The 72,089-nt window shown below is 44.0% G+C and overlaps 3 protein-coding genes across 9 annotated transcripts in view; 2 read left to right on the plus strand and 1 right to left on the minus strand.

Moving 5' to 3' along the window:
* The first annotated feature begins 1,933 nt into the window (after positions 1 to 1,933).
* On the plus strand, positions 1,934 to 45,676 carry LOC110494629 (E3 ubiquitin-protein ligase TRIM62). 6 transcript variants are annotated; one of them, XM_036948245.1, is made up of 6 exons: positions 1,934 to 2,216; positions 3,291 to 3,872; positions 29,299 to 29,394; positions 35,559 to 35,884; positions 39,521 to 39,636; positions 43,289 to 45,676. In XM_036948245.1, the coding sequence occupies exons 2-6, from the start codon at positions 3,465 to 3,467 to the stop codon at positions 43,840 to 43,842; spliced, it is 1,500 nt and encodes a 499-aa protein (XP_036804140.1). In that variant the 5' UTR covers positions 1,934 to 2,216; positions 3,291 to 3,464; the 3' UTR covers positions 43,843 to 45,676. The 6 variants fall into 6 exon arrangements, with proteins under 6 accessions (XP_036804140.1, XP_036804141.1, XP_036804143.1 ...); XM_036948246.1 differs by having other exon boundaries at positions 1,934 to 2,212; XM_036948248.1 differs by having other exon boundaries at positions 1,934 to 2,168.
* Positions 45,677 to 47,708: 2,032 nt separating this feature from the next.
* LOC110494630 lies at positions 47,709 to 56,637 on the minus strand. Its single transcript, XM_021569867.2, has 3 exons — positions 56,535 to 56,637; positions 51,822 to 51,971; positions 47,709 to 49,420 (listed from the first exon to the last, which is right to left on the minus strand). The coding sequence occupies exons 2-3, from the start codon at positions 51,967 to 51,969 to the stop codon at positions 48,327 to 48,329; spliced, it is 1,242 nt and encodes a 413-aa protein (XP_021425542.2). The 5' UTR covers positions 51,970 to 51,971; positions 56,535 to 56,637; the 3' UTR covers positions 47,709 to 48,326.
* Positions 56,638 to 58,384: 1,747 nt separating this feature from the next.
* LOC110494631 (zinc finger protein 362) overlaps positions 58,385 to 72,089 on the plus strand; it is a 16,157-nt gene continuing 2,452 nt past the window's right edge. The window contains exons 1-7 of one of the 2 annotated variants that reach the window (XM_021569868.2): positions 58,385 to 58,989; positions 63,139 to 63,202; positions 63,748 to 64,000; positions 65,539 to 65,664; positions 69,099 to 69,429; positions 69,539 to 69,763; positions 70,443 to 70,521. In XM_021569868.2, the coding sequence (XP_021425543.2) occupies positions 63,140 to 63,202; positions 63,748 to 64,000; positions 65,539 to 65,664; positions 69,099 to 69,429; positions 69,539 to 69,763; positions 70,443 to 70,521 (1,077 nt within the window). In that variant the 5' untranslated portion in view covers positions 58,385 to 58,989; position 63,139. The other variant, XM_036948251.1, reaches the window with a different exon arrangement.

Consider the following 72,089-nt stretch of genomic DNA (forward strand, 5'->3'; position numbering starts at 1 on the left):
AAAAATCCAATCTTACTGAAACATTTCACTTGTTGGTTTATCCCTCTGTACTGGTGCAGAGCTACGACTCACACATAACTCCTCTCAGGATCCCTCCCTCTTGACCCATCTTCCACAACTTTATTTACTGCTTCAGCATATGACAACGTCTGCACTACTCGAACACTGGAAAACTCAACCTGCCTCTCTCACACGGGACATTTCTGATCCCCAGCCCCCTGGGCACCCCTACAATTAACACATATCACTACTTTCCCTAATGCTACACATTCCTTTGTGTCGTGCCCTTTTGCACACTTCTCACACCTAGGAACCTCCATCTTACACACTGCTGCCAAATGCCCATAAGCTTGACACCTGTTACAACGTAATGTATTCGGCACAAAAGCTTGTACAGGTTAACTTATATATCCTAACATCACTTTGTTCGGCAAAGACTTAAACATCAAAACTCAAAAGAACAGACAACGACTTTTCTGTTTCACCACTCATGCCACCCTGTCTGTGTCGCACTAAACCACGAGCATCACAAACACCAGGAATCTTCCCCTTCAGTTGGTCAACTTTCACATTTACTGCTACCCCAGTAATCACTCATTCCAATGGTGCCCTTTTCTTGAGAGCAAAACAATTCACACAACTTGCCATTCATTTAACGTGGAGCGCCTGCTCGCGCTGACCAGCAGAAACACAAACAATTATCACAAGATCACTTCTGGTTACCCTCACCAATTCCACTGCACCCAACTCTGTTTTCACTCACCATGAAACCACAAATGGATCAGCCAAAAAGCAAGGGTCCACTTTTTCCAAAAACTTCACTCCTACTGTCACAGACTCATCTTTATCCTGACCCTCGGTCCAAGCCTCAGGCTCAGAGAACTTCACCACACCTACCACCCCTGATACTTCGCCCTCATTCACTTCCATTTCTCCTCCTGTCTTCAGCTCACTCTGCATACACTTTCTATCATTCTTCTTTAACAAACCATCTCCCAATTTCTGCCATTTTTAACCGACTCAAGCTCACCCTCTTCAAATCAAAAGGTATTTGTCACAAGTGCCGAATACAACAGGACCTTACAGTGAAATGCTTACTTACAAGCCCTTAACCAACAATGCAGTTGTAAGAAAAACAAGTGTTAAGTAAAAAATAGATAAGTGAAAAATAAAAATAAAAGACAATTAAAGAGCAGCAGTAAAATAACAGTAGCGAGGCTATATACAGGGGGTACCGATTCAGAGTCAATGTGCGGGGGCAGAAGTTAGTTGAGGTAATTGAGGTAATATGTACATGTAGGCAGAATTAAAGTGACTCTGCATAGATAATAAACAGAGAGTATCAGCAGCTTAAAAAGGGAGGGGGAGCAGTTGCCGTACCAGGCAGTGATACAACCTTTTGGACTTAGACTTGGCGCTCCGGTACCGCTTGCCGTGCAGTAGCAGAGAGAACAGTCTATGACTAGGGTGGCTGGAGTCTTTGACAGGTTGTATCACTGCCTGGTACGGCAACTGCTCGGCCTCCGACCGCAAAGAAATTGTCAAAGACTCCAGCCACCCTAGTCATAGACTGTTCTCTCTGCTACTGCACGGCAAGCGGTACCGGAGCGCCAAGTCTAAGTCCAAAAGGCTTCTTAACAGCTTCTCAACGGTGCAGCTGTATAACTTTTGAAGATCTGAGGACACACTCCAAATCTTTTCAGTCTTCCTCCCTCTCTCTCTTAGACCTCATCTGCCTCTGTTTTTCCCTCCACTCCTCCTCCATATTCCAAGTATATGTCTCCTTATGAATATGCTGCACTTCCCATGACATACATCTTGTTCTTGCATTCTCAAGGGACACCATTTAACCGGCGGTCACAATCAAAGTACAATCAGCACAAACCGTTCGGCAGACATTGACTCGAATCTAGGTTGTGCCTTTAGATTTCTAGAAAATGAACAGCTAAGGAAGAATCGTTCACTTCTCTCATTGCCTTCTCAAACCCAGCCTGGTCTGCTTGGTCTGTTTCGTAAGCCTTCCCGGAAGTCTTGCAATGTTGCGCCTCTGTGTTTAGAAACTCTGTGACTTTACTGTCTTTGACGTTAGTGCTGCTGTGCTAGCGGAACTAATCTTTGTCTTTCAGCTGAGCGCGTCGAAGTTTGCGCCATTCCATTCGTTTACAGAGGTACAACATTTATCACCAGTAGCGTTTCCTCCGTCTGTGTACTTGTATGTACGTAATCATTTATGCGTTTTAAATTTTAACTCAAGCAAATAACATGTGTATGTGAATCCGCAACCACAGATTGAACGAAGAGTTTTGATGTGTCAGTGTGACACCCATAGTACGCGCAGGTGGAGCGTTGGTTTGTTTCTAGTGCTGTGTTTCATTCCTTTCTGAAGGAGAGTGAGATCGACTGAGCAGCAGTGGATGTCAGTTTGGGTGGCGTGAATGCTTGTGAGTGAGGTTGTCTGAAATTATTAATTTGATCTGGTGCGGTTTTCTTGTATTATTTTGGAAAATATCAGACAGGGTTGCGTTTAAAGCAAAATGATTTAACGTAAAATTTTAAGGAGATTTGCTATGGTAAGTTGATCTCTTTCTTATGGAGGAGGCAGATAGCTATGTTTAAGTCCAGCTGGCCAGCAAGGCAACTAACGTTAGCTAGCTATCGAATTAGACGGCTAACGTTGTCAGTTTTGCAATTGAAAATATTAGCTGACAAGCGAAACGAAATTCAGAAATAGCCAGGTAACAAACGTGAGTTAAATAAGTTGTATGGCAAATTAAGGGAGCTTGTTATCTCACTCATTTGTATTTATTTTTATAGACATGTCGATTCTTAGCCGGGGGTCATTATTGGACATATAAGTTAGCTCACCTACTAAGCGTAGCTAGCTAATGTGCTAGCTTATGACATTAATTCGGCCAGTGTCCAAAGGAGAACAGGTCAAAATACTGCAGTTGCTGTGTTGAGCGACTCCATCGTCGTAGAAGACAATGAGAATGTAACCATGCTGTTAAAAAACAAAGCTCAATCTTTTTACTTGACCACGTATGCGATTCAAAAGCTATAGAATTGACAGTGGTTCAAATTTCTTAGCTAACAAGTGGTAAAATCATAACTTCCAGCGACCACAGCTTATCCTTGCTGGCTATTGCACACCAAGAGATGAATGCCAAAGATGTCTGGTTTACTACTTAAACCCTTTATCAGATTTACTTTGATGTATATATTTTTGCATACCGTCTGCTGTCTGTATTAGATTGCTCCACAGTGGCTATGTCTGTGTTTTGTCATTGCAGAAAGATCAAAGAATAGTGGCCAAGATTCTGAAGTGGGTGTCATTGAACTGACAGTCAAGAACCAAACCCTGATGTGATCTCTCAGTCCAGAACAGTGTATTGAAAAATATAACCAGGTGCATTCTGCTCCCAAGCAGTGTGCAGTCAGATGCATCTCAACCTCTATGTTTGCAAATGGCTTGCTGTCTGAAGGACGAGCTTTTGTGTTCCATTTGCCTGAGTATCTATCAGGACCCTGTCAGTTTTGGCTGTGAGCACTATTTCTGCCGTAAGTGTATAACTGAGCACTGGAGCAGGCAGGAGCCCCACGGTGCCCGAGACTGTCCTGAGTGTAGGAGGACCTTCGCAGACCCTCTTCTCTCCCCAAGCCTCAAGCTGTCCAACATCGTGGAGCGCTACTCAGCCTTCCCGCTGGACGCCATCCTCAACGCGCAGAGGAGCTCCTATCCGTGCAAGGACCATGAGAAGGTCAAGCTCTTCTGCCTCAGCGACAAGAGCCTGGTATGCTTCTTCTGTGATGAGCCAGCCTTACACGAGCAACACCAGGTCACCACTATTGACGAGGCCTACGAGGAGATACAGGTCAGTTCCACTGGACGTCCTTTCTCCTCGTCTAGTACCATGGGGTGTCCAGAATTCTAAGTGTTAGTCATAGCCAGGGCTCAGGAGTTGAATTAGGGGGGAATGAAAGCCTTTTGAAACTGAGCTCCATTTTTTATTTATTTTTTATTTATTTATTATTTCACCTTTATTTAACCAGGTAGGCTAGTTGAGAACAAGTTCTCATTTACAACTGCTACCTGGCCAAGATAAAGCAAAGCAGTGCGACACAAACAACACAGTTACACATGGAATAAACAAACATACAGTCAATAATACAATAGAGAAAGTCTCTATATACAGTGTGTGTGTGTAAATGAGGTAGGATAAGGGGGGTGAGGCAATAAATAGGCCATAGTGGCAAAATAATTCCAGTATGGCAAATTAAACACTGGGGTGATAGATGTGCAGAAGATGAGTGTGCAAGTAGCGGTACTGGAGTGCAAAGGAGCTAAATAAATAACAATATGGTGATGAGGTTCGTTCCAGTCATTGGCAGCAGAGAACTGGAAGAAAAGGCGGCCGAAGTAGGAATTGGTTTTGGGGGTGACCAGTGAAGTATACCAGCTGGAGCGCGTGCTGTGGGTGGGTGCTGCTATGGTGACCAGTGAGCTGAGATAAGGCGGGGCTTTACCTAGCAACGACTTATAGATGACCTGGAGCCAGTGAGTTTGGCGACGGATATGAAGCGAGGGCCAGCCAACGAGAGCATACATGTCGCATCAATGTATGGGGCTTTGGTGACAAAATGGATGGCACTGTGATAGACTGCATCCAATTTGCTGAGTAGAGTGTTGGAGGCTATTTTGTCAATTACATCGCCGAAGTCAAGGATCGGTAGGATAGTCAGTTAACAACCTGACTATTGATCTCTGTGCCCTTTTCTGAGAGCGGAACTTGTTGATGTATTGTCCTTGATGTTTACCTCAAAAGATTAACAACACCAGAGTAATGCTATTGTCAGTCAAGACAATTGTTTTACTATAATATAGGCTAAACAAACGTCTTCTGCCAAGGGCCGGAGGACCAACCGTTGATTCGCAAATGAACACACGATCTTTGCCCCTCTGGCAGAGTAAACAGGTTGAATAAGCACATATCAGATTTTTATACGTTGTGGTTTATTTTCTATCAATGTTGTTTCGGGCACTATGAAATCCCATCAAGCTGTTTCCCCCACCCTTATGGGCTGACTTTCCATGACATTTCCATCACTACAGTTGTCCTTCATTTGGGCTCACAAAGAATAATGATTCAGCTGATTTAGTTACATCATGGCATTACACATGTAGTCTAAAATAATGAATAGCATCTCTGTATAGACTAATGCTAGCGTATGTAGAGCAACAATCCAATTCAATATATTTCCCTTTGATATTCCCAATATTACCACAAACTCAGTCAATGAATATCGTTAGCCTTTTCTTCCGTACTTTGATTAGTCCCACAGAGACACAATCCCATAACTCTGGCATTGTAGCTAATCCTGTTCTCTTCTCTTTGCACTCCATTGTTACAGTATGTATAACAGTCCAATCCCATTTGTTTTGTGTATTATACCCTTGAATCCGTCAACACTCAAGGCAGCTATAGACGCACTCTCTGTCCCAAGCCACTGTTGGACCAGAGCCGAGGTGTGATACTGGAGCACATGATTAACACTGTAGGTTGGTCAACACCAGGGAGGGAGCTCTGAAAAAGGATCAGACTTGTGCCGTTTGAAATGATTTCCTCAATCCCTCTTCTGTCCAACAGGCATTAGGCTAGGCTGTCTGTGGGATGGCTGCAGGCTCTGAATGTTCCTTATGTTATCCCCTCATTGTATACTGAACTTATTTTTTCCTTGACTCAGGAAGAGAGAGAACCTCTCTTTTAATGTTAAGTACCTGACAATCAAAGGCTTAGTAGACTATTTCGCATGTCCTTGCTGCTGAGCTGTAGGAGCCTTGAAACAGTCCATCTTGATGCATCTAGGCTGCCTTGGAGCATTCAAAAGGTCAGGGCAGTGTAATCTCAATAGATAATTCATTAGTACAACATGCTGTTCTTCTTGGACAGTTTCTCTCTCTCTCCTTGGAGCCTTTTCCAATGGGATCTGTTGTGACATTTCGTATAAACTTTACAGCAGGAGGGTAAAAAGCTGCCCCGATCTACAGGACCCCGAGAGAAGATACAGAAACAAACATGTCCCCTATAAGTGTGACTTCAAATACGAGTCATTGTATTTTCTGAGAGTCGTCATTTTTCAAGTAATTTCTTGTTTAGCTCAGTGAAATGACGGGAACAGAAATGTTGCTCTTTGAGGATGTTATTGGCCAACATTTTGGGTCTTTCAGTTCCATTAAATAAAAATAAAAAATGCTTTTAGCATTCAATGACCAGTTGGGCGGTTTAAAGAAACGTACTGTGCAAAGGTTTTGCCTTTGGGTAGAAGTTCCTTTTGAACAGCATGCCCTGGTAATGCTGAGTTAGCCTCTCTAGGGTACGTGGGAGCGTCCCACCTGTCAACTGCCAGTTAAACTGCAGGGCGCCAAATTCAAAATAACAGAAATATCATAATTAAAATTCCTCAAACATAGAAGTATTTTACACCATTTTAAAGATAAAATTCTCGTTAAACCAACCACAGTGTTTGATTTCAAAAACGCTTTTCGGCAAAAACAGAACATAGATCAGTTAGGTCAGCAACGAGTCACAGAAAGCATTCAGCCATTTTCCAACCAAAGAGAGGAGTCACAAAAAGCAGAAATATAGATCAAATTAATCACTAACCGTTGATCTTCATCAGATGACACTCATAGGACTTCATGTTACACAATACATGTATGTTTTGTTCGGTAAAGTTCATATTTATATCCAAAAATCTGAGTTTACATTGGCGCGTTACGTTCAGTAGTTCCAAAAGATCCGGTGACTTTGCAGAGAGCCACATCAATTTACAGAAATACTCATAAAATGTTGATGAAAATACAAGTATTATGCACGGAATTATAGATACACTTCTCCTTAATGCAACCGCTGTCAGATTTTTAAAAAACTTTACCGAAAAAAGCAATAATCTGAGTACAGTGCTCAGAGCCCAAATCAAGCCAAACAGATATCCGCCATGTTGGAGTCAACAGATGTCAGAATAGCATTATAAATATTCACTTACCTTTGATCTTCATCAGAATGCGCTCCCAGGAATCCCAGTTCCACAAATGTTCGCTTTGTTCGATAATGTCCATAATTCATGTCAAAATAGCTCCTTTTGTTTGTGCGTTCAGTCCAGTAATCCACATTCATGACGCACTTTCACTAGGAGCAGACAAAAAGTCAAAAGTTCTGTTACAGTTCGTAGCAACATGTCAAACAATATTTAGAATCAATGTTTAGGATGTTTTTCACAAATCTTCAATAATATTCCAACCGGACAATTCCTTTGTCTTCAGAAATTAATTGGAACGTAGCTACCTTTCACGTGAGCGCGCGAGACTGAGCCTGTGGCACTCTGCCAGACCACTCACTCCAAGAGCTCTTATGAGCCCCTCCTTTATAGTAGAACCCTCAAACCAGTTTCTAAATACTGTTGACATCTAGTGGAAGCCGTAGGAAGTGCAACATGATCAATATCCCACTGTATTCGATAGGGGCTGAGTGGAAAAACTACAAACCTCAGATTTCCCACTTCCTGGTTGGATTTTTTTCTCAGGTTTTTGCTGCCATATGAGTTCTGTTATACTCAGACATCATTCAAACCGTTTTAGAAACTTCAGTGTGTTTTCTATCCAAATCTACTAATTATATGCATATTCTAGCCTTTATGGCTGAGTAGCAGGCAGCTTAATTTGGGCACACTTTTCATCCAAAATTCCCAATACTGCCCCCTACCCCGAAGAAGTTAAGTGTCATGGTGTGATGGACAAAGGTGTCTAAAAGTAATGTTCAACTCAGTGTTCAGAAGGCACTTGTGATGCCAGGTGGGATGTGTCTGTTGAATGGGATTCATCTTTTGTTTTGTCAGGTGAGACTGAGGGGTATTTGTTGCTGGGTGGGATGGAATTTGGTGGACACACACATTGTTCTCCCTTTTGTTCTCTCTCTGGCTGTAATGACACTGCAGCTCCCTGAGGAGGTTCTCAGTCAGACCGAGGAGGAGGAGAAAATGTGTCTAGGCTGACAGACTCCTCCACCAGGTCTACTGCCCTGGGTTAAAACATTGCTTTTCAATTCCTATCTCAATGCAGTAGTTTGTCCAAGGAAGCTTGCTTTTAGGTTACAGCATACTGTAGCTATATTGCCCATTGACCTAATGGAAGACTGGGGGGATAGAGCAAAATGTCTCTGGTTACCTTGCTGTTTACGTATAAACATTTTGGTTTTGTATTGAGTGCCTTAAAGATGATGAAATGCCCTGACTGTTGCCACATATGTTGAGCAAGATAAGGGATGTGGTTGACAGTCTGTTGGCCTGACTCTGCCCACAGATGAACCCAGCGAGGGCTTTAGTTGTCGTGTGGCTGCCAGGCAGGGCAGGAGCTACTCTTTGGGCTGAGAGTGAGAGAAGGTGTAATCTCCTTAGCTTGGCATGTCACTTCTCTGCTCTGACCACAGGCATGCAGGTTGTTGATGTCAGGGAGCTTTAGCTCCTGCCGATTGTCATCCTTACCCCTGTGGATCCATGCTGCAGTCAAATCTATAATGCGCTAGCTAGCATGTCCTCCACTTCAGCTCAGTGACACACACGCTGCTGTCCGCACGTACACACACTGTCTGCGCACATGCTTTTCAATGTGAAGGATATTAAGGTGGTATAGGGAAGGATATGTTGGCAGCTCTGCCATTTGCTTGAGGAAGCAGAGATTCAGAGGGAAAAGGGCTCCTGCACTCTGCCTAGGAGGGCTGTATGCCTCTGTTCATAAAGGCTGGCATGGACAGCACAACCCCTGTACACAAATGGAAATAATGTTTAGTTGGTTATTGGTTTAGCCTTATTTAAACATTTAATTTGATTTGCTTGCCTATTCGTCTGAAGTGTTGTGGGTGAATGGACAGCTTTGTTTGACGCAATAATGGTGACCTCTGGTTTTGTTTTCCATGTTGTTGTCATCTAAAAACAGGCTAGCAGATTGCTGTTTCAACGGCATCTTTCACCACACAGCTTATCAGACCTGTACGGACGCTGTGAATGTGTGCTTTATTCTCAGAATATTTAGCTTTGCTCCATATAGACAAATTTGAGTCACTAAGGCCAGTCCCTTAATTGTAATGTGGTCTGTCAGTGTGCAGAGCAGCATGGGGACTGGGACAGGAGTATATGGAGTTAGAGCCTTTGCCTGCTTTCCAGTGGCCCCAGGGACATGTACCTCTTTCTGCTCTGCTTGTCATTAGACAGCGGTGATGGGAAACCCAGACAAGAGGAGAAGGGTTCTGTAGCCCTGGTTATCCATGCATACAGGGATTTGGGGACTGAGCTTCAGATACTCTGTTTTGAGGGATAGGCTGGAGGCTGTGGTAGGGGTGCAGCACATCTGTTTGCTTTAGCAAAGTTTCCAATGGCCCTCCGATTTGCTCTACTGCTATGAGGTCTATGGGAGCACTAGTGTTGAACCTCTCCAACAAGGTATTTCAGTTAAAGGGAGCTCCTGTACACCATTCTCCATTAGACCTCCCCAGTTATTATTTCATCCTTATCTGGTCCAGAACACACAGGTTAAGGATGAGGTGTTAACATTTTCCCCTTACCTGCTCCACTAACACTGTGTGGTATTTGAAGCAGGGGAAAGAGAGGAGCGTATGGGCCTTTGAAGTGTCCCTTCAGGGGTTAACCAGGGCTTTCTCTCACTTTCGCTCACTCTCTAACACTCACACAGCTCTCTCTGAGCTCCCCTTCCACATGCATGGCCATTGCTGCAGTAATGAGTCAGGCAATTTCAAGGGCACCCGTGGCTCTCTCCTGAGGCCTGTCCCAGTCCGCTCCCGGTCCCCCTCTCTTTCCTCACTCTCGTTTACTTTCTTGTTCTCTATCCCGTCCTTAATCTTCCTCCTCATTCCTTATTCTTCTGAGAGAGGTGGTTCCCAGAACAAGGCAGAGTGAAAAAAATGGTTAAATAACTCGCTAATGTTTGAACAGTTCAGCGCTCAGTGGCATTGCAGAGAGAAAGAGAGACAGCGTTTGCATTTGTGCGGAAACAGAGCCATGGGGAATGGCAGAACAGGCATGTTCTGTTAGACTTGTCCAGACATAATGTCCTCAGACATAAAGATGCAGTAGTTACTTCACTTGTTACTGCGGCCACCACTGAAGCTGCTTGTTACTGCGGCTACCACTGAAGCTGCTTGCTACTGCGGCTACCACTGAAGCTGCTTGCTACTGCGGCTACCACTGAAGCTGCTTGCTACTTCGGCTACCACTGAAGCTGCTTGCTACTGCGGCTACCACTGAAGCTGCTTGCTACTGCGGCTACCACTGAAGCTGCTTGCTACTGCGGCTACCACTGAAGCTGCTTGCTACTGCGGCTACCACTGAAGCTGCTTGCTACTGCGGCTACCACTGAAGCTGCTTGCTACTGCGGCTACCACTGAAGCTGCTTGCTACTGCGGCTACCACTGAAGCTGCTTGCTACTGCGGCTACCACTGAAGCTGCTTGCTACTGCGGCTACCACTGAAGCTGCTTGCTACTGCGGCTACCACTGAAGCTGCTTGCTACTGCGGCTACCACTGAAGCTGCTTGCTACTGCGGCTACCACTGAAGCTGCTTGCTACTGCGGCTACCACTGAAGCTGCTTGCTATACAGTGCCTTGCGAAAGTATTCGGCCCCCTTGAACTTTGCGACCTTTTGCCACATTTCAGGCTTCAAACATAAAGATATAAAACTGTATTGTTTTGTGAAGAATCAACAAGTGGGACACAATCATGAAGTGGAACGACATTTATTGGATATTTCAAACTTTTTTAACAAATCAAAAACTGAAAAATTGGGCATGCAAAATTATTCAGCCCCTTTACTTTCAGTGCAGCAAACTCTCTCCAGAAGTTCAGTGAGGATCTCAATGATCCAATGTTGACCTAAAATGACTAATGATGATAAATACAATCCACCTGTGTGTAATCAAGTCTCCGTATAAATGCACCTGCACTGTGATAGTCTCAGAGGTCCGTTAAAAAGCGCAGAGAGCATCATGAAGAACAAGGAACACACCAGGCAGGTCCGAGATACTGTTGTGAAGAAGTTTAAAGCCGGATTTGGATACAAAAAGATTTCCCAAGCTTTAAACATCCCAAGGAGCACTGTGCAAGCGATAATATTGAAATGGAAGGAGTTTCAGACCACTGCAAATCTACCAAGACCTGGCCGTCCCTCTAAACTTTCAGCTCATACAAGGAGAAGACTGATCAGAGATGCAGCCAAGAGGCCCATGATCACTCTGGATGAACTGCAGAGATCTACAGCTGAGGTGGGAGACTCTGTCCATAGGACAACAATCAGTCGTATATTGCACAAATCTGGCCTTTATGGAAGAGTGGCAAGAAGAAAGCCATTTCTTAAAGATATCCATAAAAAGTGTTGTTTAAAGTTTGCCACAAGCCACCTGGGAGACACACCAAACATGTGGAAGAAGGTGCTCTGGTCAGATGAAACCAAAATTGAACTTTTTGGCAACAATGCAAAACGTTATGTTTGGCGTAAAAGCAACACAGCTCATCACCCTGAACACACCATCCCCACTGTCAAACATGGTGGTGGCAGCATCATGGTTTGGGCCTGCTTTTCTTCAGCAGGGACAGGGAAGATGGTGAAAATTGATGGGAAGATGATGGAGCCAAATACAGGACCATTCTGGAAAACCTGATGGAGTCTGCAAAAGACCTGAGACTGGGACGGAGATTTGTCTTCCAACAAGACAATGATCCAAAACATAAAGCAAAATCTACAATGGAATGGTTCAAAAATAAACATATCCAGGTGTTAGAATGGCCAAGTCAAAGTCCAGACCTGAATCCAATCGAGAATCTGTGGAAAGAACTGAAAACTGCTGTTCACAAATGCTCTCCATCCAACCTCACTGAGCTCGAGCTGTTTTGCAAGGAGGAATGGGAAAACATTTCAGCCTCTCGATGTGCAAAACTGATAGAGACATACCCCAAGCGACTTACAGCTGTAATCGCAGCAAAAGGTGGCGCTACAAAGTATTAACTTAAGGGGGCTGAATAATTTTGCACGCCCAATTTTTCAGTTTTTGATTTGTTAAAAAAGTTTGAAATATCCAATAAATGTCGTTCCACTTCATGATTGTGTCCCACTTGTTGTTGATTCTTCACAAAGAAATACAGTTTTATATCTTTGTTTGAAGCCTGAAATGTGGCAAAAGGTCGCAAAGTTCAAGGGGGCCGAATACTTTCGCAAGGCACTGTATCTATTCCTGCAGCGTTCTGTATTACTATCCAAGTCCGTACCCAAACAATTCGAGCTTCTACTTCTAAAAATGTACCTTTCCAGAAACAAGTCTCTCATTGTTGCCACTTGGTATAGACCTCCCTCTACCCCCAGCTGTGCCCTCGATACCATATGTGAATTGATTGCACCCCATCTATCTTCTGAGCTCGTGCTGGGGAGTGGAGCTAGGCACTGCAGGACCTGGATTAACCTCTACATCACCAGAGGAACAGAGGAGAAGTAGGATAAGGGTGTGGCTAAATGAACTGGCCGTCTAGCACGTTCGAGAGTAAAAGGAGCAGGTTTCTGGGCACGATAGCATAGATTCAAGGCATAGTGTACAAAGGTAAGGTAGGATGTGAGTACATTGGAGGTAAACCTAGGCATTGAGTAATGATGAGAGAGATATAGTCTCTAGAGATGTTTAAACCAGGTGATGTCATCGCATATGTAGGAGGTGGGACAACATAGTTGGTTAAGGCTGACTGGGAACACGGCGATTCAGACAGTTAGCAGGCCCGATGCAAACACGATAACAGTTAGTAGGCCGGGGCTAAACAAGCCAGCAGTTAGCAGACCGGGGCAGGCAAGCTAGCAGTTAGTAGACCGGGGCTAGCAAGTTAGCCTTTGGGGGACGTACCGATGGGGGTAAGTCTGTTTTTGCCTCTTCGTGTGGTGACATCGATAGACCAGTCGTGGAATTAGTAGGGTTCCAAGTTGCTCTAGGTAGCTAGCAGGCCTAGCCAGTTAGCAGAATGGTCCTTCAACGGGCGTCGTGCCTGTGGGGCATGTTGGAATCCTCGGGCAGATTATGTCGGTATTCCAGTCGTAGAGGATCGGCGGGGTTCCGGATTCACACCACATTGGGTGAGGCGGGTTGCAGGAGAGTATTTTGAAGTTGAGGTTTAGGAAAAATATTAAAAAGAATGCAATGAAAAAGATATATACACATGGGACAAGACAAAGACGTCTGACTGCTACGCCATCTTGGATCCTTTACATCTGCTGTCCTGTATTTGTTTGAATAGAGGAGTTTCTGTATGTTTACAATGGGCAAGTCGGATGTTGTGAATTAGACTTCTCGGTTCCCATGGGAACATGACAAGCTCACCCATATCCTCTCAATCTTCATTTTACTGCATGTTTCTCTTTTTTTCCACTGTCTCATTGAAGAACTGAACAGGTGTTGAGATAATACATCGACTGTTGCTGGTTTTGCATTCTCTTGGTCAGAGATTAGAATTTATTACACTGAAGGACTGTTCGCTCCACTGTTCAGATTTGGATTAGTCTCCACTGTTTATCGATGGATTGACCAACATTCCGTTTATCCTGAGGCCAGTCTTTGGTCTCCACATCTGTTTTATTACAGTCCAACTCTCTGTAGAATTGGGTGAAAAGGGTTCTCCAGCTGGTGATCCCTGAAACACAACGCGCTGAAGAAACAGCAGATGAATGCTATATCCACATTCGGTGCGAGGCTTGAGAAATAGGCCAGCGTAATTGGGTTTATATAGGCCCATTTCTGCTAGTTCACCTTGTTGATACTGTGGAACAGATCAGCATGGAAATCTTTTACATGGATATAATTTTATCCTTGCGACAACTTCATCTGAGTATTAAAAGTGAATATTAAATGCTAGTCTAGTGGGGTATGTAGACTGTAGTAGCCCATACACCACCCTCCTTTAGTTCTCCTTAGAGCAGCATGTCCGTAATGTAATTATTGTGCTGTGTGGACGACAGCCTCAGACCCCATGAAAGCCCTAAGGCTCTGAGCTGTGCGCTCCTGATTAGCTTTGGATTTAGCATCCCAGATTACAGGCCATTGTTTAGAGGCCAGGGCTAGTGTGGGCCATAATCTCATGTGATTCCTTCCCTGTGTCTGTGATTTAGCTCCAGATGATTTAATTAGGTGTACTGTTGATTGGAGTCCTCATTACTGCTCCATCAGTGAGCCTTACAGCCCAACCCCTCCACGCCTCACAGCCCAACCCCTCCACTCTAATGGTGCTCCAGGAGTGGGGAAGCCTGTCTGGTTGACGTCGTTTACCCTTCCTGTGTTTCCTCTGTATTATAAATGTAGGTTAGGCCTATCTCTGTTTACCCAGTAACTCCGATGTCTCCCCCTTCTCAGTCAAGGTGCAATGGGATCAGAGATGGAAATTCCACGGTAACAGAATGATGCTGAGACTCTGATTTTTCACTTTTTAAACGGATGCCAAACAAAAACCAGGGGGAATTGTTAAAAGTAGTCCTAACTTTGCTATCAAATTTTATTAGTCATTTGCGCCCGAAAACAACACCTTACAGTGAAATGCTTACTTACGTGCCCCTAACCAACAATGTAATTTAAAAAATATATGGATGAGAATAAGAGAGAAGAAAAGTAACAAGTAATCAAAGAGCAACAGTAAAAAATAACAATATATACAGGGGGGTGCCGGTACAGATTCCATGTGCTGGGGCACCGGTTAGTTGAGGTAGTATGTACATGTAGGTTTTTAAAGTGACTATGCATATATGACAACAGAGAGTGGCAGTGGTGTGGGGGCGGGGCAATGCAATTAGTCTGGGTAGCCATTTGACTAGATGTTCAGGAGTCTTATGGCTTGGGGGTAGAAGCTGTTTAGAAGCCTCTTGGACCTAGACATGGCGCTCCGGTACCGCTTGCCGTGCGGTAACAGAGAGAACAGTCTATCTATGACTAGGGTGGCTGGAGTCTTTGACAATTCTTAGGGCCTTCCTCTGACACCGCCTGGTATAGAGGTCCTGGATGGCAGGAAGCTTGGCCCCAGTGATGTACTGAGCTGTTCACACTACCCTCTGTCACGCTCTGCAGTCAGAAGCCGAGCAGTTGTCATACCAGGCAGTGATGCAACCAGTCAGGATTTTCTTGATGGTGCAGCTGTAGAACTTTTTGAGGATCTGAGGACCCATGCCAAATCTTTTAAGCCACCTTTCAGTCTTCTGACCTCCTCTCTATAGGCTGTCTCGTCGTTTGTCGGTGATCAGGCCTACCACTGTTGTGTCATCAGCAAATTTAATGATGGTGTTGTAGTCGTGCCTGGCCGTGCAGCCATGCGTGAACAGGGAGTACATGATGGGGCTGAGCACGCACCCCTGTGTTGAGGATCAGTGTGGCGGACGTATTGTTACCTACAGTTGAAGTCGGAAGTTTACATACACCTTAGCCAAATACATTTAAATTCCTAACATTTACTCCTAGTAAAAATTCCCTGTCTTAGGTCAGTTAGGATCACCAATTTAAGAATGTGAAATTTCAGAATAATAGTAGTGATTTATTTCAGCCTGTATGTCTTTCATCACATTCCCAGTGGGTCAGAAGTTTACATCAATCAATCAAATGTATTTATAAAGCCCTTCTTACATCAGCTGATGTCAGTGCTGTAAAGAAACCCAGCCTAAAACCCCAAACAGCAAGAAATGCAGGTGTAGAAGCACAGTGGCTAGGAAAAACTCCCTAGAAAGGCCAGAACCTAGGAAGAAACCAAGAGCGGAACCAGGCTATGAGGGGTGGCCTTGGACCTAGACTCTTCTGGCTGTGCCGGGTGGGATTATAACAGAACATGGCCAAGATGTTGAAATGTTCATAGATGACCAGCAGGGTCAAATAATAATAATCACCGTGGTTGCAACAGGTCAGCACCTCAGGAGTAAATGTCAGTTGGCTTTTCATAGCCGATCATTCAGAGTATCTCCACCGCTCCTGCTGTTTCTAGCGAGTTGAAAACAACAGGTCTGGGAGAGGTAGCACGTCCGGTGAACAGGTCAGGGTTCCATAGCCACAGGCAGAACAGTTGAAACTGGAGCAACAGCACGGCCAGGTAGTCCTGAGGCATGGTCCTCTGAGAGAGCGAGAGCATTAGAGACAGCACACTTAAATTCACACAGGACAAGACAGGATAAATACTCCGATTTAGAGGTCGACCGATTGTGATTTTTCAACGCCGATACCGATTATTGGAGGACCAAAAAAAAAAGGAGAGAGAGAGAGAGAGAGACCTTCACACTCCTGGGCAAGACTACACTCATGGGTAGGCAGACCATTCCATAAAAGTGGAGCTCTATAGGACAAAGCCCTGCCTCCAGCTGTTTGCTTAGAAATTCTGGGGACAGTAAGGAGGCCTGCGTCTTGTAACCTTAGCATACATGTAGGTATGTACGGCAGGCGCAAACCCACGTAATGCTTTATAGGTTAGCAGTTAAACCTTAATCAGCCCTTGCCTTAACAGGAAGCCAGTGTAGAGAGGCTAGCACTGGAGTAATATGATCACATTTTTTGGTTCTAGTCAGGATTCTAGCAGCCATATTTAGCACTAACTGAAGTTTATTTAGTGCTTTATTAGTATTTTGTAGCATTGCCTTTAAATTGTTTAACTTTTGGGTAGCCTTCCACAAGCTTCCCACAATAAGTTGGGTGAATTTTGGCCCATTCCTCCTGACAGAGCTGGTGTAACTGAGTCAGGTTTGTAGGCCTCCTTGCTCGCACATACTTTTTCTGTTCTGCCCACAAATTTTCTATAGGATTGAGGTCAGGGCTTTGACAGCCCCTCCAATACCTTGACTTTTTGTCCTTAAGCCATTTTGCCACAACTTTGGAAGTAGGCTTGGGGTCATTGTCCATTTGGAAGACACATTTACGACCAAGCTTTAACTTCCTGACTGATGTCTTGAGATGTTGCTCCAATATATCCACATATTGTCCTTCCTCATGGTGCCATCTATTTTGTGTAGCGCACCAGTCCCTCCTGCAGCAAAGCACCCTCACAACATGATGCTGCCACCCCCGTGCTTCACGGTTGGGATGGTCTTCTTCATTTTCAAATCCTCCCCCTTTTTTCTCCAAACATAACAATGGTCATTATGGCCAAACAGTTCTATTTTTGTTTCATCAGACCAGATGACATTTCTCCAAAAAGTACGATCTTTGTCCCCATGTGTAGTTGCAAACCGTAGTCTGTCTTTTTCATGGATGTTTTGGAGCAGTGGCTTCTTCCTTGCTGAGCGGCCTTTCAGGTTATGTCGATTTTGGACTCGTTTTACTGTGGATATAGATACTTTTGTACCGGTTTCCTCCAGCATCTTCACAGGGTCCTTTGCTGTTGTTTTGGGATTGATTTGTACTTTTCACACCAAAGTACGTTCATCTCTAGGAGACAGAACGCGTCTCCTTCCTAAGCGGTATGACGTCTGCGTGGTCCCATGGTGTTTACACTTGCGTACTATTGTTTGTGCAGATGAACGTGGTACCTTCAGGCATTTGGAAATTGCTCCCAAGGATGAACCAGACTTGTGGAGGTCTACATTTTGTTTTCTGATGTCTTGGCTGATTTCTATTGATTGTCCCATGATGTCAAGCAAAGAGGCACTGAGTTTGAAGGTAGACCTTGAAATTCATCCACATGTACACCTCCAATTGACTCAAATGATGTCAATTAACCTATCAGAAGCTTCTAAAGCCATGACATCATTTTCTGGAATTTTCCAAGCTGTTTAAAGGCACAGTCAACTTAGTGTATGTAAACTTCTGACCCACTGGAATTGATACAGTGAAATAATCTGTCTGTAAACAATTGTTGGAACAATGACTTGTGTCATGCACAAAGTAAATGTCCTAACCAACTTGCCAAAACTATAGTATGTTAACAAGAAAATTGTGGAGTGTATGAAAAACTAGTTTTAATGATTCCAACCTAAGTGTATGTAAACATCCGACTTCAACTGTACATATATATTTATATTCCGGACTCTGACATTGCTCGTCCTGATATTTCTTGATTCCTTTCTTTTTATTTGTGTGTATTGTTTTGTATTGTTAGGTATTACTGCACTGTTGGAGCTAAGGCAAGAACTGAAAATGGTTGTCTAGCAATGATTAACAACCAATTTGACAGAGCTTGAAGAATTTTAAAAAGAATAATGGGCAAATGTTGCACAATCCAGGTGTGGAAAGCATACCTTACATACCCAGAAGGATTCAAAGCTGTAATCACTGCCATAGGCTATTCTACAAAGTATTGAATCAAGGGTGTGAACACTTATAAATGAGATATTTCTGTATTCATTTTCAATAAATTTGCTACAATTTCTAAAACTTGTTTCCACTTTGCCATTATGGGGTATCTGTTGTGTGTAGATAGGTGAGAATTCAGGATGTAACACAACAAAATGTGGAATAAGTCAAGGGGTATGAATACTTTCTGAAAGCACTGTAAATCGTCTATAAAAAGAGAAAGGCCTTGTTTAAACAAACCCGCAGCGTGTCTGTCGCCAAGCTTTTTAGCGGGTTCATATCAGCACAGCTTGTGTGAGTGTTTGTGTGCGTGTGTGCGTGTGTGTGTGTGTGCGTGCATGTGTGCATGTGTGTGTGCGTGTGTGTGTGTGCATGCATATGTTTGGGTTCGTTTTAATGTACATATGTAACCCCTTAAAAACAGTGTTTCATAAAAAAAGTGGCAGGACTCCCATCAGATAACATCACATAATGGGAGTGAGACTGCCTCGTGAGGAGAGGGGGAGGTGAGAGGGGGAGAGAGAGGAAGAGGGCCAGAGAAAGTGGGGGTGAGGGGTGAAAGAAGAAGCAAAGTAGGGGAGGGTAATGTGAGACACTAGCAAGAAATAAAAACACTAATCAACTGTGATTTTATATTTTGAATTAAATACATCCTAACACATTTATAAAAATCACATTTGACGTAATTTTTGTTTATACTTTATTTAACCTGTCACTACTTCTTTAGTACCTTCATACTATAGGTTTGTAAGGTTTGTCCTAACTGACTTGTTAACCATTTTTTCCCCTTGTTAACAAGAAATTTGTGGAGTGGTTGATAAACGAGTTTTAATGTCTCCAACCTAAGTGTATGTAAACTTTCGATTTCAACTGTACACTTACACAATCATTGGTTTTGTTGGGCGTAATTTAAAGTGAAAAATCATATAGTGTCAAGTGAACCTTTTGGGAGCCCTCCAGTTCCGTTAAATTCCTTGCTAGATTATTCATGAGGTGTAAAGCCAAGCCGAATATTAAAGCAGCTCTGGAAGGAGATTGGGTGGTGGAAACAGAGTGTGCATGCTGGTTGTCCTTAAACTTGACCAAGTTTTTGGTTCTGTTGTTGGTCAGGTCTTGGCCAGGTATGGTATTAATCACCCCCTCTCATCTTTGCCCCCCCCCCCGCCATAGACGGGACACTACACAACTGTATTTTCTCCCCCCCTCCCCAGGCCACAGCAATTACTTGGAATCTAGTGACCGATGGCCACGTTGACCTGTTTTTGTTCAGTCTATGTTTCAAGCTGAAATCAGGGTAGTGGTACCATTGTCCCTTGTCCAAAACCTCTAGCTTTGTGTTAGGGCCTGGTTCACCCTTGTGTTTATTGACTTGATGGAAAGTGAAAGGATGGACTGGGAGCTACAGCGTATATCTGGCCTGACCTCAACTCTGACAGTGTGACTGCAAATGTTTATTTTGTTTGTGTGTGTGCATAGGTCTAATGGGTCAAATAAAGTAGAAATGCTTGCAAGCAATAAAATGGCAAAGCCAGCCACAGGAAGACAACGCTACAGAGTGCACAACTGTGTCCAGGGCAGCCAAGATGGAGAAGGCAAACAAAAGTGTCTTAACGCTGTGGTTTCTCTGCATGCAATGGTGACAGGATGTTCTCCATGAAGATTTGTGTGTCTTGCACATTCTGCATACATCTCTTTTTATTTATTTTTTTACTTAATTTATTTTTGCTTGACTTCTTAAAGCATTGTTGGTTAAGGGCTTGTAAGAACCTCAGCTTGTCCTCTTCATAAATCTAATTTTATTGGTCTCACACACATTACACATTTGTTTTGTGTAATTCTTTTTGCGTGGGTGGGTGGAACAGAACACACATTTATCTGAGTCACTATTAGTAAGTGATTTATGAGGACCGCTAATGCATTTCAGTTATGTCATGTCTAAAATACACAGCTAATTTGCGCTACACTATAGTTTTCTTTTCTCTGCCTTTATCAGCGCAAGAGATTTTATAATGGCCAATCTCAAATCAATCCCCAGCCCTAGATACGTCTTAGATTCCAAGATATGCCCCTTCTCCCGCACCTCTTTGTTTCAGAGGGGTTGGGGTGAAATGCGGAAGACACATTTCGGTTCAATGCATTCAGTTGTGAAACTGACTAGGTATCCCTTTTCCCATTGTTGTAGATCTGTAAGACCTGTTTAGGTATGATAACAGAAGTCTCACTAGCTGAGTCTGTGCAACAACTTACTAGAATGTGGATATGGGTAAGGTGGCGACTGAGGGAACACAGCAGTGGTCAGTTGTAAATAGCCGGTGGGGTGTTGTCTGCTGACGTACAGAACACAGACACAGTATGTAGGTTACAGTACATCAGGGTAAGTAATGGCTTCTACACAGCAGACCCAACCTAGTCAGCAGTTTGGCCTGGATAACACAGGGACAAATGATGCAGTCCACCCGACCAGCTAGCTAGCAGGCTGGAATTGACACAGTCCATCCGACCAGCTAGCTAGCAGGCTGGAATTGATGCAGTCCACCCAACCAGCTAGCTAGCAGGCTGGAATTGACGCAGTCCACCCGACCAGCTAGCTAGCAGGCTGGAATTGACGCAGTCCACCCGACCAGCTAGCTAGCAGGCTGGAGTTGATGCAGTCCACCCGACCAGCTAGTTAGCAGGCTGGAATTGACGCAGTCCACCCCAACCAGCTAGCTAGCAGGCTGGAATTGACGCAGTCCACCCCAACCAGCTAGCTAGCAGGCTGGAATTGACGCAGTCCACCCCAACCAGCTAGCTAGCAGGCTGGAATTGACGCCGTCCACCCCAACCAGCTAGCTAGCAGGCTGGAATTGACGCAGTCCACCCCAACCAGCTAGCTAGCAGGCTGGAATTGACGCAGGCTGGAATTGACGCAGTCCATCCCACCAGCTAGCTAGCAGGCTGGAATTGACGCAGTCCGTCCCACCAGCTAGCTAGCAGGCTGGAATTGACGTAGTCCGTCCCACCAGCTAGCTAGCAGGCTGGAATTGACGCAGTCCGTCCCACCAGCTAGCTAGCAGGCTGGAATTGACGTAGTCCGTCCCACCAGCTAGCTAGCAGGCTGGAATTGACGTAGTCCGTCCCACCAGCTAGCTAGCAGGCTGGAATTGACGCAGTCCACCCCCACCAGCTAGCTAGCAGGCTGGAATTGCCATGCCTTCATGGAGCACGACCCTTCTACTGATCCCAACACAAGCACAAATAGGGCTGTGATGTTTTAACATTTTTCCATGACTAAAATTAAAACACAAAGCAGACCATACTTTTTGGTCATTTAAAAACCTGCTGTACTTACAATATTGTGTGCTATAGTTTGGAGAATTAATGAATATGACTCTGGATGACATAATGTTTGTTAGGGCTGTTTTCCTAAAGAAGATAAATCCACTATGTGTGTTGTATCCTTGCCACGATACTAACGAGTATTGCGATACTGGTATCGTCCTGGCCCCAATGACAAAGGAAGCCCAGCCCCTGACAGAGTAACTGACAAGACTTGAGACCATTCCAGGCTATCAGTTTCACAACCAGTCAGTCGCATTAATATGTTCTTGTGATATGAGCTCCATTTTTCCATGACTCTTAAGGAAAGGAATGCTTTTTTTGTTTTCTTTATTCCTGAATGATTATTCTTAGGAACAGTCAAGGAGGCTAGCTGTGTGCAGTCCAATCCCCCACACTGATTGGAATGCAGTCCAGTCAGTGTGGGGGGGAAAGCATTTTAATAACAAGCTAGCCAAACCAAATCATAAAAATATAAAGTGTTTTTATTCATGATTTGTAAGTAGCTAATAAAAATAGTAAATCTGATACCAGAAAACAATCGTGGTGTTAATAAACTACACTGATCTTAACAGCCTCATGCCAACAGCGCCTTGGTTGTGTGTCTGTCTGGCTGCTGCTAATAGACTGCCACTGGGGTAAGCAGTCAGGGAAAATATAATCACAAACAACTCTCAGCAACAGAAATGCTGCGTCAGACCACAGCGTTTTTCAGAAACATCCAAATGTTCTCAAGCTGTGCCTTAAATCCCAGCCACTAATTTTCTACTCCCATCAGCAGAGCCTGCATCCTCTCTGGGGGAGGCCCTGTCCCTGCAGTGTGAACAGCACCAGCAGGCTACTGCAGACCAAGGAGACAGTCGGAAGCTGGAGGTAACATCCACCCCATGTAACCTACTGTCTTCGATGAACATACAGCCAGCCCTGTCTGTCATTGTATACGACTGTGACTAGGCAATGCTGAGATGGCGATAGTGACTGTATCACACACGCAGCCACTGGACATTCCTCTTCCCCCATCCTCACAGAGGATACAGAGAAGGTGGAGGGCTCAGTGAGTGGTCTGATTATTGCTAGCAGACAGATGGGAGATTGGAGAGAGAGCCAGGCTGACTGTGTCTGAGGAGTCATTCTGTGGCTGCTGTGACAGGCTCCCTGGCCCTGGCTGCCCAGCTCTTGTTACTAACGAGATTACCACCAGATAATGGAGCCCCAACACAAGTGGCTTGCCGAACAACACACATACACCTGCCTACCCGATCCTGGCCAATTACACAAAAGCTGGTCTAACTCCTTGGAAACTTTTGGGTGTTTTCACATATGAAATTCAGTACCCGGGTTCGGTTTCCTGGAGCATTTTGTGAGGATTCTACAAAATACGTTTTGCATTCACAAGACCTGGAAATAACCGTTTCAGGTTGCGATTAGCAAGATGTACATTCTAAATGACGTTAGCGAGTTTATAATGGGCAGTAAAAGTTACGCGTGACTCACCGTGTCCCATTACCTGGTACTCTGGTCCTGGATCTTGGACCATGAACTCACGCAGGTCCAGAATTAATTTCAGCCAGGGTTTCTTTGTTTCACACATGCTTTATAGCGTGGGTCAGGGTACCAAACGTTTCCGGATCAAAAGGGAATATGTGAAAGCACCCTTTTGAAAGTTGTGGCTATGTCGAGTTCAAAGGAAAAGAGGAAGCTGTGATGCTTGCTTTCTCCAGTGGTTAGAATGTAGGTCAAGTCATGTGAATGATGAATGTTCCCAGCCTGCTTTACTTGAGTGAGCGGAGAGCGAGGAGAGCATGCACATCTATCCTACCTCCTCCAACTAGAAGAAACACATGTGGGTAGTTTAGAACCTTACCAGGGATTCCCACAAGATTTCCCTTTTCAGAAACTCACTCATAATTCTGAATCGGCTAATGTACATCTTGATGAAAAGAGAAGTGTTGAAAGGCTTATTGTTTGAACAGGGGAGCAGTTCAGAGATGCAGTGTGAGGACAGCAGAGTTTAAAGAGGGCTATTAGTGAGGTCTCCAGGAATCAGTGTTATAGAGCTATATATTAATGATCACAGAGTGTGACATGGTAGGGCAAGGCAGTGGGGAACCTGTCTTCTTGGCAGAGGGCTGGAGAATAGATGTGGGGTGTTGGCAAATCTTGAGTGGCCTGCTGCTTCAGCAGAGAGCTGCCAGACAGTCCAGCCAGCCGTGTCAATGAGTTTTCTTTTAATGTATGGAATTAGAAGTGTATGTTTGTGTGTGTGTGTATATATGTGTGTGTATGTATGTATGTATATATATATATATATATATATATATATATATATATATATATATATATATATATATATATATATATATATATATATATATATATATATATATATATATATATATATATATATATATATATACATACACACACACACACACACACACACACACACACACACACACACGTGTCAAAAAAAATAAAGGGAACACTAAAATAACACATCCTAGATCTGAATGAATGGAATATTCTTATTAAATACTTTTTTCTTTACATAGTTGAATGTGCTGACAACAAAATCACACAAATTATCAATGCAAATCAAATTTATCAACCCATGGAGGTCTGGATTTGGAGTCCAGACCTCCAAAATTAAAGTGGAAAACCACACTACAGGCTGATCCAACTTTGATGTAATGTCCTTAAAACAAGTCAAAATGAGGCTCAGTAGTGTGTGTGTGGCCTCCACGTGCCTGTATGACCTCCCTACAACGCCTGGGCATGCTCCTGATGAGGTGGCGGATGGTCTCCTGAGGGATCTCCTCCCAGACCTGGACTAAAGCATCCGCCAACTCCTGGACAGTCTGTGGTGCAACGTGGCGTTGGTGGATGGAGCGAGACATGATGTCCCAGATGTGCTCAATTGGATTCAGGTCTGGGGAACGGGCGGGCCAGTCCATAGCATCAATGCCTTCCTCTTGCAGGAACTGCTGACACACTCCAGCCACATGAGGTCTAGTATTGTCTTGCATTAGGAGGAACCAACCGCACCAGCATATGGTCTCACAAGGGGTCTGAGGATCTCATCTCGGTACCTAATGGCAGTCAGGCTACCTCTGGCGAGCACATGGAGGGCTGTGCGGCCCCCCAAAGAAATGCCACACCATGACTGACCCACCGCCAAACCGGACATGCTGGAGGATGTTGCAGGCAGCAGAACGTTCTCCACGGCGTCTCCAGACTGTCACGTCTGTCACGTGCTCAGTGTGAACCTGCTTTCATCTGTGAAGAGCACAGGGCGCCAGTGGCGAATTTGCCAATCTTGGTGTTCTCTGGCAAATGCCAAACGTCCTGCACGGTGTTGGGCTGTAAGCACAACCCCCACCTGTGGACGTCGGGCCCTCATACCACCCTCATGGAGTCTGTTTCTGACCGTTTGAGCAGACACATGCACATTTGTGGCCTGCTGGAGGTCATTTTGCAGGGCTCTGGCAGTGCTCCTTCTGCTCCTCCTTGCACAAAGGCGGAGGTAGCGGTCCTGCTGCTGGGTTGTTGCCCTCCTACGGCCTCCTCCACGTCTCCTGGTAGCGCCTCCATGCTCTGGACACTACGCTAACAGACACAGCAAACCTTCTTGCCACAGCTCGCATTGATGTGCCATCCTGGATGAGCTGCACTACCTGAGCCATTTGTGTGGGTTGTAGACTCCGTCTCATGCTACCACTAGAGTGAAAGCACCAAAACATCAGCCAGGAAGCATAGGAACTGAGAAGTGGTCTGTGGTTATCACCTCCACCACCACTAAACTTTTGTTATTGACCAAATACTTCTTTTCCACCATAATTTGCAAATAAATTCATAAAAAAATCATGCAATGTGATTTTCTGGATTTTTTTATTTATTTTGTCTGTCATAGTTAAGTGTACCTATGATGAAAATGACAGGCCTCTCATTTTTTTAAGTGGGAGAACTTGCACAGTTGGTGGCTGACTAAATACTTTTTTGCCCCACTGTATATGTGTGTATGTACAGTCGTGGCCAAAAGTTTTGAGAATTACAGAAATATACATTTTCACAAAGTCTGCTGCTTCAGTGTCTTTAGATTTTTTTTGATGGCATCCCATTCATGCATAATCAATGCTTGGAGTTTGTCAGAATATGTGGGTTTTTGTTTGTCCACCCACCTCTTGAGGATTAACCACAAGTTCTCAATGGGATTGAGGTCTGGGGAGTTTCCTGGCCATGGACCCAAAAAATCGATGTTTTGCTCGCCGAGCCACTTAGTTATCACTTTTGCCTTATTGCAAGGTGCTCCATCATGCTGGAAAAGGCATACATACACTAAGTCGACTGTGCCTTTTAAACAGCTTGGAAAATTCTAAAAAATAATGTAATGGCTTTAGAAGCTTCTGATAGGCTAATTGAGTTAATTGGAGGTGCACCTGTGGATGTATTTCAAGGCCTACCTTCAAACTCAGTGCTTCTTTGCTTGACATCATGGGAAAATCAAAAGAAATCAGCCAAGACCTCAGAAAAACAATTGTAGACCTCCAGAAGTCTGGTTCATCATTGGGAGCAATTTTCAAATGCCTGAAGGTACCACGTTCATCTGTACAAACAATAGTACACAAGTATAAACACCATGGGACCACGTAGACGTCATACTGCTCAGGAAGGAGATGCGTTCTGTCTCCTAGAGATGAACGTACTTTGGCGTGAAAAGTGCAATTCAATCCCAGAACAACCGCAAAGGACCCTGTGAAGATGCTGGAGGAAACAGGTACAAAAGCATCTATATCCACAGTAAAACGAGTCCTATATCGACATAACCTGACAGGCCGGTCAACAAGGAAGAGGACTGCTCCAAAACCGATATTAAAAAGCCAGACTACGGTTTGCAACTGCACATGGGGACAAAGATCGTACTTTTTGGAGAAATGTCCTCTGGTCTGATGAAACAAAAATAGAACTGTTTGGCCATAATGACCATTATGTTTGGAGGAAAAAGGGGGAGGCTTGCAAGCCGAAGAACACCATCCCAACCGTGAAGCACGGGGGTGGCAGCATCATGTTGTGAGGGGGTGCTTTGCTGCAGGAGGGACTGGTGCTCTTCACAAAATAGATCTCATCATGAGGTAGAAAAATGTGGATATATTGAAGCGACATCAGTCAGGAAGTTAAAGCTTGGTCGTAAATGGGTCTTTCAAATGGACAATGACCCAAAGCATACTTCCAAAGTTGTGGCAAAATGGCTTAAGGACAACAAAGTCAAGGTATTGTAGTGGCCATCACAAAGCCCTGACCTCAATCCCAGAGGAAATTTGTGGGCAGAACTGAAAAGGCGTGTGCGAGCAAGGAGGCTTACAAACCTGACTCGGTTACACCAGCTCTGTCAGGAGGAATGGGCCACAATTCACCCAATTTATTGTGGGAAGCTTGTGGAAGGCTACCTGACATGTTTGACCCATGTTAAATAATTTAAAGGCAATGCTACCAAATACTGATTTGAGTGTATGTAAATTTCTGACCCACTGGGAGTGTGATGAAAGAAATACAAGTTTAAATAAATCCTTCTCTCTACTATTCTGCCATTTCACATTCTTAAAATAAAGTGGTGATCCTAACTGACTTAATTAAGATAGGGAATTTTTACTAGGACTAAATGTCAGGAATTGTGAAAAACTGAGTTTAAATGTATTTGGCTAAGGTGTATGTAAACTTCAGACTTCAACTGTATGTATGCATGCAAAACCCTGACAAAATATAAATATATATATTGAGCACCTGTTGAACTCCAGAAGTCCTGTGTGACGCTCATTCACGCTGCGACTGGGGCTGTTTTGTTCCTGTCTTCCTCAGAGCAGGCAGCCTGTTTGAAGCCAGTAACCCTCTTTAGCTCCTAAGCAAGTTGCTGTATTAGTAAGGCCTGCAGCTGGCAGGAACGTTTGGGGAAAATATTAAGCCCCTGTGCATGTTTAGGAAATGTGAGGCAGTGATCTCATTTTCTAAGATGTAGCCTGGAGCTGTTAATGTGAGAGAAAGGGGGAGGGGTGTGTGTGAGAAATTAGTTAGGTTTATAATCAGCCAACCAACCGTGACCCTGTTCCCTGCCGCTCGGCATCCTGGGGGAAATATCATATCAGACTTTGGTCCGCCTGCTGAGATGGTCAGGGGGAGGAGTCAAGGGCTGCCTTTTTAGCTTTTTTTTCCTTAGGATGCTTTTTTCCATTTTTTTGTTATTCTTGAGTTTTTTTATACTCTTATGTTTGTTTTGTAGTAAATATTGAAGTTTAGTTTTTTTCCTGTGAAGCACATTGTGTTGCATTCTGTCTGAAATGTGCTGTATAAATACAGCTTGATTTGACTCCTTAAAGCAGATAGACTGCCGTTTCAAATGGCATGGGACAGTGTTGCCCCTCTCTCGGTTAGTATCTTGAAGCAAGATTATTCTTAATTTTTTCGATGCTATAGGCCAATACAATGATCTGCTTACTATTGCATACAACATCCAGTCAGACAACAGAGTGAGGTCCCTGGCAGTGCAGAAGCCCGTGTAAACGGCGCTCCTCTCTTCGGATTGGTCCATAGCCTGTAAGAGGAGAGTGCCCTCTGACCTATTGCAGGCTGGAGCTGGCCCTGAGAGAAATAGAACCTGCTGACCGTACTGCAGTCTTCCTATCATTAAAATGTAAAGCCACGTTCCATCTCAGCACTGGGAGATTGTTTTACTTAGTCCATGTCCTTGAAAAGGCTCATTCAAAGCTGTATAGAAAGAAACTACCCACATGTCTACCACATCTATTTTGTTGCCAATATTATAACCAATGAAATGGGCTTCTTCCGTCAGCACATCGTAAACCAAAGTACATGGCCTGTTTCTGTGCCAAAGAGCGGAGAACTGAATTTGAAGACTGTTGGCTTGAATATTTGATAGTCAACAGGAAGAAATTTTCCATTGCTGCATTGATATTCCTCTCAGTACTTTCCACAGCAGCAGCTAAATGACCCCTTCTGTCCTTCTTTACTGACAGTCCCACGTAGAATTCTGTTATCCCTCTGGACTATTGGAACTGGAGGAGAGCTTAGCAGTGATCTTCACTGGCAGCATGACATTCAACACATTCTCAAGCCCTGCACCTGAATTCCCCCTGCTCCACTTCTGACACTTAGCAATTCCAGTCATATGAGCCTGTGCCTCTGTCTAAGTGGATTATGTTGCTTTTACAATTCAAGTCACTGTGTGTGCAGCGGATTGGGCTCAGGGGACCTCTGTCTAGACTGGGCTCGGGGGACCTCTGTCTAGACTGGGCTCAGGGGACCTCTGTCTAGACTGGGCTCAGGGGACCTCTGTCTAGACTGGGCTCAGGGGACCTCTGTCTAGACTGGGCTCGGGGGACCTCTGTCTAGACTGGGCTCGGGGGACCTCTGTCTAGACTGGGCTCGGGGGACCTCTGTCTAGACTGGGCTCGGGGGACCTCTGTCTAGACTGGGCTCGGGGGACAGCAGCACAGAGACCCACTTTCTCTCTGATGGAACCCTCTCTGGAAACCTCCATTCCTCAGACCCAGTTCATTTTGGCTCTCTTTTGCGCTCGCTCTCTTTCGCGCTCGCTAATATATTGTCTGATATGTTCTGTTGCAGAGGGAGATGAAGGAGCAGCTGGCCACTCTGCAGGACAGTGAGAAGGGACACACAGAGGCCCTGCGGCTACTGCAGAGACAACTCACTGAGACCAAGGTAACACACTAGGCACTACTCACTGAGACCAAGGTAACACACTAGGCACTACTCACTGAGACCAAGGTAACACACTAGGCAAAACTCACTAAGACCGAGGTAACACACTAAGCACTACTCACTGAGACCAAGGTAACACACTAGGCACAACTCACTGAGACCAAGGTAACACACTAGGCACTACTCACTGAGACCAAGGTAACACACTAGGCACTACTCACTGAGACCAAGGTAACACACTAGGCACTACTCACTGAGACCAAGGTAACACACTAGGCACTACTCACTGAGACCAAGGTAACACACTAGGCACAACTCACTGAGACCAAGGTAACACACTAGGCACTACTCACTGAGACCAAGGTAACACACTAGGCACTACTCACTGAGACCAAGGTAACACACTAGGCACTACTCACTGAGACCAAGGTAACACACTAAGCACTACTCACTGAGACCAAGGAAACACACCAAGCACAAACATTCACTTAGACCAAGATAACTTAGAGAGCCTTTTTACCCATTAGAGACCAAGTTAATGGTCGAGTTGTTCTGTCTGTCTTTCATCGTATCTCTATCTCACCCTCCACCTGAGTCTGTACTGAACTGATTGGTTTATTGAGCATCTCTTTAATCTATACACCCTGTTTTAATCAGCGGAACAAGAGCAGTCACTCAATACAACAGATATTCCTCAATCACCTTTTCTGTCTCATCTCTTCCCTTTTTGATGACTTTGAGATTCACAAAGGCATGGCTGTCTGACAGAGTGAGTGTGGGGCGTCATTTGGAAGGGTGTCGTTCTTTCCGCTGTTTACATGCTGGCTGTTCCCTGGCACGCCAACCCAGCCAGCGCCCTCCCGTCTTCCTGTCCTGTCTGCAGGACTTTACTTAAAATGTCTCTGGCCCAGCAAGGCAGACCTGCCTGCTTCCACTGCCATTCTGCCGTCACCTTTAGCTGACTGCCTGTTGGAGCTCTTCTAGCCCCTCCATTATAAATCAGTCCATCTCATTAGGTTTGCATCCATTTGTCCGAAGAGATGTGCGTTGCCTGGAAGAGGCCCATAGGGGAACTAAATCGATCTCTCTGCCTCTCCAATACATTTAGGTTGATGACAATGAAATGCTCTGTTGTTCTCCTGCCCTTCCTGCTTGACCACACACAGAATCCAAATAAGAATTGATTTGTAGGATCTGATCAAAGCACCCACAAATTATGTTATGTAATCCTGAAATGGGAGACTGCCCACCTCAAACACGCATAATCGTCTCTACCCCTCTCCCCTGGAACATGAAGGTGTTGAAACTGAAACTTTGAGTAGGGTGGTGTGAGGCTGCCAATACCCTTGTTTTGGTTTGACTTAAATGTCCCCCAACGCTGCTGTTTGTCACTTAATTGGTTTATATTGGTTCTGGTGCTCTAGTTTAGTTCAAGTCCTGGGCCCATGTGTTTAGGGGCATCCCCTGCCCTGTCTGAAGAGCAGACGTTGTCTGATTCTCTGGCCGTGGGGGTTTGTCTGATTTAACGAGCTGCTTCTCTGAGACTCAGACTCAATAAAATTGTTCTTCCTGTAGGCTTAATATGAGCTTTAAATATCCACCCTGCCATAGCCATAACACCCTGCTGGAGAAGACTGGCACATGGTTACTGCATCGCTGCAGGCCTCATCAGTCCTGTCCTCCTCTCACTGTCACACTCACATCCCACTCCTGCCCTGCTCTGTATTGGAGATAAATGATCTTAATAGGCTTAAGGTTCCCAGCAGCACAGAGAGAATATCTGCCTGCTTCTAGGTTCCTACAGGAACAGGCATGCTGCTGGAGTGAAATTGATTTATGGCAGGCAGTAGCAATAAAACCCAGATTCTGATGCTGCTACCCCTGCTCCCTGGTGTTCCCCTGTGATGGAGAGGAGTAGAGACTACTAGAACAGAGCGAATGTTTCCTTTGTACAGACAGACAAAAGCCCTGCGTGAGAAGCTGCTCCCTCTCCAGTTGTTACTGGACTGAGCCTCTTGGATCTCTCTTTGTTCTGTGTCTCTGCTGCTACTGTTGCTGTTAGCATTGGAGATTATTAATTTCCTCTTCAAGTCCAGCGCCCTCCTTGATTTCCCCACGATTTCTCCAATTCACACCACTCTCTCCTCTCCTCAGCTTCCGCTCCTTTTTCTCTCATCAAGAGCACTGCTCTTCCAATAATAGCATCACTGACTATCCGCTGGCCTTGTAAATGTTGCCTTCAACACACAGCTTGTCTGTCCCCAGCCGACCCCACAGCATCAGCCTTTTAAGCATGCTTTCGATCTCACAAGCAGTACCACTATTAAAACAGCACAATGTGACTAACTGTGCTCTAGGGCCTCTTCCACTGTCCCAACCAACCAGTGAGGCTGAGCTTTGCCCTATTCTACTCCTAATGCTCTCTATATAGGCCGTTCTTATGATAGAACATTTTGTATTGATTTAATGTTGGATGATCTATAACAGCAGATGGGGATTGTCCCTAGAAGCCCTGCCTATGACTCTTAGACAGATTTTTTTCAGTCAATAAATTGACATGATGTTAGGTGCTAAAAAGGTTTTTAGAAACCGAGTGGTTCGAGCCCTGAATGCTGATTGGCTGAAGGGTGTGGTATATCAGACTGTATACCACAGGTATGATGACACAACTTTTTACTGTTCTAATTACTATGGTTACCAGTTTATAATAACAATAAGGCACCTCAGGAGTTTCTAGTATATGACCAATATACAACGGCTAAGGGCTGTATCCAGACACTGCGTTGCGTCGTACGTAAGAACAGTCCACAGCTGTGGTATGTTAGCCGTATACCATACCCCTTGTTGTGCATTCAGGGCTCAAACCCCCCAGCTGTTAAGATGGAGCCGAAGATGATGGCTGACGTTTTACATGCTCGTAACCAATTGTGCAATTTAAAAATAAATAAAAAAGTCAAACTTATTTTGTACATAATGTTGCTGCTACTGTCTCTTATGACCGAAAATAACTTATGGACATCAGATCTGGGATTACTCACCACGGACTTGAAGAAGGTTTTTCCTTTAACGAGTCTGACGAGAAAGATATACAGCTCTCCCGGGAACAGGCCCATATCCCCGTCATTTGCGTGAAGAAAAGACGGAGGAAAAGGGGACGCAGATCAGGCTGCCTTTTGAGAATCTGTAGGAGAGCCAGGTAACTCCCACTGCCATCAATTCTACTTGCTAACATGCAATCATTGGAGAATAAAATTGATTATTTATGAATCATCCTACCTATGGGACATATAAGATATTATAATTCTTAGTTTCACCAAGTTGTGGCTGAACTACGACACGGATCATTTAGAGCTGGAGGGATTTTCAATGCACGGCGGAACAGAGAAGCTACGTCTGGTAAGATGAGGGGTGGGGGTCTGTCTTTTTGTCTAACAGCTGGTGCGTGATGTCTAATATTAAAGAAGTCTCGAGGTATTGCTCGCCTGAGGTAGAGTACATTTTGATAAGTTGTAGACCACACTATTTACCAGGAGATTTCTTATCTATATTATTCGTAGCCATCTATTTACCACCACAGAACGAAGCTGGCACTAAGACCGCACTCAACCAACTCTAAGGCCAAAAGCAAACAAGAAAATGCTCACCCAGAGGCAGCGCTCCTAGTGGCCGGGGACTTTAATGCAGGCAAATTTATATCACTTTTACCAAATTTTTACCAAGAAAATTCTAGACCACCTTTACTCCACACACAGAGATGCATACAAAGCTCTCTCCTGCAGTCCATTTGGCAAATCTGACCATAATTCTATCCCCCTGATTCCTGCTTACAAGCAAAAACTAAAGCAGGAAGTACCAGTGACTCGCTCAATACGGAAGTGGTCAGATGCCACGGATGCTTCACTACAGGACTTTTTTGTTAGCACAGACTGGAATATGTTCTGGGATTCATCCAATGGCATTGAGGAGTATACCACCTCAGTCATCGGCTTCATCAATAAGTGCATCGACGATGTCGTCCCCACAGTTGACCGTCCGTACAAATCCCAACCATTAGCCATGGATTACAGGTGACATCCGCATCGAGCTAAAGGCTAGAGCTGCCGCTTTCAAGGAGCGGGACACTGATCCGGACGCCTATAAGAAATCCCGCTAATACCCTCAGACGAATAATTAAACAAGCAAAGCATCAATACAGGATTAAGATTGAATCCTACTACACAGACTCTGACGCTCGTTGGATGTGGCAGGGCTTGAAAACTATTACGGACTACGAAGGGAAACCCAGACGCGAGCTGCCCAGTGACGTGAGCCTACCAGACAAGCTAAATGCCTTTTATGCTCGCTTCAAGGCAAGCAGCACTGAAGAATGCACGAGAGCACCAGCTGTTCTGGATGACTGTGTGATAACAAACTCGGTAGCCGAGTAAGACTTTTTAAACAGGCCAACATTCACAAAGCTGTGGGGCCAGATGGATTACCAGGACGTGTACTCAAAGCATGTGAGGACCAACTGGTAAGTGTCTTCACTGACATTTTCAACCTCTTCCTGACTGAGTCTGTAATACCTACATGTTTCAGGCAGAACACCATAGTCCCTGTGCCCAAGGAAGCGAAGGTAACCTGCCTAAATGATTACCGTGCCGTAGCACTCACATTGGTAGCCATGAAATGCTTTGAAAGGCTGGTCAAGGCTCACATCAACAGCATCCTCCCGGATACCCTAGACCCACTCCAATTCGCATACCGCCCCAACAGATCCACAGATGACGCAGTCTCCATTGCACTCCACACTGCCCTTTTCCACCTGGTCAAAGGAACACCTATGTGAGAATGCTGTTCATTGACGACAGCTCAGTGTTCAACACCAGAGTGCCCACGAAGCTCATCACTAAGCTAAGGACCCTGGGACAAAACAACTCCCTCTGCAACTTGAAAATTGACTTCCTGACAGGCCACCCCAGGTGGTAAGGGTAGGCAACAACACGTCTGCCACATCCCCTCTTGTACTCGCTGTTCACCCACGACTGCGTGGCCAAACACGACTCCAACACCATTAAGTTTGCTGACGACACAAGTGGTAGGCCTGATCACCGACAACGATTTGACAGCCTAAAGGGAGGTCAGAGAACTGGCAGTGTGGTGCCAGTAAAACAATCTCTCCCTCAATGTGAGCAAGACAAAGGGGTTGATCGTGGACTACAGGAAAAGGCGGGCCGAACAGGCCCCATTTAACATCAACGGGGCTGTAGTTGAGTGGGTCGAGAGCTCATCACCAACAGTCTATCATGGTCCAAACACACCAAGGCAGTCGTGAAGACGGCCCGACAAAACCTTTTCCCTCTCAGGAGACTGAAAAGATTTGGCATGGGTCACCGGATCCTCAAAAGGTTCTACAGCTGCACCATCGAGATCATCCTGACCGATTGCATCACCGCATGGTATGGCAACTGCTCGGTATCTGACCGTAAGGCGCGACAGCGGGTAGTGCAAACGGCCCAGTACATCACTGGGGCCAAGCTTCCTGCCATCCAGGACCTATATAATAGGCGGTGTCAGAGGGAAGCCCATAAAATTGTCAGAGACTCCAGTCACACAAGTCATAGACTGTATTTTTTTCTGGCAAGTGGTATCGGAGCGCCGAGTCTACGACCAAAAGGCTCCTTAAAAGCTTCTACCCCCCCAAGCCATAAGACTGCTGAACAATTAATTTAATGGCCACCGGACTATTACATTGCCCCCCCCCCATTTGTTTTGTACTCTGCTGCTACTTGCTGTTTATTATCTATGCATAGTCACTTCACCCCTACCTACATCTACAAATTACCTATAACCTGTATCCCTGCACACTGACTCGGTATCGGTACCCCCTTTATATAGCCTTGTTATTGTGTTTTATAATTTTTTTACTTTAGTTTATTTGGTAAATATTTTCTGAACCAACACTTCAAGAAGAGTTAAGGGCTTGTAAATAAGCATTTCACGGTAAGGTCTACACTTGTATTCGGCGCATGTGACATTGTTAGATTCGATTTTTGATTTGATAATGATGCTTAATGGTTGTAGCATAACCTGCACTTTCATTGTAAATAAATAACCTCTCATCCCTCCTCTCTCATCTATCTTGTCCCCGTCTCCTCTCTCTCTCGTTCTCTCTCTCGTTCCAGTCGTCGGCCAAGGGCCTTCGTGCGACCATCGGCGAGGTGTTTGAGCATCTGCAGCGATTTCTGCGCGAGCGCCAGAAGGCCATGTTGGAGGAGCTGGAGACTGATACAGCGCGCACGCTCTCCGACATCGAGCACAAGCTCCAGCGTTTCAGCCAGCAGCTGCGTGACGTCAAGGAGGGCATCGGCATCCTGCAGGAGCGCCTCAACGAGCCAGGCCGCCATGGATTCCTGGAGGGCGTTGCCCTCACCTCCGAGAGGTGCTCTGCTTACTGTCTGACTGACCATGGATCAGCTGTTCTTCCAAACAGCCACAGTCCTAAACTTTTGTAAGATTGTACGCTGTCTGAGGTTATGTTATACTACCCTCCTAACATAACACCATTCCCTGAATGTAATCCATTCTGCTCATCGTCAGGATATTGATATCTTGGAGTGAAAGTGCAGAGTTGAGCAATGAGGCTTATCCCAGGTCTCTGACAGATATCTTAACAGGCCAGATATACAGGGCTCATTATTTGAAATCTGTGAAAGAGTGGGCTCAGGGGAATAGAGTTGAAGTATTTAAGATCTTAGAGGGATTGATAAGATTGACTGAGGAAGTTGTTGCATCAGTAGGCATTCTAACAACCAGTCCAGAGGGCATTGATAGGAATGAGTGAAGAATGAACTGATATCCAGGTTCGCAATCTCACAGTTTCCAATACTTATTTTTAACTTTGTGAGAACAGGCTTGACAAGGTTGTGGTTTCTCCTCAGGCTAAGTCACTTAAACGCACAGCAGGTGAATGGTTAGCCTTGCCTCACTGCGCACCCTGTTCTTTTTTCATTTTTTTTCCAATGTTCCTCAAGATGATCAATGTTTAGCTGTGCATCCCTAGCTTTCCCAGGCAGGGTTGAGAAGGGCTTCAAAGTGGTTAAAATAGGAAGGTAACGATTCACAGATACAAGTGTATCTTAAACGCGTGTATCGGGCTACGGACCCCAAACCAATCCAATCCAAATGTAGTATGCGTCAGTCAGAAAATGTACAGTTGAAGTTGGAAGTTTACATACTTGGAGTCATTAAAACTCATTTTTCAACCACTCCACAAATTTCTTGTTAAACCTATAGTTTTGGCAAGTTGGTTAGGACATCTACTTTGTGCATGACACAAGTCATTTTTGTTTACAGACAGTGAATTATTAGTGAAATAATCTATCACAATTCCAGTGGGTCAGAAGTTTACATACATTAAGTTGACTGTGCTTTTAAACAGCTTGGAAAATTCCAGAAAGTTATGTCATGGCTTTAGAAGCTTCTTATAGGCTAATTGACATCATTTGAGTCAATTGGAGGTGTACCTGTGGATGTATTTCAAGGTCTACCTTCATACTCGGTGCATCTTTGCTTCACATTACGGGAAAATCAAAAGGAATCAGTCAAGACTTCAGAAAAACAATTGTAGACCTCGACAAGTCTGGTTCAACATTGGGAGCAATTTCCAAACGCCTGAAGGTACCACGTTCATCTGTACAAACAATAGTACGCAAGTATAAACACCATGGGACCACCATCATACCTTTCAGGAAGGAGACGCGTTCTGTCTCCTAGAGATTAAATTACTTTGGTGTGAAAAGTGCAAATCAATCCCAGAACAACAGCAAAGGACCTTGTGAAGATGCTGGAGGAAACGGGTACAAAAGTATCTATATCCACAGTAAAACGAGTCCTATATCGACACAAAGGCCACTCAGCAAGGAAGAACTGCCATAACGCCAGACTACGGTTTGCAACTGCACATGGGGACAAAGATCATACTTTTTTGAGAAATGTCCTCTGGTCTGATGAAACAAAAATACAACTGTTAGGCCATGATGACCATCGTTATGTTTGGAGGAAAAAGGGGGATGCTTGCAAGCTAAAGAACACCATCCCAACTGTGAAGCACGGGGGTGGCAGCATCATGTTAAGGGGGTGCTTTGCTGCAGGAGGGACTGGTGCACTTCACAAAATAGATGGCATCATGAGGGAGAAAAATTGTGGATAAATTGAAGCAACAGCTCAAGTTAAAGCTTGGTCGCAAATGTGTCTTCCAAATGGACAATGACCACAAGCATACTTTCAAAGTTGTGGCTAAAGGACAACAAAGTCAAGGTATTGGAGTGGCCATCACAAAGCCCTGACCTCAATCCCATAGACAATTTGTGGGCAGAACTGAAAAGCGTATGTGTGAGCAAGGAGGCCTACAAACCTGACTCAGTTACACCAGGTCTGTCAGGAGGAATGGGCCAAAATTCACCCAACTTATTGTGGGAAGCTTGTGGAAGGCTACCCAAAAGTTAAACAATTTAAAGGCAATGCTACAAAATACTAATAAAGCACTAAATAAACTTCAGTTAGTGCTAAATATGGCTGCTAGACACCCGACACGTTTGACCCAAGTTAAACAATTTAAAGGCAATGCTATCAAATACTAATTGAGTGTATGTAAACTTCTGACCCACTGGGAATGTGATGAAAGAAATAAAAGATGAAATAAATCATTCTCTCTACTATTATTCTGACATTTCATGTTCTTAAAATAAAGTGATGATCGTAAATGACCTAAAACAGAGATTTTCACTGGGATTAAATGTCAGGAATTGTGAAAAACGGAGTTTAAATGTTTTTGGCTATGATGCATGTAAACTTCCGACTTCAACTGTATATAGTACACAGTACATACATACACACACGTCAGCTCCGACAGATCCAGCTCAGGGAAGACCAGCTCATGAGCTCCATCAGCAGCAGATTTTAATTTAGAATGGAAAATTATTGTGTTTATGCAACACATGTTAGTGCATTGAATCACATTGAACTGAACCGCATTGATTCGTAATCTAATCAAACTGAAACCTATTGTTCCTGTATCGGAGCCAAATCAAATGTATTTATATAGCCCTTCGTACATCAGCTGATATCTCAGTGCTGTACAGAAACCCAACCTATAACCCCAAAACAGCAAGCAATGCAGGTGTAGAAGCACGGTGGCTAGGAAAAACTCCCTAGAAAGGCCAAAACCTAGGAAGAAACCTAGAGAGGAACCAGGCTATGTGGGGTGGCCAGTCCTCTTCTGGCTGTGCCAGGTGGAGATTATAACAGAACATGGCCAAGATGTTCAAATGTTCATAAATGACCAGCATGGTCAAATAATAATAATCACAGGCAGAACAGTTGAAACTGGAGCAGCAGCACGGCCAGGTGGACTGGGGACAGCAAGGAGTCATGTCAGGTAGTCCTGAGGCATGGTCCTAGGGCTCAGGTCCTCCGAGAGTGAGAAAGAAAGAGAATTAGAGAGAGCATACTTAAATTCACACAGGACACCGGATAAGACAGGAGAAGTACTCCAGATATAACAAACTGACCCTAGCCCCCCGACACAAACTACTGCAGCATAAATACTAGAGGCTGAGACAGGAGGGGTCTGGAGACACTGTGGCCCCATCCGATGACACCCCCGGAAAGGGCCAAACAGGAAGGATATAACCCCACCCACTTTGCCAAAGCACAGCCCCCACACCACTAGAGGGATATCGTCAACCACCAATTTACCATCCCGAGACTAGGCCGAATAGATCCCAGGCATCTAGATACATATCGAGTCTTCTTGGAAGGGAAAGATGCATATCCCTAGTGGGAAAACCACCTCTTCCTGTCTGAACCCAAGGCTACATGTGGGAGTGATGAAAATGACTAATGTGGGGGTTGACACAGTAATAGCATTACAGCTGACCCCCCCCCCCCCCCCTCTCACCCATGTCAATCTACAGTGCTGTAGAACATTAAGCCTTGGGGCATCCAGAGTCTGACGGATGCTTTAATCAACAACATACAGAGAAAATGGTGCAGTTACTAGAGACATCTCACAGAGGGCGCAAAGAGATGTGAATGTAAGAGTAGATTATTGACAATGACATTGATCGTCCTTCTCCCCCCACAGGATAAAAGGAAAGATACATGAGACCAATTTAACATATGAAGATTTCCCGACCTCCAAGTACATGGGGCCCCTGCAGTACACAATATGGAAGTCTCTATTTCAGGATATTTCACCAGGTATGCACCACCTATGGTTACCGTTAACCCTCACCCAATTAAACTGTGTAACAGCATGGGCTTCAACAGGAGCCTCTTATGAATTGTTAAATACTCCCAAATACCGCAACACGTCAATCAGTAATGATACAAATCGTTGTCTTCCACCATGGAAGGGTAGCATAGATTGAGTTTTAAATTGGGCTTGATGGAACAAGGAAATAATAGTAACCTTGGAACAGACTTACACAGTGGGAGCTAATCCTGCATTAAAATAGATGGAATGTTTGAGCTTTAGGAACTGCGTGATGAGAAAATGGTGGCTGGAGGGTTGAGATGCCCTTCTCTGCTAGGAGAGTTGATGATGAGCTATTCTCTCTCCTCTTCTCCCCCTCTCCTCATATTCTCTCTAAGCCCCCAGCCATCACTCACTCTTAGAGAAGGTTATTGAAAATAATGCACCAAGGAATATTTCACTCCTTCAATAGATTCACCATTTTGGCCTGTAGCTGGTGAGAAGGCAGGGTGGTTTCTTGGCCTCCCTTGACTGCCTGCCAAATGAAATAATTGGTTCCAATCCATCACCACTGGCTGCCACGGTGACGGCACAACGCCTTTCCATCCCATCAGATGATAGACTTATTACTCCCCTAAACTATCTCTTCTCTCAAACCTGTGCCTTTTTTTAATCTGTGTTCCCAATTAGAAAAATAGCATGTGTGTGTCTGACTGTGTGAGAGAGGGAGTATGAATGCATTTGTTTGTATGTGTCTAAGAGAGAGTGTCATTGTGTGGTAAAGACATTGTCCTGCCTGCTGGCTACTGGCCATGCCTCCTGTTTATACTGTAAGATGTAACTACCGAGGAACAAGGTTGCGATTTGGCAAATTCCCCTCTGTCTGTTTTATTCTAAACCACCTCTATGTATGGGAGTGAGTGAGGAGAACAAGCCGCCATTGTTCCTCTAGTTCAGTTTTCCATAATGACTGAACAAAAAAACTCAAGGTGGTGGAGCAGGCAGGGGTGGAGTGCTACAACCTCCGTAACCCACAGTTAACCCGCAATACTACATGTAGCTGGCAGCCTCCAGCCATGCCAGGCCAACACAGAGTTGTAGACTCATACTCTATAAGGTATATATATCTATAACGACTGCTTCCCACCACAGCTCTATTTCCATACCTTTGCATGACATGGAGTACAACATCAAACAGTGGAGGCCAGGGTACTTTGAATGTAGGGTAACATGGGGTAAGATGCCCATGCTTATAGTAACAAACTATAAAGGAAAATAAACGGCTACAGTTGACTTTAAAAAAAATAAATGATGAAATGTGTTTTTTAGGAAAGGGGCATTTTGCCCAGCTACCGGGGTAACAACCTTTTTCAATGGCGCCGCAGCTTTCTCCAGTGTCACTGGGTTTTCCAGTGTCAGTTTTTTTTTCTCCCTTTGCTTTCTTCCTTCTCTCTTAGTTTTTTGACTTGTCCTCCAGGACTATAGCCGACTCAGCCTTTCTTTGCCTAGGCCTGGCCTCCTGTATCCTTGGCCTGGGGGACAACCCCAAATGACCTTTGCTGCTGTTTGTTGTTGTAGAACTAGTACTTTAAACAAGTAAACAACTCATGAGTATTGGTTCAATAAACACTTATTTCTAATCACACTATATGCTACTTTCTATTTCCTAAAATGAGTGCTGACGTTCAGAGCAAGGTCACCGGAGACCTGTGGGTGCTGGGTAGGCTTTGTGGTGGTGGATGTGGCAGAGGTTGATGTTGTGGGATATGAATGGATAATTCTGTGTGCTGCTTCATGAAACCACAAAACCAGTCTATGCCTGCCAGTCTAACCCTGGCCCTTATTTTAACTTTTACCCCTAACCCTGCTAACTGGGGGTTAGCTAGCTATGCTAGCAGACATTGGCTTATGCCAACGAGCTGGTAAGCATTTATTTCACCTCAGACTTTCGGTTAGTGAGGTTGCTAGTTAGCTAACTGGGCTAGCCAGTGCCAAAATTACAGCTAGAAACAAATGATCAATCATAAAGGGGCGAGATGCCCATCTCCCAACATACTAACCTAACATATTACTACTTTACTCAAAAACAATCAATATTTTTTTATATTTTTATTTCACCTTTATTTAACCAGGTAGGCCAGTTGAGAACACCTTTATTTAACCAGGTAGGCTAGTTGAGAACAAGTTCTCATTTGCAACTGCGACCTGGCCAAGATAAAGCATAGCAGTGTGAACAGACAACACAGAGTTACACATGGAGTAAACAATTAACAAGTCAATAACACAGTAGAAAAAAAGGGGAGTCTATATACATTGTGTGCAAAAGGCATGAGGAGGTAGGCGAATAATTACAATTTTGCAGAATAACACTGGAGTGATAAATGATCAGATGTTTCTCTCGAAACAAGTGGATGATTTATCTTAAGGTTTCCCTTCATGTATATAAAAATAATAATAATCATTGGATCTAAATGACCCAAAAAATGTATGAAACAGGAAATTTGTAGTTGATCGAGACTAATGGCAGCCAGAGAAATTGTTGAGAAAAATCTGTCACATTTTGTGGTTTTTGTGAGAATTACAGGGGATTTTCAGTTTTTAGCATTGTCAGTGTGTGAACCAACAGTCCCAAACATGGCGGCTGTAAATACTTCTTCATGATTTCTTCATTACCTGAAATATGATAACAGTAGATGTAGGGTGTATTACAAGAGATTAGGCTACTCATGAGTCATCCCAACACCATTGACAGTCCCTTATTATGTTCCTGATAGGGTCCTTCAGCTGCATCAGCTCATTTTTGCTAGAGCAGAAACACCAGCTTGAAGCTAGTCAACCTATAGTGACCACTGCAGACAGAGACTGTGCCATTGACACAGCTCAGTTCCTCCCTCCAAACAGAATGTCCTTGGTCCTCTCCCATCCATCTGGTGTATCACTTTTTAAATATAATGTTTTGGAGATCAATTTGTATGCACTTGACGTCAGGACCCCTCTCCAGTTTAGGGACTGGCTGAAATGGGATGCCAGGATATTTTCACTGCCTCAGCATAGAACTCAGACAGTACAGTGTTGATAGTGAAAATGGAGTGCACCAAATGACACAGCAGTTCTGGAGCTAGTGTCTGTCAGAGAGGGAGTGTCCTCATAACACAGCAGTTCTGGAGCTAGTGTCTGTCAGAGAGGGAGTGTCCTCATAACACAGCAGTTATTTAGCTAGTGTCTGTCAGAGAGGGAGTGTCCTCATAACACAGCAGTTCTGGAGCTAGTGTCTGTCAGAGAGGGAGTGTCCCCATAACACAGCAGTTCTGGAGCTAGTGTCTGTCAGAGAGGGAGTGTCCCCATAACACAGCAGTTCTGGAGCTAGTGTCTGTCAGAGAGGGAGTGTCCTCATAACACAGCAGTTCTGGAGCTAGTGTCTGTCAGAGAGGGAGTGTCCCCATAGCACAGCAGTTCTGGAGCTAGTGTCTGTCAGAGAGGGAGTGTCCTCATAACATTTATACGTGTTTCTCTTGGCAAACAGTATTTCAAGAAGATGTCTTTATCTGTATCCTGTAACTGTCTTTATCTGGGCTAGCCCTGTCTGCTTGTCTCTGGTGTGTCTCCACATTAACCCTGTATCTCCATACATAATGTGTCCCTTCTCTCTCTCCGTAGTGCCAGCAGCTTTGACCTTAGACCCCGTCACAGCCCACCAGAGACTCATCCTATCAGATGACTGCACCATTGTAGCCTATGGTAACCTGCACCCCCAGCCGCTGCAGGACTCCCTGCGACGCTTCGACGTGGAGGTGTCTGTGCTGGGGGCCGAGGGCTTCGGCTCCGGGGTGCACTACTGGGAGGTGATGGTGTCAGAGAAGACCCAGTGGATGATCGGCGTGGCCAACGAGACGGTCAGCCGCAAGGGCAGCATCCAGATCCAGCCCAGCCGTGGCTTCTACTGCATTGTCATGCACGACGGCAACCAGTACAGCGCCTGCACCGAGCCCTGGACCCGCCTCAACGTCAAGAGCAAGCTGGAGAAGGTGGGCGTGTACCTGGACTACCCCAAGGGTCTGCTGGTGTTCTACAATGCTGATGACATGTCCTGGCTGTACACCTACAGGGAGAAGACTTTCCCGGCCAAGCTCTGCCCCTACTTCAGCCCCGGGCAGAGCCACGCCAACGGCAAGAATGTCCAGCCGCTGAGAATCAACACCGTGCGTCTATAAGAGCTACAGACAGTGTCACTAGACAGATCAGATCACTCACCTCAACCCTAACCTGACAATAGGATGATGATGATATAACTACGATCCTAAAGACAACTAGTTTTAAAATGAAGGAATATGAGAAAAAGAACAGGGTGAATGACTATGGAATGTTTTTCTGTCTGGTTTGCGGGTGACAGGAAGTTTGTCTCCTCTTTTTGCCTGTCGGTGTGGGTCCTCACTATTCTCACCTGGGAAAGACTATTGGAACGCTGCTCCAGCAGCATCGCTCCAACTGAGCCCTGGTTAGCTTCTTCACTGGTGTAAGGAGAGACTGTCTGCATAATGTCATCCCACAATGGTTTAGTGGGGGATCTCTGTGTGCTGTTGCTGTCTGAGGACCACCTTGCACAAGCCCAAGGGCTCTGACACCCCTATGGTCCTTTTTCTTTGGCATAGCAGTTGTGAGTGAACGCCCGTCGTGGTGGCAGTGAGTGCTGTTCCATGTCCCTCCATGTACCTGTACCCTTTACTGATGAAAATGATGTCGCAGCTCTTGATTATTTTCCCTCGGGTCACACGTGCACTTTTCCATCGTTGACAATGTCAGTCAGTCCAAGACGTGCTGGAACGGCAGAATCATGTTCCGTGTGGTCTAGTGATCGTCACTGTAGTAGTGTTTGCTGTCCTCACCGCTCCCTCCTTTCCCCAGCGAGTCTGTTTGGTTTATTCACCTCCAGCACGCTAGTGCTCTACTCCAGCTGTACCTGTGGTTATTTATTCATTTAGTGTTAACACTCGTACATTCCTGATTCCATCTCCCTGCCTCCTCCCTTCCATGACATCTCGTCATCGCATTGTAGGTGTCAGAGGTCAATATCAATAAATGAATCTTGACATCTGCTGATTTACACTTAGCCTATGGGGCAGAGACCACTTACGACTCGAGCAGCATGACGCTGCAATTAATGAGCTCTAGAATGTTTTTAATCAGTCATTCTGTCTCTTTCATTTTTTTCTTCAAATATGTTGAAACTAGTAAATGCTATGGATACAATGGTTTTTAATATATTTATAGATTGTCTAAATAGTTTAATGACTTTAAGGATATACAAATGGCCAAGGAGAACAATATTACAGTACATTATTATACTGCCCTGGTCTGTTGGTATTCTTTTAACATCCATTTAGTTCTATAAGGCTGTTGCAGCGTAAACAGAATACACTGATATGTTTTGAGGCTCAGTTCATGTTGGCTCCTGCCCCATATGCCTCAAGTGCCCTGATTTAAGGCCAGTCCTGTAGATTGTTAAGGGACGAGCTTTTGTATTATACAAAGTCCAGCACGGAGAGAGCCAGGGGGGTGAGTGCGTGTGTTTGTCTGTATGTTAGTAAATCAAATGTATTTATATAGCCCTTCGTACATCAGCTGATATCTCAAAGTGCTGTACAGTGTGTGTGCATGTTGGTGGAAAATGTATGTTCTGGCCTCGTCTGTGAGGTGATAAAATATCACATCTGTCCCCCCGCCTCGTGTGTTTGTTCACTTTGGGGCAGTTCACTACTTTGTTGGTATGTTCTGAAGAGTACAGTATGATGCAGAACCATATTTGAAGCAAGACTGCTGTCCTGTGATATGGACACCAAGCAGGAGATGATTATTGTGGGTTGGTGGTGGGTAACTGGTGGGGGTCATAATAATGACCATTTATATGAACACTTTTTAATGAGGATTGTGTCTTTTGGATGATGGCCGCTGTGCACCCATTGTTGTGCAAACATACTCTGGTGTGCATCTGCTGCTAGAGGTCCATAACAAATGTTTTCATGTACAATTAAAGACAGGTAAAACCAATGTCTCATTGACTTTGTCCTTTAGAAACACGCTGACACACATACTGGTACATTAACATGAAGCTCTAATACATTGTTGAGTCCTTTGACAATATGCAAGTGAAATGCTTACACAGAATGCCTAACAGAACTCCATTCGAGAGCAGCTACAAGATATCAGTATGAGAGAAGTTGCCTGTGCAAGCTTGTTAGCATACATTCTGTGTCAAGGTGCATATTTCAGCTGAGATGAACCAACTCCCAGCCCTGTGAAAGCCTCCCCGACACGGCAAGCCAGAGACTCACTTTGTTCACTGTTCCTCTCATTCACGTGCTGAGGCATTTCTCAACTAGATGAATAGAAATCTGCGAGTAACCCCGTGATGGATCACACTGTAATCTGAACATCATACAACCTCACCGCACGGAAGAGCCTTACTGTGTTGTCTGCCTTGAATTATCCCTCACGCACTGTCTCCCTGTCTGCTGTCTGTCCCCTGTATCTGGGGAGAACGCCTGGAGATCTCAGAATGCCTTCTAAAAAAAAAAGGGGGAGATTTGATTTATAATTTTTATGAAACTGTTTAAAGTGAATGTCGGAAATAAGAAGCCACGGTTAGCCAGATATTTAACATCATTGCTGTTGTTGGAGGCCACTTTATGATGGCAGAGCTGCTGCTAGTTTGATGGCCTCATGCATAATTATTCATGCTATTTTGGGGCAGATTGATACCAGTTGCATCATTACAGGGGAACTGTGGACCTGGCAACGGAGCAGTCAACAACAGAGAGCCTTTGTTCATGTCAGTCAGACCACCAGGATATCTCCGTAGCATTTTCATCTACAGTTACACTCCTGTAATGAATCTAACTTCACATCAGGGGAAGTTGTCCATTTAAACTGAAAAGTATTTTCCCATGGGGAGATCCTCGTTATGAAACCCTCACCATATAGGTAACGTGGTGTCACTGTCCCCTACTAAGGAATGGGGAGCGAAGGGTAAGGTTGGGCTGTTCTCTCACAGGTACCATAACTGTAGTGACTCTGAGCTGGAGAGAGCACCTTCACTCAAAATCGAATTATGCCACAGACATTATTAGTAGACCAGATAGTGTTGGCCAGAGTTTAGATCAGGGAGTACATGAATACAAGTAAACACAGTGACCTTGAGAAAGATGACGAATGGAACTCTGCTCACAATGATAACATTTTGTTGAGCGTAATCAGCATGCTCTCATAGTTTGAACAAAGGCACAGTGAACAGAAGCTAATTATTCAGATGATTATTGGAATAAACGTAGCCTCTGAAGGGCATTTTCAGTCGTTTTACAGCAGCAATGGTTGTGTGAGATGTTTTTCGTGGGAGTGATTCTGCCTTAGAGGGGAACATTTGAGAAAGCAGTGTATTGAGAATGAACCACCCAGAGAAGTATATGTCAATAACATCCCTAATAGCAGTGTTGTGCATTTCCACACTAACTTGGAAGTTGGCGTACTGTCAAATGAAAGCTGCATTGCCCACCTGTAATACCTTACTTCATTCTGTGAACTTCTTGTCCATATAAGCTTTTTGATTTGACATTCATTTTAATACGTCATTTATGACACAGTATTGATATTCTGTTCGGCTAGTGTAGAAATTAAAAGAATCACTGAATTCTTGAGTCAAACTGCTCTGTGTTAACAGTAGCTCCTCTGTTCTTCACAGTATGTCAGAGCCACACACACTCACAAGTACATATACAGTATAATAGTTATATATTTATGTATTACATTACACAGTAGCAGTCAAAAGTTTGGACACGCCTACTCATTCGAGGGTTTTTCTTTGTTTGTACTATTTTCTACATTGTAGATTCTTCAAAGTAGCCACCCTTTGCCTTGATGACAGCTTTGCACACTCTTGGCATTCTCTCAACCAGCTTCATGAGGTAGTCACCTGGAATGCATTTCAATTAACAGGTGTGCCTTGTTAAAAGTTCATTTGTGGAATTTCTTAATGTGTTTGTGCCAATCAGTTGTGTTGTGACAAGGTAGGGTTGGTATACAGAAGATAGCCCTATTTGGTAAAAGACCAAGTCCACATTATGGCAAGAACAGCTCAAATAAGCAAAGAGAAACCACAGTTCATCATTACTTTAAGACATGAAGGTCAGTCAATCCAAAACTATGAAATAATGTGTGGAATACTCTGTGTATATTCAGTCAATGTATATAATATTGAGTTGCACCCCCCTTTGCCATTCCCAAGCCACACCTCATTATCTAACACTATCACCATCCAGGTTTATTGTCCAGTACACTGACTTTATGTCAATGTTACGTTGACTGAGAGACCCCTCTGTTTAGCTTCTTTGGGTGCAGCCAGTTCAATCGAGGACAGGCTAACTGAATGAACAACAGAGACCAAGTGCAATATGAAAATGTGTTAAAATTGTTTTGGGGATAGTCTCGCCAGATGATATGATGGCAGGTTGCCATCCCTGTGGGGGGGGGGGGGGGGGGGGGGGCATCAACTGGCATCGAGACCCTCCTGCTGGGAGAAAATTGTTTGAAAATAGCTACCAACTATCCCATAGAGAAGAAACAATATGATATATTATGCTTAGTGGATGAAGATAAAGTGAGCAAGCCTTTCAGACCTCCTTAATGATTGAATTTACATTATCAACTACATTAAGATCTTCAAACTCCACTGCAGCATTGTCTCTGTGTGCCTGATTAATAGGATGTTCACACTGAGGTTTAGAGGTAACACACAGACAGTGAGCAGACACATTAACCCTGTCATTATATTCACCCCCAGGCAGGGAAATCGCCCGAGCCCATGCTGGCTCCTGTCTGTGTGTTCCTCCACAATACCAGTGAGAGGTATGTCTCCTAGTCCTTTTTTCTCTTTGTGTCCCTCTAGTCTGTCTGCTGACAAAACCTCCAGGGATAAGAGGACATGGTGACCCAGTGACAGCTGCATGTTGTTCCCAGAACATGGGCTGTGAACGGAGCATCTGGACCATGTTGTCTCTGTGTCAACAAACCGTGGGGCTGACGCCACTGACATCACAGGTTTCATAGCCTTGCGTGGTGCAGGAAGTGTTTGAACGGGCAGTTGAATGTCAGTACCATGTTCCTCCTTGTGTGTCTGTGTGGTTGTGGGTGTGTGTGGGTCCGTCTCTGTGTGGGCCAGGTGTCTTCTGAGAAAGCCCCAGCCCACCGTCAGCACCAGCAGGAGAGCCAAGGTCACAGTGGCCAGGCCCCAGCTGGGCTCACCCAGAGCAAGCAGGACGGTGTTGGGGAGGCTAGGGAGACACAGAGTGAGGGAGCTGGTCCTCTCCAGGCAGACCTCCACCCACAGCACCTCCAGTCTCCAGCCCTGACCCCCACAGATGCCACAGACAGCCCACACCAGCAGACAGCAGAAGAAGCCAATGATGTGGGACAGACAACTTCCCTGGTCCTGGTCCTCTCTCCCTCCTCTCTGGGTGTCTGTGTCCCAGCTCTGCCCGTTCTCTACCTCCAGTGTCACACCGCCGTGAGGTGCAGGATTTTTACTCTGTTTGTCAACGTCTCCGTCCACTGCTCCGCCACCACACACTTGGGGCCACTGCAACCTCATGGCCGTCTCCACAGCAACCAGAGGTGTGGTCATCAGCAGCACTGCCCAGTAGATGTAGCTGAGGAAGAGCAGGAAGCGCAGGGCGATGACATCAGCGGACATGGAAAATTGAGGTAGCCAGGGCTCTGTAAACCAGAGTACAACCAGGAAGGCTGAGGGACAACAAAGATCAATCAATCAAATGGAGAAATGTGGAGGATGGGACTGGCAGCATTAGGACACTGAAATAGCCTATAGATATTTTACATTTAAGTAATTTAGCAGACACTCTTATCCAGAGCAACTAACAGTAGTGAGTGCATACATTTTCATACTTTTTCATACTGATCCCCTGTGGGAATTGAATCCACGACCCTGGCGTTGCAAGTACCATGCTCTACCAACTGAGTCACACATGACACTATAGGAGTGTAATGGGGAAATGTAAGATCACAAAAGTTCATATTTAGTTTAGAGTGATTAACAGAATGTTTAGCATGTTAATATATTTGCCCTTTCTGTAATACATGACTTCCAGTGTTTGTGACACTCAAGGTGCTGGTTGATGGCCACTAGACTTCATCCTGAAGCTTATGGATTATTCTCATATCTGTTGATAGTAGTTGATACCAGACTGGATGTACAGAGAACAGAGGACCCTGATTATTCACTGTTGTATTGTATTGATGACATCCTGTGAACACTGTGTGATTCTGTAACAACGGACAAGGTCACTCACTGCCTTTTCTTTTGACTTCCTACAAAGTGCCTGTTTCCAATGGCATTTTCTCTGCTTCTGTGCTGGGTACGCAGGGTGCTTCTGTGCTGGGTACGCAAGGTGCTTCTGTGCTGAGTATGCAGGGTGCTTCTGTACTGGGTACGCAGGGTGCTTCTGTGCTGGGTACGTAGGGTGCTTCTGTGCTGAGTACGCAGGGGGCTTCTGTGCTGAGTACGCAGGGGGCTTCTGTCCCGGGTACACAGGGGGCTTCTGTGCTGAGTATGCAGGGTGCTTCTGTGCTGAGTACGCAGGGTGCTTCTCTGCTGGGTACGCAGGGTGCTTCTGTGCTGAGTACGCAGGGTGCTTCTGTGCTGAGTACGCAGGGTGCTTCTGTGCTGGGTACGCAGGGTGCTTCTGCTGGGTACGCAGGGTGCTTCTGTGCTGGGTACGCAGGGTGCTTCTGCTGGGTACGCAGGGTGCTTCTGTGCTGGGTACGCAGGGTGCTTCTGTTCCCTGTTGCAACTTGTAATATACCGGCTTGGTGTTCATCTTAAATCAGCCATAAATCCCCTTGACAGGGAGAATTTAAGCTTGTTGTGTGCAACAGATGTGGGGAAATTGAATGCAAGCTTCACAAAAAAAAAATATTATTAAAATATTTCTAGCATGTCTATGTAACGGATGTGAAACGGCTAGCTTAGTTAGCGGTGGTGCGCGCTAAATAGCGTTTCAATCGGTGACGTCACTTGCTCTGAGACCTTGAAGTAGTGGTTCCTCTTGCTCTGCAATGGCCGTGGCTTTTGTGGAGCGATGGGTAACAATGATTTGAGGGTGACTGGTTCGCGACCGGGTATGGGCGAGGGGACGGTCTAAAGTTACACTGTTACATCTATCTATGGGTAACAGGGTTGACGTGTTATGTTCAACCCACTCAGTTTTCCACCAGAAAACACCAGAAAATGGCCAAAAAGAAAAGAACCAGTTCACCTGCTTTAACACTATCTGATCAATGTTTCTTTAAAAACAATATTTTTTTAAATAACAACTTCACCATATTAAAACAAGAGTTGACGTTCGAATGAGGGCCATAAATGTATCAGTTCTCACATCCAGGCTGTATCACAACCAGCCGTGATTGGGAGTCCCATAGGGCAGCGCACATTTGGCAAAGCGTCATCTGGGTTTGGCCGGTGTAGGCTGTCATTGTAAATAAGAATCTGTTCTTAATTAACTGACTTGCCTAGTTAAATAAAGGTTGAAAAAAATAAAGATCTTTATAAATTACTTCGTAAAAGCAAACTAGGGCTTTACAATGATAGTGAAAACTTTGACATTTTGGCGTTAAGTGGGTTAAAACCTTTCTAGAAGTCAGAAACACATGAGGGGCATGTCAAAATGCTGATTCTAGAAAGTTTTTGTTAATATTTAATATTACGCTAACCAGGTCGCCAGGTGCACAGTGTTTCCTCCGGCGCATTGGTGCGGCTGGCTTCCGGGTTGGATGCGTGCTGTGTTAAGAAGCAGTGCGGCTTGGTTGGGTTGTGTTTCGGAGGACGCATGGCTTTCGACCTTCGTCTCTTCCGAGCCCGTACGGGAGTTGTAGCGATGAGACAAGATAGTAACTACTAACAATTGGATACCACGGAGAAAAGGGGGTGTAATTTTACAAAATAAATCAAATAAAAAATATCAAAGGGACACAAAATGTACTCTATTCATGGAACGACCTATTGATTTTTGATTGACACAAAGTCTGCTCTCCTTTTTGTTCAACTGGAAATTCCTATTGCAAGGAGTAACAGGTAGTTGTAGCTCTGATGTACACAGCAAAAATAGGGTTAGAGATGGACACTTACTTGTGACTACGAGGTCTGTGAAGAGCAGCAGGCAGTTGCAGCAGAAGCTGACTGCACTGAGAGAAGCAGTGACCATGGGCAGGAAGAGAAGACTGCAGGCCAGTTTACACACACACACCACAGCTGCTCCCTCTAACACACCATCCATGACTAAAACAAAACAACACAGACAGAGGACTATATTAAAAACCATTATTGGATTATGAATGGATTATTACTCTGGCTCTTCCCCTTGGAACATACTGTTGAAGTCGGAAGTTTACATACACCTTAGCCAAATACGTTTAAACTCAGTTTTTCACAATTCCTGACATTTAATCCTAGTAAAAAAAAAATCCCTGTTTTAGGTCAGTTAGGATCACCACTTTATTTTAAGAATGTGAAATGTCAGAATAATAGTTGAGAGAATTATTTATTTCAACTTTTATTTCCTTCAGCACATTTCCAGTGGGTCAGAAGTTTACATACACTTGGGTCAAATGTTTTGGGTAGCCTTCCACAAGCTTCTGTCATGACGTTGGCCTAGGGATAGGTTTATGACAGTCATAAATACCTCTTTCCCCCTTTTTCCTCTCTCTACCCTACTGATGTTACATTTGCAAACCCTTGGTTAACATAGAGATTCTGGGAACATCAGTAGGTGGGGGGAAATGAACAATATTCTGGTAATCCGACCAATGTGCAGTGGTACTTAATGAATATGATGTCAATTCGGTTGTCATCTGAGACATTCTCATCAATGATAAGATGACATAAACTCTACCATGGAAAGTCTCTGTTGTTCAATTTATATGTTTGAATATAATTATTCGTGATGGGATGAAATGTGATTTTAGCTTCTAAAATGTGAGATTTGGGTTTTCATAAGATAGGGCTTTGCTCAATCAGTGGCCCGCCCCTGTGAAAGGACATGGGCTATAAAACTTTTCAAACACGCCCTCCTCTCCCTTCCTATATAAGCCCTTGACGACAATGTAACCTCCTGTTCCGAGGACGTGAGGACGACGGTCCGATGTCAGAATGGTTCAGGTAATAACTATAGAACGAAGCCAACATCAGCATGAGCTTTGGTTGCGAATGATATGAACTTTGAACTCTTATTCACTACAGAAGTGATACCTCCTTGCCATTGAGTTAGCAACCGCAGCTGCAAACGCAGGTTAGGAAGGAACAGACAGAGTAGCCCATCCACCACACAACGACGTTACTACAACGTATCCAATTTACCAGCAGATACATTTTTCAAAGGACTCGGTTGGGCAACACGGCCTTCCATCTACCACCAACCTACCGAAGCGCAGCTCAGAGTAAACATTTATTGTATTTTCCTTTTCCAAATGGGCAGTAATTTAGAATGCATAAGATACTGTATTTACGATAGCACAGCTTCTTCCCTTTGTTCCTCAGTCTTCCTGCTCTTTCACTCAAACCCAGCCCCTTTTCTTTTGTGTAACAAGCTGTCATTTCTGTTCCGCCTGCTAGGGACAATTTTCCTTTATGCCGTAATTTGTAATCAAGTTATGATTTAATTATGTGTATGTGTAATTCTGTGTGATTAGTTAGGTATTTAGTAAATACATAATTAAACCCAATTTTGTATTGCTGATTCAACTTGTGAGCCAGGTTCGTAAAGATAACTAAGAATTTATAACTTTCAGATGAGACTGAATTAAGAAGATGATTAATATTGACTGCTATTGATGTAAAATATTACTAGGTCTTTAAGAGTTTATTCGGAAGATAACAGCTCTATAAATATTATTTCATGGTGCCCTGACTCTCTAGTTAATTACATTTACATTATTAGCTCAATCAGGTTGTCACGGGCGTCCTCCTCTTCATCTGAAGAGGAGAGGCGAGATGGATCGGAGGACCAAAATGCGGCGTAGTATGTGCTCATCATGAATTTTAATAAAGAAAACACTGAACACTGAAACACTATACAAAAACAATAAACGAAATAACAACCGTGAAGCTAATGCGAACTGTGCTGAAACAAGCAATCCACATAGACAATCACCCACAAACAAACAGTGCAACCCAGGATACCTAAGTATGATTCTCAATCAGAGACAACTAATGACACCTGCCTCTGATTGAGAACCATACTAGGCCGAAACATAGAAATCCCCAAATCATAGAAAATCAAACATAGACTGCCCACCCAACTCACGCCCTGACCATGCTAAATAAATACAAAACAAAGGAAATAAAGGTCAGAACGTGACACAGGTAATATTAATTACGGATAAATTATTTTATAGAATAGCATGTCATATCACTTAATCCGGCATAGCCAAAGACACGACACTTCCCACAATAAGTTGGGGGAAATTTTGGCCCATTCCTCCTGAGAGCTGATGTAACCGAGTCAGGTTTGTAGGCCTTGCTCCCACACGCTTTTTCAGTTCTGCCCACAAATGTTCTATGGGATTGAGGTCAGGGCTTTGTGATGGCCACTCCAATACCTTGACTATGTTGTCCTTAAGCCATTTTGCCACAACTTTGGAAGTATGCTTGGGGTCATTGTCCATTTGGAAGAACCATTTGCGACCAAGCTTTAACTGATTGCAGCTGTTTTTATCTCAATATTAAATCATATCTGGGTAACAATTTAGTACTTAAGTTAGTTTTCCATTAAAATGGTCAAAAATAAACTATTTTTTTAGCAAAAAACTATTTCTCAAGCAAGAATTTAGCTAGGTGCAATTTTCCCTCTAAATTTTTATAACTGGGCAAATGTTGTGGTCTGCTGAGCGCGAACTTGAACATTGTGAACATGTAACTTACAGTTTTAACAGTGGCCATGTAGGCTACTGTGGCTATTTGATCATAATGTAGTAGGCCTACCAGAGTGGCCTACCATCAAAAACAATGGAGAAAATACATCCCATAACATTTTAATATGGACATACAGAGGCTGTTCTATCATTCAGCCTACAGTAGCAGCCAATGTGTGGTGTTCAATGTATGCCTCCTGTACATTCCATGAGACTTTTGAGAGAGAAAAAAAAACATGCAGGGCTTGACATTAACCTGTTTATCCACTTGACTGAAAATGTTGTGTTGTTTGATGCAAGAAACCACTTTACAAAATTAAATCCATTATTATTCACATACCATTGTTACTGAGAATCAGACAAATTATGCTACCCTCTGCCTGTTGGCTATTAAGCTTATTCAAGCCTGTCTCAAAATACTGGGCTGATTGGGCTGATTAGTGTGTCAATCACAGGAGGTTGGTGGCACCTTAACTGGGAAGGATGGGCTCGTGGTAATGGCTGGAGCAGAGTTGGTGGAATGGTATCAAATACGTGTTTGATGCAAATTCCATTTGCTACGTTCCAGCCATTATTATGAGCCGTCCTCCCCTCAGCAGCCTCCACTGGTGTCCATACAATAGAATCATACTCCGATGCGTTCTTACTACAACAAAATCTCTTGAATAGTTTGTTTTGTTTCGGTATGTTGCCTGCTACGTTACTGCAGGCACAGTCGTCTGAGCAATGCGATTGGCCATCGGTAACCTTATAGTGCACTTGATTTGCTCTGTGGGCTCGCCGGGAAGGCATTTTTATACCTTCAGACACATTAAACGGTTCAAAATGTCAACAGTTCGTCTACCCGGCGTGCAGCGCAGCTGAATCGGGTGCACCTACCGCAAACAGCCCGAAACGAATACAAATAAATAGTAACACAATGCTTTATCGTTGGGTTTTTTACAGAAATGTTTGGCGATCGACTAGGAATGCCTTCGAGATCACCAGTGGATCGCGATCGACCGGTTGGTGACCACTGCTCTAGAAAGAATGAATGAAGAATGAATGAAGTTCAATCTCGAGCTTCTGTCTGTCGGCTAATATTTCTGCGCCGCAGTCCCGGGGAGGCTGCACGGCAGTTTCGAGGGGAGGGTAGAGGAAAACTGAAAACTAGCTTTTATTGGCATAGTTTTGGAACTTTCTTTGTTTTTGGTCTATTAAAACTGATACTGCCTGGTGATGCAACCAGGCAAGCCAAAACTCAACCCATGCAAAACCTGCTGATTACAACGAGTAACTATCAAAAAATAATACTAATCCATTGTTTCACACTTTTACAGTGTTACATTGTGTTACATCAGCTGTTCTACAATATGATACAAAACACAGGAAATTTGAATTTTGACTGCACTGGGCCCTTAAACGAACTCAAGGCCCATCATGTGAAATACTGTAGCAGATATGCTGTATTATGCAAGCAATACTTTTAAGATAGTAATATATCTAAATTATGTTTATCATTATATCTCTTTATGTACATATTGGACAATTGCCTTCTCAGCCACGTTACTGTTTTTAGTCACTGAAATGTCAATAGAGAGAAATTAGATCAGTGTATGATTTTTGGGGTATTTTGTTAGCCTTTCAACTTTTGAGAAACATAACAAACTTAAAGCATTATCATCCACCATGCAAATGTCATGAGAACTCTTGCACACAAACTGGCACTCCTCTCTCATGTCTGACTTCTTTGGAGTTATGCTTCACTGCCAGTTTCTGTCTTCATGCAAACTAACACTCAAGCCTCCACCGCCCTCCTGTAAATCCTGATAACAACAGAACAGATCTAATTTACAGCCCACGGCATTGCATAGAGGTGGTTGGACAATGAGACCATTTCAATCAAGGAGTGAGTTTATGTTAAATAGTTGTGAAGTTGGAGTTAGCGTCTTACCTGTGCACACAAGAGCCTCCAGCAGCACAGCACGTCGGTGTGAGCCAAACAGCTCTCATCCTTCCTGTACACCTCCCCTCACCCCTCCCCCGTGGGATGTTTTCAGGCACTCTCTTCTCATCTGGCCTGGGTAAATTTGGGGGCATGTGTACATTTTAGAGGGTGTGGCAATGTTTGCACAGACAACAGGGAAACCAGTTTGACAACTTTTGTAATGCGGGGGTCTTTATTTCTGTGTATCTGTGTGTGTGTTTGTGTGTCTCTGCATCTGTTTGTCTAGTGTCAACTGGCACCATGGGTGTCCTTTATAGATGGATGTGTTCTGTTGGGAAATGACAGCTTGTTGTTGGGCAACATTGCCATTGATAGTAGGCTACTGTCTGTATCAGAAGTTCATCACTCAGATAAGAGTATCTAATAGTGCAGTGCTGCCATCTCTTACTGAAGCATGCACAGAGGACTCAAGTTACCCTACATGTCTGCAGCCCCCATTGTTAGTTGGAAAACATAGTTTTAAGAGTTTGTCTACCATATATTGTGCTTAACCAGCTTTAGGGAGTTTAGGTAATGGAAAATGGCTAAATGTATGGTTGACCAGCTTTAGGGAGTTTAAGTAATGGAAAATGGCTAAATGTATGGTTGACCAGCTTTAGGGAGTTTATGGAATGGAAAATGGCTAAATGTATGGTTGACCAGCTTTAGGGAGTTTAAGTAATGGAAAATGGCTAAATGTATGGTTGACCAGCTTTAGGGAGTTTATGGAATGGAAAATGGCTAAATGTATGGTTGACCAGCTTTAGGGAGTTTATGGAATGGAAAATGGCTAAATGTATGGTTGACCAGCTTTAGGGAGTTTATGGAATGGAAAATGGCTAAATGTATGGTTGACCAGCTTCAGGGAGTTTATGTAATGGAAAATGGCTAAATGTATGGTTGACCAGCTTTAGGGAGTTTATGGAATGGAAAATGGCTAAATGTATGGTTGACCAGCTTTAGGGAGTTTATGGAATGGAAAATGGCTAAATGTATGGTTGACCTGCTTTAGGGAGTTTATGGAATGGAAAATGGCTAAATGTATGGTTGACCCGCTTTAGGGAGTTTATGGAATGGAAAATGGCTAAATGTATGGTTGACCAGCTTTAGGGAGTTTATGGAATGGAAAATGGCTAAATGTATGGTTGACCAGCTTTAGGGAGTTTAAGTAATGGAAAATGGCTAAATGTATGGTTGACCAGCTTCAGGGAGTTTATGTAATGGAAAATGGCTAAATGTATGGTTGACCAGCTTTAGGGAGTTTATGGAATGGAAAATGGCTAAATGTATGGTTGACCCGCTTTAGGGAGTTTATGGAATGGAAAATGGCTAAATGTATGGTTGACCCGCTTTAGGGAGTTTATGGAATGGAAAATGGCTAAATGTATGGTTGACCAGCTTTAGGGAGTTTATGGAATGGAAAATGGCTAAATGTATGGTTGACCAGCTTTAGGGAGTTTATGGAATGGAAAATGGATAAATGTATGGTTGACCAGCTTTAGGGAGTTTATGGAATGGAAAATGGATAAATGTATGGTTGACCAGAAAAAGTGATTACAGCACAGAAACTAATAGTAATATCATGGTATAATACTTATATATATATATATATATATATATATATATATATATATATATATATATATATATATATATGTAGGCCTGTTCAACAGTTTAAAAATGCATTATCATGGTATAATTATTACTGTTTCAGGGTAAAACACCAAATAGGCTACTCTGTGCTATAGGGGTAACATGAACAGTATAACAGAGACCCCCATTTTCAACCATTATCCGAAAAATCCTTTCAATTTGAGAAGTAGCCTATTGATGAGAGATAAAAAATCAAATAAAAACACTACGTGAGCTTCAAGCAATGAGGATGTTTGCTACCTGAAACCTCCAATGACTGATTTTGTTTTCCAGTTACAAAGACCAATACGATATGCGAACCCCCTGACGTGTACCTTCAAAGAGCGGACCTGTACAATTTACAATGTATACATCTGCGAGAATTCAGGGCATGATGGGCATTGTTTGTTGAGAATTGTTTAATTGTATCCATTAAATGCAGCTTCTTTCTTTCCACTCCTGATCACATACTGTAAATCTGTGCCTTGAAATTATGGTACAGTCATGCCACACCAAAGGCTTGTCAATTATGTCACTACAATTACGCATAATCTGCTGAACCACGTTTATATCGCGCAAGTATTCAAAATTAACATATCTATATTTGTACTTTTGTAGGCCTATTTCTGAAAATCTGCTTAAAACGGACCGCTTCAGTGAAAGCAATTCCTAGCTTGCAGCACCCAGAAGTGAACAGATGGCGACCCGGAAGGTCTGAAGTAACTCCGACTGAAGACAAGCAAAAATAACCTTTTATCAAATATAATAAAATCTACAATCGAGGTGTCAGGTTTGTATACATTTGTTTCCCGATTATATTCTGCGTGGCATTCTAAAAACGTTCGGCTGCCTCAATGCTATTTTGAAAGCAGTTATTGCTACCATTTCAGTCGTCAAAAAGTTACAAAAATAAATAATACTAGTGTATTACCAATCCATTTTTGAATATGGCAACATTCTAGTTCTATTATGAATGTAGCAAAAATAATTCGCCAGATGAAATGCAGTTATGCTTGCTACTTCGGGAATAAATTGTGGATTTGGATAGCGAACAGTTACCGTAACGCATTGCATTTTGCAATGCATGCTTTGTTGTGGGAAGTGTCTTATTTTTTTTTATTCCTCGAGCCGGGCTATTCAAACCTGTACATCTAAGTAAACAATCATTCGAACACTTAATACAAATAAACGGATGACACATTTGCATGCATCGAGTCTCGTTTTTAATTGTGGGATCTGTAAATGTGGGATCTGCAGAATATGGCGTCCCGACCTTACAAAAATAAGACAGGCTGCCATTTTTGTTTTCCTTTTGTCTGAAATGTTTTAATAAAACTGTCTGAGAATGTGGGAGAGGCATTGGAGCGAGGCACAAGCTAAGGGGATTGGAGTTGCTCTGCAGTCAAAATGCACTTTATTGGATGTTTTTATGTGTTTGCATTTTAGGTTCTAAAGGTCTTTTTTTAATCTGGAAATAAACGCTGATTTACCGATAGAATAAAGGACAAGTTAAGTAACTTTTGTTTTAGTCTACAAGTCTGGACCATCCTCAAGTGATGTGTCATCCCTTGTTATATCCTAATAATAGATCACTTTGTTTTGAGAAAATAATTTATAGAGCAAATAATAGCCTATATTATATTACTGCAAATGTGATGTTGGGCTAATGTTACACGATTTATTTACTAATTTGCCGCTAATTGTCAGAAGATTGATAGCCTGCAGCCTATTCTTTTTAATGTCCTTAAAAACACGACCAGCCCTATACGTTTATATAGGCAACAGTGGTCGAATAGTTTTCTTAGTACATCTGACTGTCTTGACAGCAATAGACAAAATGTTGAGTGCGAAACAGGAGTATTTGCGGTTTTACTGCGTCACACAACGATACATTCAGATTGATTTCATCAGTGTTGCGGGTTTATTATAGACACGTTTATTTCAGACGGCGGTTCTCAATCTCACCAGATGTTTTCAGCATGCATCCATTTCTGCTATGACTCAAATAGCTTATAAACTGATCCACCGTGGCTATTTCACTAATGCAAAATATTGTAATATTTCAATTGAAGACATTGCTTCCTCAATACAATTGAAATGTTTCAACATAGCATACTGGAAAAAGGGTTTTTGAACAACGGTGTGTATGATTAGTTATGAGACTTCTAACAAAAGAAAAAGTAATATTGCTCTATTTGAGTGGCAAATTAAGCACTACGTATACATAATATAAATCAAGTGATATTTGCATGTGAAAAGGTCATGGGATACATTTGCTCCATTGTTGTTAAACATTTTGTTGTTCCACACTTTGATGATAGGCATATCTTCAAGTGGCTCAGACAATAACAGGAGTGAAGTGTGTTTCATTTCCCAACATTGATCCTGGGTTCCCACAGTTCCCACCTCTGTTGGATTTTACTCCAGCTGAGTATCAATTAGAAACATCGTACATCAGATTGGCAACCTACCATCTGAAAAACACTCGTAATCACCTATCCTCTCTGCAGGTTTAGTTACCTGGAATAGTTAAAATAATCAATTGGATGAAATCTTACTGTATTGCTAATGCCAATTAGATTGCATACACAGTAGGTCCTCAGGACATTCTAGGGACTGACTACTTTTTATAGATCTTGCATCTGGATTAGATCCAGGGCTCGGTTCTCCACCATGTCCCTGTTATCCCTGAAATAACCTCAGAAAGTCAGTTTAGTGTCCAATGACGTGATCAACCATCATACTGTACATAAGAGGAACTGATCTAGACAAAGTCAAGTTACAAAATATGTTGGTAATACCATGATAACAGGATACAGTCTTCAAGGGGTAGCCATGGCAAATAATAGTTTTTTCCAGTCTGATCAGATAGTTGAATATAGCAGTTATGCCTGTTGTAGGCTGGATGTCCATTGAGCCAATGGTTTACAAAAGAATGGCTGAGAAGAATCCCCATACAGTCACCAACAGGCAGGATGCCCTACACTTTGTGTATTTGAAATGGACAAAGGTCTCTCTACTTTAATATAGTTTGACACTACTCTCTGTCGCCGGAGAAGATGGCTGGTTGTCATCACCAACGTCAAACATGGCATATCAAAGACTGAGCTGTCATATGGTGGAGATAATCAACTCAAGTTTATATTCAGCTGAAGCCCAGTAACTCCAGGAAGTGAAACGGACACCCGTCGGCATCATTAGGGAAATATTTTCTTGGTTTAGGTTCATACGCTTGGACATATTATTTTTGTTTCTTTTGGCTCATGCAAATGGACTGTGCTACGCTGCTAAGTCAGACATCAGAATGGTGGTCTGTGCCAAATCACGCAATATGTCATGAAAAAATTATAAGGCTTGAAAAACGAAGCAATGGAAAGAAAGACCCCCCACAGATCTCAGACAGCTATGAGTGAGCAGCAGGCTCTACCATGGGACAAAGAGAAGCAATGCTCTTTCCCCCAAATACTTCCAAATTGGACCTTTGCATTTAGAGATATTGGAATGAAAATCAATGACATACACTCTAAATGGAACATCAGGAAGTGGGGATGAGGGATATTTTGTCCCCTGTGAAAATATCAACATTCTCATAGACACTGTAGGCTACCGAAAGACCATATATTTTTCAAACACCTCAACTATTTATGCAATTCTATCTTCAATCACAAGATGTTATAGGAAACTGCCTAAATGTCTCTATATAGTTTTTGGACTAGCTCATAAGACTGTATGAAAAACATATTATGCAACCTGTCTGACTCCATCTAGACTCGGGCCCCCCATCACATAAGCTGGCTTTCATAAAGCAAACTCATTTCTTTGGCTGACCTGTCATCATTTGAGATATAATTTATGTCCTGTTCATGATGTATTTGGAGGAGAGAGACAAAGTGCTTATCCTGTTTCCCATGAGACTAGCTGATGACCCCATGGTTTGGTTGACATAGAGGAGGATGGACAGTAGTTCAGCTCTGAGCTGCTTACGGTCTCTGTATTTTTATAAACATTTCTGCTTTCTCAGATAGCAGCTTTCAAGTGTTCCTTAACAAGCTATAGCCTATCATGTTATGTGATTGTGTTTTCTTCGGGGAGATGTCCATCATTCAGTGTGGTGGTTCAAGACCCTGCTGACGAGCTGACAGAGAGAGAATAAAGGCCTCCTGGGTAATTCCTAGGAGACGATCCCTGTGACTCACAAGCTTTCTCTTCTTTGAATAATTTCTTGCTGAATTGAATCCTCTGCAAATTTTCAGCTGTCTGTGGGCAACTTTAGAAAGTTGTGACTCAGAACAGTGTGAGGAGGACGTTTTATACTTAGCTACAGTGCGTGTGGAAACAAACTTTTGTCATGGATATGGTGAAGGAAGAGAATGGGAGGAAGTTAGAAAGTAATTCCATTTACTTTGAAATCGGGAGGCTTGAATACAACACATTTACAAACATAAGCTCAGTATTTGGCATGTGGCTAAATGGCAAGTATTAACTATATAAGTCTATTGGAACTTATGAACTCATAAATGCTGAAAACATTTGCGTTAATTGTATGATGCTGAATAAACTGTTGTTGTAGAGCGGCAGGTAGCCTAGCGGCTGGTATCCTAACTGCAAGCTAGTGGCAGGTAGTCTAGTGGCAGGTAGCTTAGCGGCAGGTATCCTAGCGGCAGGCTAGTGGCAGGTAGTCTAGTGACAGGAAGCTTAGCGGCAGGTAGCCTAGCTGTTAGAGCGTTGGGCCAATAACCGAAAGGTCGCTGGTTTGAATACCCGAGCCGAAAAAGTGAAAAATCTGTCGGTGCCCTTGAGCAAGGCACTTAGCCCTAATTTGCTCCAGGGGCGCCGTACTACTACGACTGACCTTGTAAAACCACACGTTTCACTGCACAATAAAAACATTTAATTTTTTGTGCAGAATATCATTTTTTATTTGGTTTGTTTTTCATAGAATGGCTGAACCTCGTTTTAATAATCCCTACTTCTGGCCTCCACCCCCCACCATGCCTGGGCAGGTGAGTACTAACTGTAGACTTTACCCTCTAACATTCAACAACAGGATTGTTAGTGTACAAGAGGATGAAGAAGAAGAAGATGACAGTGGGCAGTAGATTGGGAAGATTTTAAATTATTATTCTAGGCAGTGTAACATTGAGACCCATGAGCAATGAGAGGTATTTTGCCTGCTTGATTGTCATGCACATTTCCATGTAAAGTACACACTATTTTTACAGATCACCTGAAGAGAGGACATAAATTATTGTAAATGTTCTTAGGTTACATTGTTCAAGTTATTTCCCTTTGAGTCCATTGGAGGGAGCCAAAGCAACACAATTGTAAGCCCCCTCAAAGATGTTAGAGGAACTGAACCGAAAAATCTACTTCTCTGGTTGTGAACGGCCTATGTGGCCGTAGCAGTCATAAACATCAATTATAGTCCCAAAATTGACTGACAAGCATAAGTAGGATAACTTTGGTCACAGTCAGTATTTTCCAAAATAAGAATGTCTGAGATTTAACTGACTGTTCTCTTGTCTCTGTGTTGTCTACCTGCTGTCAGATGGATAATATTGTGTTGATCAACAAGATCAAGGAACAGCTGATGGCTGAGAAGATCAGACCACCCCACCTGCCGCCTTCCACAGTTCCCTCCCCTCAGCAACGACTGGGGAATCCTACACAGACAGGAGGTGGGCAGCAAGTCCAGATGTCAGTTCAGAAACTGCAGCAGATGCAACAAGGTCTCCATGTCCACAGCTCGTCCCAGCCAGACATTGCCCTGCACACCCGGACGGCCTCCAGCTCAGTCGCAGGTACGCTGACAGCACCCACCTCACCAGGCCAGACTCCATTGTCAATGACCACCATTGACCACCACCCCTCACTCAGTTAGTGATGTGCAAGAAATTCACCCATTCTCAGAGGTGGTTCACATCAGAATGCATCTCTACTGAATGTCATGCGATCACTCTCCCTCCCATCTTCCTCTGTCTCATCAAATGATTGGCACACATCCCATCACTTTTTGTAAATTGTACAGTGCCTTGCGAAAGTAGTCGGCCCCCTTGAACTTTGCGACCTTTTGCCACATTTCAGGCTTCAAACATAAAGATATAAAACTGTATTTTTTTGTGAAGAATCAACAATAAGTGGGACACAATCATGAAGTGGAACAACATTTATTGGATATTTCAAATTTTTTTAACAAATCAAAAACTGAAAAATTGGGCGTGCAAAATTATTCAGCCCCTTTACTTTCAGTGCAGCAAACTCTCTCCAGAAGTTCAGTGAGGATCTCTGAATGATCCAATGTTGACCTAAATGACTAATGATGATAAATACAATCCACCTGTGTGTAATCAAGTCTCCGTATAAATGCACCTGCACTGTGATAGTCTCAGAGGTCCGTTAAAAGCGCAGAGAGCATCATGAAGAACAAGGAACACACCAGGCAGTTCCGAGATACTGTTGTGAAGAAGTGTAAAGCCGGATTAGGATACAAAACGATTTCCCAAGCTTTAAACATCCCAAGGAGCACTGTGCAAGAGATAATATTGAAATGGAAGGAGTATCAGACCACTGCAAATCTACCAAGACCTGGCCGTCCCTCTAAACTTTCAGCTCATACAAGGAGAAGACTGATCAGAGATGCAGCCAAGAGGCCCATGATCACTCTGGATGAACTGCAGAGATCTACAGCTGAGGTGGGAGACTCTGTCCATAGGACAACAATCAGTCGTATATTGCACAAATTAGGCCTTTATGGAAGAGTGGCAAGAAGAAAGCCATTTCTTAAAGATATCCATAAAAAGTGTCGTTTAAAGTTTGCCACAAGCCACCTGAGAGACACACCAAACATGTGGAAGAAGGTGCTCTGGTCAGATGAAACCAAAATTGAACTTTTTGGCAACAATGCAAAACGTTATGTTTGGCATAAAAGCAACACAGCTCATCACTCTGAACACACCATCCCCACTGTCAAACATGGTGGTGGCAGCATCATGGTTTGGGCCTGCTTTTCTTCAGCAGGGACAGGGAAGATGGTTAAAATTGATGGGAAGATGGATGGAGCCAAATACAGGACCATTCTGGAAGAAAACCTGAAGGAGTCTGCAAAAGACCTGAGACTGGGACGGAAGCCTGAAATGTGGCAAAAGGTCGCAAAGTTCAAGGGGGCCGAATACTTTCGCAAGGCACTGTATCTTGTAATTACTGTAATACTTATATTTTTTTATCCTTGATGGATGGATAGATAAGGAAAATTGTTATTGAGTCTTGTGAGCCAAGGCTTTATATTTCCTGTAAAAGCATTTCTGGTAAATTATGTGCATTTTCTGCACATCTCTAACAGGACGTATTCTTGGTGATGTAAATTTGAATCTGGACGATAAGACGGCTATAAAAGCAAGAGGATTGTGGGAAGACTGGCATTTGCGTCAAATCATTGACCAACCCTCTAGAACGAATCACCTATCAGGTAATGACATTGTTTTGACATTTGTGCCTCCTGGCACATACACGGAAAGAGAGGCTGACTTCCACAGCCTTTTTCCAGAATCCCGTACTATTGGCCTGTAGACTAATCCAGGCTTCTCAAAATGTGACATGACTTTTGGCTTACCGGTGTGATTTCAAAGTACTTCAGCCAAGGAGCAGGCACAAAGAGTATTCCTATGTTGAGCGACTAACTAAAAGGGAACATGTCAAGAAATAATTTTCTCTGAAAAAGTCTGCGTAATTAAAAAAGTATGTGGACACCTGCTGGTCAAACGTTCTAGAATCATGGGCATTAATATGGAGTTGGTCCCCCTTTGCTGCTATAAAACAGCCTCCACTCCTCTGGGAAGGCTTTCCAAATTATGTTGGAACATTTCTGCGGGGACTTGTTTCCATTCAGCCAAAATAGCATTAGTGAGGTTGGGCACTGATGTTGGGCGATTAGGCCTGGCTCGCAGTCAGTGTTCCAATTCATCCCAAAGGTGTTCGATGGGGTTGAGGTCAGGGCTCTGTGCAGGCCAGTCAGTTTCTTCCACACTGATCTCGACAAACCATTCCTGTATGTGTAACGGATGTGAAACGGCTAGCTTAGTTAGCGGTGGTGCGCGCTAAATAGCGTTTCAATCGGTGACGTCACTTGCTCTGAGACCTTGAAGTAGTGTTTCCCCTTGCTCTGCAAGGGTCGCGGCTTTTGTGGAGCGATGGGTAACGATGCTTCGTGGGTGACTGTTGTTGATGTGTTCAGAGGGTCCCGGGTTCGCGCCTGCTACACCTGATACACCTGCTGGAGCGCGTGCTACGGAAGGGTGTTGCCATCGTGACCAGTGTGCTGAGATAAGGCGGAGCTTTACCTAGCATGGACTTGTAGATGACCTGGAGCCAGTGGGTCTGGCGACGAATATGTAGCGAGGGCCAGCCATGCTGAAACAAGAAAGAGCCTTCCCCAAACTGTTGCCACAAAGTTGGAAGCACAGAATCATCTAGTATGTCATTGTTTTTTATTGATTTCACCTTTTTTTAACCAGGACGGCCAGTTGAGAACAAGTTCTCATTTACAACTGCAACCTGGCCAGGATAAAGCAAAGCAGTGCAACAAAAAACAACAACACAGTGTTACACATGGAATAAACAAAAGTACAGTCTATAACACAATATAAAAATCTACATACAGTGTGTGCAAATGGAGTAAGGAGGTAAGGCAATAACTAGGCCATAGTAGTGAAGTAATTTCAATTTAGCAAATTAACACTGGAGTGATAGATGTGCAAGTAGAAATACTGGTGTGTAAAAAAACAATATGGGGATGAGGTAGGTAGATTGGATGGGCTATTTACATATGGGCTGTGTACAGTTGCAGCGGTCGGTAAGCTGCTCAGATAGCTGATGCTTAAAATTTGTGAGGGAGATAGAAGTCTCCAACTTCAGCAATTTTTGCAATTCGTTCCAGTCACTGGCAGCAGAGAACTGGAAGTAAAGGCATCCAAAGTGGGTGTTGGCTTTGGAGATGACCAGTGAGATATACCTGCTGGAGCGTGTGCTACGGGTGGGTGTTGTTATGGTGACCAGTGAGCTGAGATAAGGCGGAGCTTTACCTCGCAAAGACTTATAGATGACCTGGAGCCAGTGGGTTTGGCGAGAGCATACAGGTCGCAGTGGTGGCTGATATGGAGCTTTGGTGACAAAACGGATGGCACTGTGATAGACTGCATCCAGTTTGCTGGGTAGAGTGTTGGAGGCTATTTTGTAAATGACATCGCCGAAGTCGAGGATTGGTAGGATAGTCAGTTCTTACGCGGCTGTTTGGCAGCCTGATTGAAGGAAGCTTTGTTGCGAAATAGGAAGCCAATTCTAGATTTAATTTTGGATTGGAGATGCTTAATATGAGTTTGGAAGGAGAGTTTACAGTTTAGACAGACACTTAGAATATGTGGACAACTACAAATACCTAAGTCAGAACCGTCCAGAGTAGTGATTCTAGTCGGGCAGGCGGGTGAGGGCAGTGATCGGTTGAAGAGCATGCATTTAGTTTTACTAGCATTTAAGAGCAGTTGGAGGCCACGGAAGGAGTGTTGTATGGCATTGAAGCTCGTTTGGAGGTTTGTCAACAGTGTCCAAAGAAGGGCCAGATGTATACAGAATGGTGTCGTCTGCATAGAGGTGGATCAAGGAATCACCCGCAGCAAGAGCGACATCATTGATATATACAGAGAAAAGAGTCGGCCCGAGAATTGAACCCTGTGGCACCCCCATAGAGACTGCCAGAGGTCCGGACAACAGGCCCTCCGATTTGACACACTGAACTCTATCTGAGAAGTAGTTGGTGAACCAGGCGAGGCATTCATTTGAGAAACCAAGTCTGTTGAGTCTGCAGATAAGAATGCAGTGATTGACAGAGTCAAAAGCCTTGGCCAGGTCGATGAAGACGGCTGCACAGTACTGTCTTTTATGGATGGCGGTTATATTGTTTAGTACCTTGAGCGTGGCTGAGGTGCACCCGTGACCAGCTCGGAAACCGGATTGCACAGCGAAGAAGGTACGGTGGGATTCCAAATGGTCTGTGATCTGTTTGTTAACTTGGCCATTTTATCCTGTCGCGTTGTTTTCCCTTCACTGGAACTAAGGGGCCTAGCTCAAACCATGAAAACAGCCCCAGACCATTATTGCTCCTCCACCAAACTTTACAGTTGGCACTTTGCATTGGGGCAGGTAGCATTCTCCTGGCATCCACCAAACCCAGATTCGTCCATCTGACTGCCAGATGGTGAAGCGTGATTCATCACTCCAGAGAATGCATTTTCCCTGCTCAAGAGTCCAATGGCGGCGAGCTTTACACCACTCCAGCCGACACTTGGCATTGAGCATTGTTGATCTTAGGTTTGTGTGCGGCTTCTCTGCCATGGAAACCCATTACATGAAGCTCCCAGGCAGTTTGGAACTCGGTAGTGAGTGTTGGAACCGAGGACAGACAATTGTTACGCGATACGCGCTTCAGCACTCGGCAGTTCCCTTCTGTGAGCTTGTGTAGCTTACCACTTCGCGGCTGAGCTGTTGTTGCTGTTAGACGTTTCCACTTCACAATAACAGCACTTACAGTTGACAGAGGCAGCTCTAGCAGGGAAGAAATTTGACGAACTGACTTGTTGGAAAGGTGGCATCCTATGACGGTGCCCCATTGAAAGTCACTGAGCTCTTCAGTAAGGCCAACATACTGCCAATGTTTGTCCATGGAGATAGCATGGCTGTGTGCTCGATTTTTATACACCGGTCAGCAACTGGTGTGGCTGAAATAGCCGAATATACTAATTTGAAGGGGTGTCCACATACTTTTGTGTATATATAGTGTATATATTCAGTCTTGCATTACAGTTCTGTTAAATCTTGTTTGGAAGTCATTTTCACCTCTTGACTTGCCAGGTCTGGCACTTTCCTCTCGAACTGGCAACCATAACACCTCCATCACTCTGACCACACCCACCTCCAACAGCCAGAGCCGGCTAGGCGGAGCCCTCTCGCCTCATCATGTCCTCTCCAGCTTGGCCAGTGGCCCTGGGAGGGAGCAAATCAAAAGTAACGGGGGCCTTGCTGGACTGCTGGGGCCCCCTCCCAAGATGGAGGGGCGAGGGCGTAAGAAGATAAAAGCAGAGAACAGTGGTGGCCCTCTGTTGGTGGTGCCTTACCCAATCCTCGCTTCAGGCAACGACCAATCCTGCCACACCATCATCCCCAAAGAGGGCAAATGCTACAGGCATGAGCACACATTACACTTTTATAGACTGCTACATGTTGATTTCACTCCAAATGTCTTACTGTCATATTGATTGCTTACGGTGTGTTTCGTGTGTGTGTTTGCACAGGTGTAAATTGTGCCCACTGACCTTCTTCTCCAAGTCAGACATGCAGATGCACTCCAAGTCTCACACAGAGGTCAAGCCGCACAAGTGTCCCTACTGCTCCAAATCTTTCACCAACGCATCCTACCTGGCCCAGCACCTCCGCATTCACCTGGGTGTCAAACCTTATCACTGCTCTTACTGCGAGAAATGCTTCCGCCAGCTCTCCCACCTGCAGCAGCACACAAGGTCAAATCTTATTTGATCACAAGTTTGATAGTGTTTTCATGTACCCTATAAAGATCTTTATAGGTGCTCTACCAAGAACACCAAAAAGGAAAATAAGTCGTATAGTGTGGTGATGATGTATCTTTCCCAGAATCCTAACGCTTGAAGGGATAGATTCTATCTACCTGACACCTGCAGTTGTTTTGGCGGTGTCGGAACTGTGTTAGAGCTGTCATGCACCGAGTCGCATGAAGATACATCCTATGCAGTCTTGATTATAAGATGGCACAGGAATGTGAGTTGTAATCTACACCTCTAAGGCTGATAGAAACCATTATTTTCTTTAATGATTTTCAATTGGAATGTCATTATTTCTATATTGCCTACACTTTCTCATTCTGAACAAACGTGAGTGGGACTCACCGATTTGACTGCTCCAACACAGTTACACCTCCGACACGCCACATCATCAGCTACGGCCGGTTAATGGCTTGATCTGATTGAATCTAGGCCTACGTTTATTTACCCTAGTGTTATTTGCCTTTATAGATTATATCAAAAAGGAAGTGAAGTATCTTAGAGAGGGAGAGGGAGAGGGAGAGAGAGAGAAAATAAAATATCCGGCCTGCTGCCCTATGTCGACATGTGTGCCGGATGCTGCAGCCTCATTTACTATATATACACACTATATCTTTTACAGAATTCACACTGGGGATCGGCCCTATAAATGTGCCCATCCAGGTTGTGCAAAAGCCTTCACCCAGCTCTCCAATCTGCAGGTATTTTCAGTTAAACTCATGCTCAGGTTCTACTTTTGAAGCATTGATGCTGGGTTCTTTACCGCTGTGGTTGGTATAAAATGTCTCCTAAAGTGTCACATTTGTCACAATTGGTTTTACAGTAGAGGAACACATAACATATCAAATCCACAGTCAAAGACAATGCTATTCATTCCTCATATATTTCACACACATGCTATTATATCTGAAATTATTGCCAACTTTTGTAAATAATTGTATTTTTACTGTAGTATGTTTTAGATTTTGAACATTACATATTCAGCATGATTTTCCTCCATTTGGGTCAGATGATGGCCTGGTTTGACAGGTGTTTCCCCACCCTGAATGTCTAGACAAATACAGTACCAGTCAAAAGTTTAGAGACCTATTCATTCCAGGGTTTTTCTTTATTTTTACTATTTTATACATTGTAGAATAATAGTGAAGACATCAAAACTATGAAATAACACAAATGGAATCATGTAGTAACCAAAAAAGTGTTAAACAAATCCAAATCTATTTTATATTTATCATGGCTCAGGTTAAGACCCAGATGCAGACACAAGAGGCAGATAGTTCTAGTCTCAGAACTTATTATAAACTCAGCAAACAAAGAAACATCCCTTTTTCAGGACCCTGTCTTTCAAAGGTAATTCGTAAAAATCCAAATAACTTCACAGATCTTCATTGTAAAGGGTGAGTACTGTGAGACACATAAGACAGTGCTACAGGGAGACAGGACGGACAGCTGATCGTCCTCGCAGTAGCAGACCACATGTCGCAACACCTGCACAGGATCGGTACATCTGAACATAACACCTGCGGGACAGGTACAGGATGGCAACAACAACTGCCCGAGTTACACCAGGAACGCAAAATCCCTCCATCAGTGATCAGACTGTCAACAATAGGCTGAGAGAGGCTGGTTGAGGGATTGTAGGCTTGTTGTAAGGCAGGTCCTCACCAGACATCACCGGCAACAATGTCGCCGATGGATAAAAATCCCCAATCGCTGGACCAGACAGAACTGGCAAAAAGTACTCTTCACTGACAAGTCACTGTTTTGTCTCACCAGGGGTGATGGTCGGATTCGCGTTTATCTTCGAAGGAATGAGCGTTACTCCGAGGCCTGTACTCTGGAGCGGGATCTATTTGGAGGTGGAGGGTCCGTCATGGTCTGGGGCGGTGGGTCACAGCATCATCGGACTGAGCTTGTTGTCATTGCAGGCAATCTGAATGCTGTTCGTTACAGGGAAGACATCCTCCTCCCTCATTTAGTACCCTTCCTGCAGGCTCATCCTGACATGACACTCCAGCATGACAATGCCACCAGCCATACTGCTCATTCTGTGCGTGATTTCCTGCAAGACAGGAATGTCAGTGTTCTGCCATGGTCAGCGAAGAGCCCGGATCTCAATCCCATTGAGCACATCTGGGACCTGTTGGATCGGAGAGTGAGGGCTAGGGCCATTCCCCCTAGAAATGTCCGGGAACTTGCAGGTGTCTTGGTGGAAGAGTGGAGTAACATCTCACAGCAAGAATTAGCAAATCTGGTGCAGGCCATGAGG

Source organism: Oncorhynchus mykiss, chromosome 17 (genome assembly GCF_013265735.2).
Source record: "Oncorhynchus mykiss isolate Arlee chromosome 17, USDA_OmykA_1.1, whole genome shotgun sequence".
NCBI classification, from domain to species: Eukaryota; Metazoa; Chordata; class Actinopteri; order Salmoniformes; family Salmonidae; genus Oncorhynchus; species Oncorhynchus mykiss.

Excerpts from the sequence above, each read along its gene's own strand:
- LOC110494629 (XM_036948245.1), top strand. The coding sequence starts at position 3,465 with ATGGCTTGCTGTCTGAAGGACGAGCTTTTGTGTTCCATTTGCCTGAGT. Across the intron at positions 3,873-29,298 it reads AGGCCTACGAGGAGATACAG|AGGGAGATGAAGGAGCAGCT; the intron begins GTCAGTTCCACT and ends GTTCTGTTGCAG. Across the intron at positions 39,637-43,288 it reads ATTTCAGGATATTTCACCAG|TGCCAGCAGCTTTGACCTTA; the intron begins GTATGCACCACC and ends CTCTCTCCGTAG.
- LOC110494630 (XM_021569867.2), bottom strand. The coding sequence starts at position 51,969 with ATGGATGGTGTGTTAGAGGGAGCAGCTGTGGTGTGTGTGTGTAAACTG. Across the intron at positions 49,421-51,821 it reads CACAGACCTCGTAGTCACAA|CCTTCCTGGTTGTACTCTGG; the intron begins GTAAGTGTCCAT and ends GTTGTCCCTCAG.